At 42.4% G+C, this 72,089-nt stretch overlaps 1 long non-coding RNA gene across 1 annotated transcript; it reads left to right on the forward strand.

Moving 5' to 3' along the window:
- The first annotated feature begins 6,343 nt into the window (after positions 1 to 6,343).
- On the forward strand, positions 6,344 to 29,114 carry LOC125918476 (uncharacterized). The gene is made up of 3 exons (XR_007456452.1): positions 6,344 to 6,704; positions 6,971 to 7,042; positions 28,981 to 29,114. It is a non-coding gene; the product is annotated as an uncharacterized LOC125918476 (long non-coding RNA).
- Positions 29,115 to 72,089: the final 42,975 nt, after the last annotated feature.

Below are 72,089 nucleotides of genomic sequence, written 5' to 3' on the forward strand. Positions count from 1 at the left end.
AGTGCTATTGCTGGGTCATAGGATAGTTCTATTTGTAATGTTTTGAGGCACCTCCACACTGTTTTCCAGAGTGGGTGCACCAGTCTGTATTCCCATCAACAGTGCAAGAAGGTTCCGTTTCTACACATCCTTGCCAGCATCTATAGTTTCCTGATTTGTTCATTTTAACCACTCTGACTGGCGTGAGGGTGGTATCTCAGTGTGGTTTTTATTTGTATTTCCCTGATGAGGAGTGACGTTGAGCATCTTTTCATGTGCCCATTGGCCATTTGGCTGACTTCTTTCGAAAAGTGTCTATTCATGTCTCTGCCCGTTTCTTCACTGAATTATTTGTTTTTTGGGTGGAGAGTTTGGGGAGTTCTTCATAGATTTTGGATACTAGCCCTTTATCTGATATGTCCTTTGCAAATATCTTTTCCCATTCTGTCAGTTGCCTTTTAGTTTTGTTGATTGTTTCCTTTGCTGTGCAGAAGCTTTTTATCTTCATGAGGTCCCAATAGTTCATTTTTTGCTTTTAATTCCCTTGCCTTTGGAGATGGGTTGAGTAAGAAATTGCTGTGGCTGAGGTCAGAGAGGTTTTTTCCTGCTTTCTCCTCTAGGGTTTTGATGGTTTCCTGTCTCATATTCAGATCCTTCATCCATTGTGAGTTTATTTCTGTAAATGGTGTAAGAAAGTGATCTAGTTTCATTCTTCGTGTTGCTGTCCAGTTCTCCCAGCACCATTTGTTAGAGACTGTCTTTTTTCCATCGGATGCTCTTCCCTGCTTTGCCAAAGACTAGTTGGCCATACATTTGTGGGTCCACTTCTGGGGTCTCTATTCCATTGGTATATGTGTCTGTTTTTGTGCCAATGCCATACTATCTTGATTATAGCTTTGTAGTAGAGGCTACAGTATGGGATTGTGATGCCTCCTGCTTTGGTTTTCTTCTTCAGTATTACTTTGGCTATTCAGGGTCTTTTGTGGTTCCACTCAAATTTTAGGATTGTTCATTCTAGCTTTGAGAAGGAATGTTGTTGCAATTCTGGTTGGGATTGTGTTGAGTGTGTAGATTGCTCTGGGTAGTATTGACATCTTAATATTCCTCCAATCTATGAGCATGGAATGTTCTTCCATCTCTTTGTATCTTCAATTTCCTTTATAAGCTTTCTATAGTTTTCAGCATACAGATTTTATGTGTTTGGTTTTTATTCCTAGGTATTTTATGGTTCTTGGTACAATTGTGAATGGATCAATTTTTCTCTTCCTGTTGCTTCATTATTGGTGTATAAAAATGCAACCAACTTCTGTACATTAATTTTGTACCCTGCGACTTTCCTGAATCCATGTATATGTTCCAGCAGACTTTTGGTCGAATCTATCGGGTTTTCTATGTATAATGTCATGTCCTCCGCAAAAAAGTGAAAGCTTGACTTCATCTTTGCCGGTTTTTATGCCTTTGATTTCCTTTTGTTTGCTGATGCTAGAACTTCCAACAGTATGTTAAACAACAGCGGTGAGAGTGGGCATCCCTGTTGTGTTCTTGATCTCGGGGGAATGTTCTCAGTTCCCCTCCATTGAGGATATTAGCTGTGGGCTTTTCATAAATGGCTTTTATGATGTTTAAGTATGTTCCTTCTATCCTTTCTTGGGTGTTTTTATTAAAAAAGGATGCTGTATTTTGTCAAATGCTTTTTCTGCATCTATTAACAGGATCATATTGTTCTTTTCTTTTACTAATGTGATGTATCACATTGATTTGTGAATATTGAACCAGCCCTGCAGCCCAGGAATAAATCCCACTTGATCATGGTGAATAATTCTTTGATATGCTGAATTAGGTTTGCTAGTATCTTGAGAATTTTTGCATCCATATTTATCAGGGATATTGGCCTATAGTTTTGTTTTTGTTTTTTTTTTTTCCTGGGTCTCTGGGAATCAAAGTAATGCTGGCTTCATAGATGAGTCTGGAAGTTTTCCTTCCCTTTCTATTTTTTGGAACAGGTTGAGGAGGATAGGTATTATCTCTGCTTTAAATGTCTGGTAGAATTCCCCAGGGAAGCCATCTGGTCCAGGACTCTTATTTTGGGGGAGATTTTTGATAACTGATTCAATTTCTTCACTAGTTATGGGTCTGTTCAAATTTTCTATTTCTTTGCATTTGAGTTTTGGTAGCATGTGGGTGTTTAGGAATCTGTCCATTTCTTCCAGGTTGTCCAGTTTGTTGGCATATAATTTTTCATAGTATTCACTGATAATTGCTTGTATTTCTGAGGTATTGGTTGTAGTAATTCCATTTTCATTTGTGATTTTATCTCTTTGGGTCCTCTTGAGAAGCCTGGCTAGAGGTTTATCAATTTCGTATATTCAAAAAACCAACTCTTGGTTTCATTGATCTGTTGGTTTTGTTCCCCCCCCCCCCCCCCGATTCTATATTTCTGCTCTGATCTTATTTCTCTTCTGGGTTTTGCATGCCTTTGCTGTTCTGCTTCTATTTCCTTTAGGTGTGCTGTTAGGTTTTGTATTTGGGATTTTTCTTGTTTCTTCAGATAGGCCTGGATTGCAATGTATTTTCCTCTCAGGACTGCCTTTGCTGCATCCCAAAGCGCTTGAGTTGTTGTATTTTCATTTTCATTTGTTTCCATATTTTTTTTTTCCTTCTCTAATTGCCTGGTTGACCCATTCATTCTTGAGTAGAGTGTTCTTTAACCTCCATGCTTCTGGAAGTTTTCCAGACTTTTTCCCGTGGTTGATTTCAAGTTTCATAGCATTGTGGTCTGAAAATGTGCATGGTATGATCTCAATTCTTTCATACTTATGAAGGGCTGTTGTGTGACCCAGTATGTGATCTATCTTGGAGAATATTCCATGTGCACTTGAGGAGAAAGTATATTGTTGCTTTGGGATACAGAATTCTAAGTATATGTCAAGTCTATCTGCTCCAATATATCATTCAGGGCCCTTGTTTGAGTTTCTGTCTAGATGTTCTATCCATTGTTGTAAGTAGAGTATTAGTCACCTGTAATTATCACATTCTTATCAATAAGGTTGCTTATGTTTGTGATTGTTTTATATATTTGGATGTCTCCGAATTCAGTGCATAGACATTTATAATTGTCAGCTCTTCCTGATGGATTGACCCTTTAAATACTATATAATGCCCTTCATCTCTTGTTAAGGTTTTCAATTTAAAGTCTAATTTGTCTGATATAAGTATGGCTACTCCAGCTTTCTTTTGACTTCCAGTAGCATGATAGATTTCCATCCCCTCACTTTCAATCTGAAGCTGTCCTCAGGTCTAAAATGAGTCTCTTGTAGACAGCAAATAGTAGATGGGTCTTGTTTTTCTATCCATTCTGATACCCTGTGTCTTTTGGTTGGAGCATTTAGTCCATTTATATTCAGTGTTATTGAAAGATATGGGTTTAGAGTCATTGTGATATCTGTAGGTTTCATGCTTGTAGTGAGGTCTCTGGTACTTTGTGGTCCTTGCAACATTTCACTGAGTCCCCCTTAGGATCTCTTGTAGGGCTGGTTTAGTGGTGAATTCCTTCACTTTTTGTTTGGGAAGACCTTTATCTCTCCTATTCTGAATGACAGACCTGCTGGGTAAAGGATTGTCAGCTGCATATTTTTTGTTTATCACATTGAAGATTTCCTGCCATTCCTTTCTGGCCTGCCAAGTTTCAGTGCATAGGTCTGCTACTACCCTTATGCATCTGCCTTTGTATGTTAGGGCCCGTTTATCCCTAGCTGCTTTCAGGATTCTCTTTATCCTTATATTTTGCCAGTTTCACTATGATGTGTCCTGCAGAAAATCAATTCAAGTTATGTCTCTAGGGAGTTCTCTGTGCTTATTGGATTTCAATGTCTGTTTCCTTTCCCAGATCAGGGAAGTTCTCATCTATGATTTGTTCAAGTACACCTTCAGCCCCTTTCTTTCTCTTCTCCTGGAATTCCTATGATATGGATACTGTTCCATTTGAATCACTTAGTTCTCTACTTGTCTCTTAATCCTGGTTTCCTTTTTCTCTTTTTTCCATAATTTTATTTTCTAACTCACCTATTCTGTCCTCTGCCTCTTCAATCTGTGATGTGGCAGCTTCCATTTTGCACCTCATAGCATTTTTTAACTGAAAATCTAGTTTGCATAATAGAAGTATGGCTACCCCAGCTTGCTTTTGATGACCATTATGTGATGGTTCATCCTTACTTTCAATCTGCAGGTGTCTTTAGGTCTAAAATGAGTCTTCTGTAGGCAGGAAATAGATGTCTTGTTTTCTTATGCATTCTGATATCCTGTGTCCTTTGATTGGAACATTTAGTCCATTGACATTTAAAGTACTGAAAGAAGAATTTACTGCCATTCTGTTGCCTGGAAAGTTGGTGTTTCTGGTGAAGTTCTCTGGCCCTTTCTAGTCTTTCTTGCTTTTGGGCTTTTTGGAGAAAGGGCAAAACAAACAAGAGCCCCCCCCCCCCCCTCTTAATTTCTTCTAGGGCTGGTTTAGTGGTCACAAACTTCTAGTTTTTGTTTATCTGGAAACTCTTTCTCTCTCCTATTTTGAATGACAGCCTTGATGGATAAAGAATTCTTGGCTGCATGTTCTTCTGATTCAGCACATTGAATCTATCCTGCCACTCCTTCCTGGCCTGCCAAGTTTCTGTAGTCAGATCTGTGATCCTCATCTGTCTTCCCTTGTAAGTTAAGGACTTCTTTCCCTTGCTGCTTTCACAACTCTTGTCTCTTTTGTGAATTTTGACTATGATATGCCTTGGTGATCAGTTTTTGTTGAATCTAACGGAAGTTCTCTATGCTTCTTGGATTTTGATGTCTGTGTCCTTCCCCATATTAGGAAAGTTTTCTGCTGTAACTTGCCCAGATAAAGCTTCTTCCCCTTTTTCTCTCCATCTTTTGGGACTCCTAGGATTCAGATGTTCCTTTTTAATAACTGAGTAGTAACTACTTGAAGAGTAGATCCAAGTATTTGACTTAAAGCGTATCTACAATTGCAGAATATTGACCTCCACAAATCTCCACAAAAATGAGAACATTTTCAGAATCTGTCAGAAGAAACTTCTGTATAACTCTAGAAAATAACCAAAGACTTGCACAATCTTGAAACCTATGCAAAAAAAAAAAAAAAATCAATCTTGGAAGGGTGAACTTTGTGGTGTGTTAACTTGCTCTGTTCAGTAGCCTTCCAAGTTCCTTTTCAGTCTTAAGTGGTTGCAATCATGTGAAAACTAGTAGCCCAGCAGCCACCCAAAGGCTCATAATGGGTCTGGAGCTATTTTAAAATCCCATTCTTCGACTCCTCATCATTTGACCTGTCTTGGAGGTTACTTCAAAGTTCCAAGTTGTAGGTCTTCCCTTTCTTTGACCTGATTCAAATGTTGCCCAATGTAAAGAGCCTTTTCTTAGTTGATTACAAAACTGACACTTGCTGTTAAACATCATAGTTCTAAGTTTGAGAGAAAGACTTCAGAGAAAAATGGGTTAAAAACCCTAAAAGCAAAATCTGGGGAATGCAGTATTCATAGGGATCCTCTAAAAACTCCAGTGTAGTCTTTGGACCACAGAAGGTCTCGTGTATGCCTAGGCCATGTTGTGTGCTCAGGAAAGCTAGAAGAAAGATTGAGGCTTTCTGGTTTGGTGGTTGCACATAAGGATGAAATGAAGGCTAAACCAGAGTTTTCAGCTCCCTGAGTGTTAAAAGCATACCTCTGTACACATACAGATTCCACTAAGCCTGGGAGACTTCGTGATTCCAGGCATTTGTTATTAGATGACCAATGAGCTGAGCAGAAAGTTCAGTGGCCACAATGACATGAAATAGATTCAAGACACTTGATAAAAAACAAAATTTTTGAGATGGTAAATCTCTAGAGCTGCCATGTACTATTTGAAAGGATTTTTTCCCAAAAATTTAAAAAGGGAAATACTACCCAAAGGGGAAATCAATAAAACCATCATCCATGAAGCCCAAATGTTGAACTTAAGGACTTCAATTCACCTCTTGAGACATGTGTTCAATCTTCAGTGTTTATACAATGAAGTATATCACATGTACTGGGTCATAGCAAATGGATTGTTTCAGTCAGAATCCTATTGAAATGGTGGCCTGAAGTGTGGGGGTGGTATGGGAAATGATACTGGAGAGGTAAAGGCTTTCAGTTACAGAATTAATTCACAGGGATGAAAGGTACAGTATAGGGAATATAGTCAGAGTAGCCTTGAGTGGTGACAGATGGGAGCTACACTTGGGGTAAAAATTTTACGGAAAGGCTCACCAGCAGATTTGAGCAGTTAAAAAAATCAGTATTTTGAAACTTCTAAAAATGTTTACTCATTTTTTTAGAGACCGAGACCACCACATGAGTGGGGAAAGGCAGAGAGAGAGGGAGATACAGAATCGGAAGCAGGCTCCAGGCTCTGAGCTGTCGGCACAGAACCCAACACGGGGCTCAAACTCCGAGCTGAAATCGAATGCTTAACTGACTGAGCCACCCAGTGCCCTGAAGAATCAGTATTTTGAAGATACTTGACATTATTCATTCAAAAGAACATCAAGAATGAGGGAAAATGAAGATTTAGACCTATGAGATCTTATTCAACATAAACATGTGAATAATGCAGTATTAGAGGAGGGAAAAGGGAAAACAGGATGCTTGAAGGAAATGGCTGGAAACTTTAAAAATGTTAAACTCAAGTGAAATAAACCAAAAGTGAGTCACACCTGGACACATGCAGCATTTACTTGTCAAAAACCGAAGCAATTATTAGCCAGGAGGAAAGGACTCCTCGTCTCTAAGGGAGCCCCTACAAGCTGATACAGCCTATTTCCTAGCTCTCCTCAGTAACTCTGGAGGCTGGGAGTCCTTGCGATGCCATATTCAAAGATGGGGGGGGGGGCAAAAAATAAGGATCACAAGTAACTTTAAAAAATGGAGAAAATAGCCCAATGCTTAAGTTGCTAAATCTTTTCTTCCAGAACTAATGGAATCTTTGAGGCAGAAGTAAGACACTAGAGAGGAACTCGAATCTGCAAAGGACACTGGGAAAGGTAACCATACAGTTAATAAAGGGTTACATTTGCTATTTCTCCTATCTGACTTCAAGGACCAGGAGTTTTGGCAAAAAGTCTGCATTGAGGGTACATGACCTAAAAACACAGTACAACAAATCAGAAGGATAAGGCCTTTAAGCATTTTTACACATTTGGAAACAAAACATTGTCTAAAAATAGGACAAACGGGTGCCTGGGTGGCTCAGTTAACTTCCAACTTTGGCTCAGGTGAGGATCTCATGGTTCGTGGGTTTCGAGCCCTATGTCAGTCTCTGTGCTGACAGCTCAGATCCTGGAGCCTGCTTTCAGATTCGGTGTATCCCTCCCTCTCTCTGCTCCTCCCCTGCTGTAGTTGGAGAAGCAGGTAAATTGGAACAATGGATTGGAGAGGACTAAAAACTTTCCCAAGCTGATACTCTCAGGATTCAAAAAGTCCTAGGAGTCAAGTACAGAATAAATGCAAAGCATAGAGTTCGCCATAACTGGGAAATTTAAAATCTGAAGAAACTAGTTAAAATCTGAAAACCAGGGAAGAGAACCCAGCCAAGCATCACATTTACCAAGGACTTCTAGACCGACGTGGGGGGAGTCCGCTATTCACTAGGCCAGCTCTCTGTGCTTGTGTACTCAGCTCACCAATAACAGAGAGGGAGATCCTGGCAGTCAGAAGCGACAGGGTGTTAGAAGACTGTGCTCCCATCACCCCTGCAGCCCAAACCTGAGTTCTGGTTAAAGGTGAGGCAAATCTAAACGAGCTGGCAGGGGTGGGGGAAGGTAACTGGTAGCATTTACAACACAGCACCACCTACACTAAGGGGAACTAGCATCTGCTTTGCCGACTGTCTTCTGACTTCTGTAGGAGAATACAGCATGCCATCACTTGAGGCTTCGAATCCGTAGGTCTCTTGGGGGCGAGAATGGAGGGCATCCCCTTCAAGGCCCTGATAGAAGTGTGATATAGGGTCCAGCAGGTCTGAGGAAGAGTGTGAACAGTCCTGCACATAACCCTGCTCCTGGACCTTCACATATCTCCCCTTCTCCCTGAGACTTGGGTTTTGGCCAGACCACTGTAGTTGGTGTTCTGGATAAGTTGTCAGAGCAGGGTTGATGTTTGGGCCTCTCCTGCCGTGAATCTGGGCCACACGCAGCAGCAGATGGACAGAGTGAGACCCCTGCCCCTCTCTCCTGGCTGTCCTGCACTTAGTGGATTCCTGGGCTCTCCAGGGCCCTCCTGAAAGGGGCAAGGTGGTGTGATGGGAAATTGTAGAGCGGTGACCTTTGACCTATGGGAGGAGGGAGAATTAGGGCAGAGCTGGAGCTTGCCTTCTCTGTGGTTTCCCTAGATCGCCTGTTCTAAATCTCCTGTGTAAGGTCTTTGTGAAAATGTCTTGGAACACTGGGCAGTCAGCCATGCTTGTCCCTGATGCTGGGGTCTGCTCAGTACCTCCCTTCATCGGTTCTTCTCCACACTGCCTCCCCTGTACTCCTGCTTCCCTGGAAAAGAACTTTACAAGATGTTCATTCTTAAACGTCTGCCTCACATCTTTTATCTAAAAAGCTCAGGTAAACTTAAGAACTCTGATGCCTTCCTACTCTTGATCCCTCTGCAAATGGTTTTTCTATACTTTAAATGTTCCTGGATTTTCTAAGTGCATCCTCTGATGAATGGATCGTGGTTGGGCAAATATCTGGACAAGCCAGAAGTCCCATGGAATTTACAGCTCGATAAATGAAAGGTGGAAGTTGGTTGTGAGATAACCCAATCGTCTCCCTGCTCTCTTCAAACATTGTGTTTAATAGACTAGAAGGAAAATCCGAAAAGTTTTTAAAAGACTAAAACAGGGGACAAAGAACAAGTAATGCAAGTAGAATGAAAAAGATTTAAACACGTCAGTGGTGATGTTAAATACAAATGGACGTAGATAAAACTAAGATCTTGACTGACTTCTATATTTGATCTAAATTTAAGGTAATTAACTGGAAAAATGCAATCTAAACCAACTAAAACATTCTTTTTGAGCGTACGGTGGGGAGGGGCAGAGAATCCCAGGCAGGCTCTGCATGGTCAGCAAAGCTGGACTAGGGGCTCAAACCTGTGAACGGTGAATCATGTCTGAGCCAAAGTCAAGAGTTGGACGGACACTCAATCAGCTGAGCCACCACACACACCTGAAGTAATTTCTGAGGCCATATTTTAAGATACTCTACAAAATATAAAGACAAATTTGAAACTTTCAGATAATAAACCCCACCCATCTTTGAGGCCAGGATTGCCTTAATACGAAAACAAGACAAAGGGGATTATGAAAATGTTAATTATCCCTCCAAATATAGATTACTTGAATCTCTAATGAAAATAACAGATTATGAAGCTTGATAAGATGACTCTAAGACCTACATGGGGATAAAAAGTCAAGAATAGCCAAAAATTTAGGAGAAAATTGGTGGGAAAGCTTCCTCTACTGGATTACTGTAGCTTTTTTTTTTTTTTTAATATTTTTTGAGAGAACAAGCAGGGGAGGGGCAGAGAGAGAGGGAGATGCAGAATCCGAAGCAGGCTCCAGGGTCCCAGCTGTCAGCCCTAGAGCCCTACACAGGGCTTGAGCTCACAAACTGAGATCATGACCTGAGCCAAAGTCACTTAACCGACTGAGCCACCCAGGGCGCTCCTACTGTAGCTTTTTTTTTTTTTTAAGTTACTGTAATTAAGATAAATTACTCCAGGATGGAAAAATACAATGTAGTAGGGGGCCTGCAGAAACTGGTTACTTGTAGAACCATATTTTAAAAAGCTGCTTACTCTGTATCATTGCAAACATAAGCATTGTGGATACAAAATAGCAGCATAGCCTTCTCAATTCTAGAACGTTTTCATAAACCGTGGAGAAAAGTCTGGAGGAACCAGTAACTAATTGGACATTATAATTAAGAACTTGTGTTTATGGAAAGACTGGAATAAAGGGACATACCACAGGGGTAACACGTATTTGCAATATGTATATAGAACCAGCAGTGCTCTCATATGCAGAAAATAATGGAGTTTGAATCATTTTCAAGCACTTTTGAGAACAATTTAGCATAGGCCACTAGAGTTGCATAAATTAAGACTGACTTGGAAAGCCTTTCAAACATATTTCCCTACAGAACTATGTGCCCGTATACACGTTGGAGAGTAGGCGTTATTTACAAAAGCGACAGACTGGGGTAAAAATGCCTCAAAAGCATAATAGATACCTGTGTCGTAGGACACTCAGTGGAGTGTTAGCATTTGCAGTAAAACATTAGTTCATGGTACTAAATCCATGATTTGCACAACAGCAAACTAAGCTCAGAACTGCACTTTCACGAAAGTCAAAATTGAACTGGTGTTGAGCACCTGTGATGGGGTAAAACACGAAAAGTGATTTCTGTAAAAGTCAGGATGGGGTGGTGTGGAAGAATAGCTTCTGGGAAGCTGGCACTGGGGTTTGTTGACGTGTGGTCTATGTTGGTGATGGATGACGTTGGTGATGGTGCCGTGAGCCATATCCTGGTCTTGCCAGTTTCCAGAGAGTCATGAGGGTCAATCCTGAATTTAATAAACCATACAGCATAAAGGTTTGACAACGTGTATCGTGATTACCACAACGAGCTTAGCTAACATCCGTCATCTCCTATAGGTAAGATAAAACCAGAAGTTTTCTATTCTTTCCTTGGAATGAGAACTCTTAGGGTTTACTCCCAACAACTTGGGCATACATCATACAGCAGTGATACAGTTTTTACATTACATCGTGAACGCTTGCTTATCTTACAGTTCAAACCCTGTGCCTTTTTGCCACCTTCTCCATTCCCTGACATCTGGCCCGGGTCTCTGGTAACCACAAATCTGATGGGTTTGGCTTTTGTTTTTAGATGCAAACTGTGACATCAGGCAGTAGGTTTTCCTCTGGCTTATTTTGCTTGGTGGTAATGCCCTCAATGTCTGTCTGTGCTGTTGGAAATAGCCGTGTTTCCTCCTTTCTTAGGACTGAGCAATACTCTACAGGCAGGTGTGTGTATACCATATCAGTCAAGCGTCTGACTTTGGCTCTGGTCATGATCTCACGGTTTGTGACTTCTAGCCCCGCGTTGGGCTCTGCACTGACCGTGTGGAGCCTGCTTGGGATTTTGTCTCCCTCCCTTTACTGCTTCTCCCCCCCCCCCCCCCCCAAATAACCTTAAAAACAGACTTCCTGTTTCTCAACACCGGCATCTGTTACCCCTTTTATATAGCCTGTCTAACAGGTGTGAGGTGATGCTTCCTTGTGGTTCTGATGTGTTTTCTAATGGCTAATGGTTGAGCATTTTTCACGTACCTGTTGGCTATTAGTAGAGTGTCTTTATTGGATTATTTTTTTTCCCTGCTTTTGTGGGAGTTTTTTAATACATTTTGTAGATTAACTCCTTATCAGATATGGTCTGAAAATCTTTCGCCACTCTGTTGCCCTTTCACTTTGTTCTTTTACTGTGTAGGAGCTTTTTAGTTGTAGTTCTGCTCCTTGTTGCTTATGCTTTAGGTGTCAGACCTAAAGATTCATTACCAAGACCTATGGCACAGAGCCTGTTAAGTTTTTTTGAGAGCCAGGGAGGGGCAGAGAGAGCATCCCAAGCAGACTCCATGCTCAGTGTGGAGCCCAACATGGGGCTTGAGCTTGTGAATCGTGTGACATTTGTGACCTGAGCTGAAATCAAGGGTCAGACGCTTAACTGAGCCACCCAGGTACCCCACCAGTTCTTTTTTTTTTTTTTATTTTAACTTTTTTAAATTTACATCTGTATCAGTTAATATATAGTGCAACAATGATTTCAGGAGTAGATTCCTTAATGCCTCTTACCCTTTCAGCACATCCCCCCTCCCGCAACCCCTCCTGTAACCCTCGGTTCTCCATATTTGAGTCTCTTCTGTTTTGTCCCCCTCCCTGTTTTTATATTACTTTTATTTCCCTTCCCTTATGTTCATCTGTTTTGTCTCTTAAAGTCCTCATAGAAGTGAAATCATGATTGTCTTTCTCTAATTTCACTTAGCATAATACCCCCCCAGTTCCATCCATGTAATTGTAAATGGAAAGATTTCATTCTTTTTGATTGCCAAGTAATACTCCATTTTGTGTGTGTGTGTGTGTGTGTGTGTGTGTGTGTGTGTGTGTGTGTGTAATATCATCACATCTTCTTTATCCATTCATCTGTTGATGGACATTTGGGCTCTTTCCATACTTTGGCTATTGTCGATAGTGCTGCTATAAACGTGGGTGCATGTGTCCCTTTGAAACAGCACACTGCATCCTGTGGATAAATGCCTAGTAGTGCAATTACTGGGTCATAGAGTAGTTCTATTTTTAGTTTTTTGAGGAGCCTCCATACTGTTTTCCAGAGGGGCTGCACCAGCTTGCATTCCTGCCAACAGTGCAAAAGAGATCCTCTTTCCCCAAATCCTTGCCAACATCTGTTGTTGCCTGAGTTATTAATGTTAGCCATTCTGACAGGTGTGAGGTACTATCTCATTATGGTTTTGATTTGTATTTCCCTGATGAGTGATGTTGAGCATTTTTTCATGTGTTGGTTGGCCATCTGGATGTCTTCTTTGGAGAAGTGTCTATTCATGTCTTTTGCCCATTTCTTCACTGGATTGTTTTTTGGGTGTTGAGTTTGATAAGTTCTTTATAGATTTTGGGTATTAACCCTTTATCTGATATGTCACTTGCAAATATCTTCTCCCATTCTGTTAGTTGACTTTTAATTTTGCTGATTGTTTCCTTTGCTGTGCAGAAGCTTTTTATTTTGATGAGGTCCCAGTAGTTCATTTTTGCTTTTGTTGCCCTTGCCTCTGGAGATGTGTTGAGTAAGAAGTTGCTGCGGCCGAGGTTGAAGAGGTTTTTGCCTGCTTTCTCCTCGAGGATTTTCATGGCTTTCTGTCTTACATTTAGGTCTTTCATCCATTTTGAACTTATTTTTGCATATGGTGTAAGAAAGTGGTCCAGGTTCATTCTTCATGTCGCTGTCCAGTTTTCCCAGCACCACTTGCTGAAGAGACTGTCATTATTCCATTGGATATTCTTTCCTGCTTTGTCAAAGATGAGTTGGCCATATGTTTGTGGGTCCATTTCTGGGTTGTCTGTTTTATTGATCTGTGTGTTCTTGTGCCAGTACCATACTGTCTTGATGATCACAGCTTTGTAGTATAGCTTGAAGTCTGGGATTGTGATGCCACCTCCTTTGGTTTTCTTTTTCAAGATTGCTTTGGCTATTTGGGGTCTTTTCTGGTTCCATACAAATCTTAGGATTATTTGTTCTAGCTCTGTGAAGAATGCTGGTGTTACTTTGATAGGGATTGCATTGACTATGTAGATTGCTTTGGGTAGTACCAACATTTTAACAATATTTGTTCTTCCTGTCCAGGAGCGTGGAATCTTTTTCCATTTCTTTTTTGTGTCTTCAATTTCTTTCATAAGCTTTCTATAGTTCTCAGTGTATAGAATTTTCACCTCTTTGGTTAGATTTATTCCTAGGTATTTTATGATTTTTGGTGCAACTGTAAATGGGATAGATTCCTGGATTTCTGTCATTTCATTGTTGGTGTATAGGAATGCAACTGATTTCTGTGCATTGATTTTTATATCCTGCAACTTTGCTGAATTCGTGAATCAATTCTAGCAGTTTTTTGGTGGAATCTTCTGGGTTTTCTATATAAAGTATCCTGTCAACTGTGAAGAGTGAACATTTGACCTCCTCCTGGCTGATTTGGATGCCTTTTATTTCTTTGTGTTGTATGATTGCAGAGGCTAAGACTTCCAATACTATGTTGAATAACAGTGGTAAGACTGGACATCCCTGTCTTGTTCCTGACTTTAGGGGGAAAGCTGTCAGTTTTTTCCCATTGAGGATGATATTAGCACTAGGTCTTTTATATATGGCTTTTATGATCTCGAGGTATGCTCCTTTTATCCCTACTTTCTTGAGGGTTTTTATCAAGAAAGGATGGTATATTTTGTCAAATGCTTTCTCTGCATCTGTTGAGAGGATCTTCTGGTTCTTGTCCTTTTTATTGATGTGATGAATCATGTGAAGTGTTTTGCGGATATTGAACCAGCCCTGCATCCCAGGTATAAATCCTGCTTGGTCGTGGTGAGTAATTTTTTTTAATGTATTGTTGGAGCCGGTTGGCTAATACCTTGTTGAGGATTTTTGCATCCATGTTCATCAGGGAAATTGGTCTATAGTTCTCCTTTTTAGTGGGGTCTCTGTCTGGTTTTGGAATCAAGGTAATCCTGGCTTCATTGAGTTTGGAAGTTTTCCTTCCATTTCTGTTTTTTGGAATAGCTTCAAGAGAATAGGTGTTAACTCTTCCTTAAATGTTTGGTAGAATTATCCTGGAAAGCCATCTGGCCCTGGACTCTTGTTTTTGGCAGATTTTTGATTACTAATTCAATTTCCTTACTGGTTATGGGTCTGTTCAAATTTGTTTCTTCCTGGTTCAATTTTGGTAGTGCATATGTGTGTAGGAATTTGTTTCTTCCAGATTGCCCATAATATTCTGTTTTTATTTCTGTTGTGTTGTGATCTCTCCTTTTTCATTCTTGATTTTATTTAGGTCTTTTTTCTTTTTGATAAAACTGGCTAGTGGTTTATCAATTTTAATTCTTTCAAAGAACCAGCTTTTGGTTTCCTTAATCTGTTAGGTTTTTTTTTTTGGTTTCTATAGCATTAATTTCTGCTTTAATCTTTATTGATAATTTCCTGTCTTCTGCTGGTTTTGGGTTTTATTTGCTATTTTTCCAGCTCCTTAAGGCATAAGGTTAGGTTGTGTATCTGAGATCTTTCTTTAGGAAAGCCTGGATTGCTATATACTTATGACTGCCTCCCAGAGGTTTTGGGTTATTTTCATTGCCTTCTGTATACTTTTTAACTTCATTAACTTCTTGGTTAGCCCATTCATTCTTTAGTAGGATTTTAAGTCTCCAAGTATTTGTTACCTTTCCAAACTTTTTCTTGTGGTTGATTTTGAGTTTCGTAGTGTTGTAGTCTGAAAATATGCACAGTATGATCTTGATCTTTTTGTGCTTAGGGCTGATTTGTGTCCCAGTATAGTCTATTCTGGAGAACATTCCATGTGCACTGGAGAAGAATGTATATTCTGCTTTAGGATGAAATGTGAATATCTGTTCAGTCCATCTGATCCAGTGTGTCATTCAAAGCCATTGTTTCCTTGTTGATTTTTTGATTACATAATGTGTCCATTGCTGTGAGTGGGGTGCTGAAGTCTCCTATTATGGTAGTACTATCGATGAGTTTCTTTATGTTTGTGATTAATAGATTTATATATTTGGGTGCTACACATTTGGTGCATAAATGTTTACAATTGTTAGGTCTTCTTGGTGGATAGACCCCTTGATTAGGATATAATGTCCTTCTGCATCTCTTGATACAGTCTTTATTTTAAGGTCTAGATTGTCTGATAGAAGTATGGCTACTCTACGTAGCAATCTCTTACTCAACACATCCCCAAAGGCAAGGGAATTAAAAGCAAAAATGAACTACTGGGACCTTATGAAGATAAAAAGCTTCTGCACAGCAAAGGAAACAACCAACAAAACTAAAAGGCAACCAACGGAATGGGAAAAGATATTTGCAAATGACATATTGGACAAAGGGCTAGTATCCAAAATCTATAAAGAGCTCACCAAACTCCACACCCGAAAAACAACCCAGTGAAGAAATGGGCAGAAAACATGAACAGACCCTTCTCTAAAGACCTCCAGATGGCCAACAGGCACATGAAAAGATGCTCAATGTCGCTCCTTATCAGGGAAATACAAATCAAAACCACACCCAGATATCACCTCATGCCAGAGTGGCCAAAATGAACAAATCAGGAGACTATAGATGCTGGAGAGGATGTGGAGAAACGGGAACCCTCTCGCACTGTTGGTGGGAATGCAAATTGGTGCAGCCACTCTGGAAAACAGTGTGGAGGTTCCTCAGAAAATTAAAAATAGACCTACCCTATGACCCAGCAATAGCACTGCTAGGAATTTACCCAAGGGATACAGGAGTACTGATGCATAGGGGCACTTGTCCCCCAATGTTTATCAATGGAGTACTATGTGGCAATAAGAATGAAATATGGCCCTTTGCAGCAACGTGGATGGAACTGGAGAGTGTTATGCTAAGTGAAATAAGCCATACAGAGAAAGACAGATACCCTATGTTTTCACTCTTCTGTGGATCCTGAGAAACTTAAACCCATGGGGGAGGGGAAGAAAAAAAAGGTTAGAGTGGGAGAGAGCCAAAGCATAAGACTCTCAAAAACTGAGAACAAGCTGAGGATTGATGGGGGGTGGGAGGGAGGGAAGGGTGGGTGATGGGTATTGAGGGCACCTTTTGGGATGAGCACTGGGTGTTGCATGGAAACCATTTTGACAACAAATTTCATATGTTGAAAAAATTAAAAAAAAAAAAAAGTATGGCTACTCTGGGTTTCTTTTGTTGACCATTAGCATGATAGATGGTTCTCCATCCCCTTATTTTCAATCTGAAGGTATCTGTAGGTCTAAAGTGGGTCTCCTGTAAACAGCATATAGATGGAGCTTGTTTTCTCATCCATCCTGTTACCCTATGTCTTTTGATTGGAGCATTGAGTCCATTGACGTTTAGAGTGAGTACTGTAAGATAGGAATCTATTGCTATTATGTTCTTACAGAGTTGGAGTTTCTGGTGGTGTTCTAATCTTTGCTGCTTTTGGTGTATGTGTGTGTATTGGTATACACACACCCATGAATACATATATATTTTTTCCATCTTTCTCCCCTCAGAGTCCCCCTTAAAATTTCTTGCAGGGCTGGTTTAGTGGTCACAAACTCCTTTAACTTTTGTTTGGGACACTTTCTCCAATTTTGAATGACAGCCTTGCTGGATAAAGAATTCTTGGTTGCATATTTTTCTGATTCAGCACATTGAATGTATCCTGCCACTCCTTTCTGGCCTGCCAAGTTTCTGTCAGTAGGTCTGCTGCAAATGTGATCTGTCTTCCCTTGTAGGTTAGGGACTTTTTTTTTTTTCTTTCCCTTGCTGCTTTTGTGATTCTCTCCTTGCCTGAGTATTTTTTGAATTTGACTATGATATGCCTTGTTGATAGTTGGTTTTTGTTTAATGGGGGTCCTCTGTGCTTCCTGGATTTTGATGTCTGTGTCTTTCCCCAGGTTAGGAAAGTATTCTGCTATGATCTGCTCACAATAACCCTTCTACCCCCATTTCTCTCTTCCTCTTCTGAGATGCCTATGATTCTGACGTTGTTCCTTTTTAATGAGTCACTGATTTCTCTAATTCTTATATACTGCTCTTTGGACTTAATCTCCCTCTTGTTTTCTGCTTCCTTATTCTCTATAAGTTTGTCCTCTGTAACACTGGTTCTCTGTTCTGCCTCATCCATCCTTGCTGCCGCTGCATCCATCTGTGATTGCAGCTCAGTTATAACATTTTTAATTTTGTTCTGGCTATTTTTTTTTTTTTTTACCTTTATCTCTGCAGAAAGGGAGTCTAATCTATTTTCGACTACCAACTAGTAGTATTGGGATTCTAAATTCTGGTTCAGACATCTTCTATCTGTTTTGGTTAAATCCCTGGCTGTCGTTTCTTCGTGTTCTTTCTTTTGGGGTGAATTGCTTTGTTTTGTCATTTTGAAGGGAGAAAAGGAATTGAGGTAGAAAAAGTAAAATTAAAAAAAATTAAAAAAAATATTAAAATTAAAAATACACAAAATCGAATAAGTGATGCTAGATCCTGGGTGTGTTTTGGTCTGGGTGTTGAAAGTGGTTTGAAAGATTGCAGGAAAAGGGGAAGAAATCATTTGAGAATTTGAAAAAAATGAATACACTGAAGAGACTAAAATGTGATGATGGGAGTAAAATAGAATTTGAAAAAACTTACACAAAAGTAAAGAATATAGTGGAAAAAATTAAAGAACAATATTTTAATAAAATTAAAAATAAAAATGAATTTTTCTGTATTCAAGAAAAATGAAAAAAAATCACTTTAAAATTTGAAAAAGTGAATACACTGTAGTAGACTAAAATAAAATGGATGTAAAATAGAATTTGAAAAAATTACATAAAAGCAAAAAATGTAAAAACTAAAGGAAAAATATTTTTAATAGAAATTGAAAAAAAAATTTTTCTCTTAGTTCTGTGGTTCAGGTTGTGCAGATTGTTGTGTTAATCCTCAAATCAGTTTTCTAGGTGTGCAAGATGGTTTAGTGTTGGTCTGGCTGTATTTCATGGATGTGAGACACACAAAAAAAATTTCCATGCTGTTCTGCCATCTTCACCCTCACCAATTCTTTATCTCAGGATTACTTCTATTCAGGATCTATGATTATGTATGAATTCTAGAATTTTCTGTGAAAAATTTCTTTGAAATTTGGATAATTAAATTGAATTTGTAGAATGCTTTGCATAGGAAGGACTTTTTTAATAATGTTCTTCCAATCCATGAAATAGGGAGATCTTTCATTTGTGTCTTCAGTGTCTTTAATCAGTGTTCTTTATAATTTTCAGTGTATGGATCTTCCTTGGATAAATGGACTCCTAAATGTCCATTTTATACAAGTTGTTATGCTAATGGACTTTTTTAGTATAGTTCATATAGTTATTTCTCGGTGTACAACTTTGTGATGAGACAAGTTTATACCATATACTGTGTTCATGAGTAGAACTATCACTTGCCCTACTACATTGCTATTACAATATTATTGACTGTATTCCTTATGCTTTGCTTCTCATTTCTGGAACTTAATCCACAAGGAGGCCTGTATCTCCCTCTACACATTTTGATCATCCCCTCCCCCTCCACTCTCTACTCTGGCAACCATCAATTCTCTATAGTTCTCATTCTTTTTCCGTTATTTTTTAGATTGCATTTATGAGTAGAATCATATGGTATTTGTCTTAGTATGATTTGACTAAGAATAGTAACCTCAAGGTCCATCCATGTTGTTGGAAATGCCACGATTTCCTCCTTTTTAAAGGCTGTGTGATGTTCCATTGTATATACACGCATCATCATTATCCATTCATCTGATGGACCCTTAAGTTGCTTCTAGGTCTTGGCTGTTGCAAATAATGCTGCAATAAACGTAGAGGCACATATCTTTTCAAGTTAATGGCTTTGTTTTTCCTGGGTAAATACCCAATACTGTGAGTATTGAACCATTCTTGGAATCCAGGAATAAATCCCACCTGATTGTGGTGAATGATCTTTTTGATGTATCGTTTTAGGTGTTTTGCCATTATTTTGCTCAGGATTTTTCTATATTTCAGGGAAATTGGCCTATAGTTTCCTTTTTGTGTGGGGTCTTCATCTAGTTTTGGTATCAGGGTAATATTTTCCTTTTCTATTTTTTTCAGAATAGTTTGAGGAGAATAAGTGTGAACTCATATTTAAATGGTAGAATTCACTTGTGAACCCATCTTGTCCTGAACTTTTGTTTTTTGGTAGTCTTTTGATTACCAGTTCAATTTTGTTACTTGTAATCCATCTGTCCAGATGATCTATTTCCTCCTGGTTCATTTTTGGAAGATTGTTTCTCAGAATTTATCCATCTCTTCTAGGTTGCCAAGTTTGTTAGCATATGGTTTTTCATAGTATTGTTATAATCCTTTGTATTTGTATGATATTATGATTTGAGTCCTTTTTTTTTTTTTTTTTTGAGTCTGACTAATGGTTTGTCAACCTTGTCAAAGGATTAGCTCTTGATTTCACTAATTTTCTGTAGTTTAGTCTGTTATTTCCTATAGGTGTAAAGTTAGATTGTTTGAACTTGTTTCTTGAGGTAGGCCTGTAATGCTCTAGAATTCCCTCTTGAAACTATTCCTGCTGTGTCCCAGAGATTTTTCAGACTGTTTTCATTTGTATCTATATATTTTTTAAATTCTTCTTTGATTGCTTAATTGACCCATTGGTTGCCTCCATGTATCCATGTGTTTGGTTTTTGTCCTGTTATTTTTTTAAGCTTCTAGTTTTATACTGTTGTGACCAGAAAAAAGCATAGTATGATTTCAAACTTAAATCTATTGAGGTTTGTTTTACAGCTGAATACATTATTCTGGAAAATGTTCCATCTGTGCTTGAATATGTATTCCATTTTTCAACAGAATGTTCTGGATATGTTAGGTCCATCTGATCCAATGTGTCAAAGACCTTGTTGCCTCATTGATTTCCTCTCTGGATTATCGATCCATTGATGTAAATGCAGTTTTAGTCCCAAACTATTGCATTGCTATTAGTTTTTTGTCAATGTTTGCTTTATGTATTTAGATGCTTCAGGGTTGGGTACATAGGCATTTACATCTTTTTTTTTTTTTTTGTATCAAGTTTTTAAATTCTAGCTAACATAGTGTAATATTGATGTCAGTAGAATTTAGTGATTCATCTCTTACCTAAAAGACCCAGTGCTCCTCAGGGGATGGGCTAAATGGATGATGGGTATTAAGGAGAGCACTTGTGATATTTACAATGTTATGTCATCTTGTTGATTAGGTCCCTTTATCAATGTGTAATGGTTGTCTTAGTCTCTTGTTATGGTCTTTGTTTTAGAGTATATTTTGTCTGCTATAAGTATTGCTACTCTTGCTTTCCTTTTGTACTTCAGTTTGCATGGTGAATGTTCCTCTGTTCCTTCACTTTGTTTATATAGATCTTTAGGTCTGATGTGAGCCTTTTATAGGCAGCATACAGATCCCTTTTTCTCCATTCTGCCACTCTGTCTTTAGATTTGAGAATTTAGATAATCTAAAGTATTTTTTTGATATGTACTTAATTACCATTTAAAAATGTTTTCTTGTTTTGTACAAAGTTTCATCTTGTTCTTTCCAATCAATGAGTATAATGTTTAGACTTGTTTTTTTTAGGGGGATATCCTAGGTTTTGGGTCTGTGGAGACCATGAGGTTCATACATAACCTAAGTAAATAGGGGTCCATATTTGGTGACTTAAGTTCAGTCCTATTCTTAAAAAAAAATTTCCCTTTTTTACTTCTCCACATCTTACATATACATTGTCATAATTTACACCTTTTTATTCATATTTTCCTTATATCCACTTACGGCCATTTCCTTTCAATTTAATTTTCTCTTGCTGCACAACTACTTTGGTTATCTGAAGAGGCTGTATTAAGTACTTCAGTCTCAAAATTTTAATTCTAGTATAATTAACATACAGTGTTACATGAGTCTCAGGTGTGCAATCTGGGGATTGAATGATTCTGTATATTACTGGGTGATCTTCATGAAAAGTACTCTTTAAAACCCTCCACATACTTCATATTCCCACCCACTTCCCTTCTGATAACCATCGGTTCTCTATAGTTAAGAGTCTCGGGGTATTTTGAGGTGGGGGGTTCTTTTTTCTTGAATTGCATAGGAGTGAAATCATGCTATTCCTGACTTCTTTTATTTCACTCAGCCATAAGAATGAAATCTTGCTATTTGCAACAACATGGATGGATCAGTTGGTTGTTTTTGACTGTAGCCATTCTAACAGCTGTGAGGTAATGTAGTATTGTGGTTTTGTTATACATATCCCTGATGAGAAGTTGCTCGATATTGCTCATTACATGTCTGTAGGCCATCTCTATGTTGTCTTTGTCAAAGACAAATTGACCATATAATTGTAGGTTTATTCCTTGGCTCTCCATTCTGTTCTATTGATCTGTGTGTCTATTTTTGTGCTAACACCATACTGTTCTGATTATTATGGCTTTGTGTAACATATTAAATCTAGAATTGTTACCTCCAGCTTTATTCTTAGGATTGCTCTGGTTATTTGGGGTATTCTGTGGTTCCATACAAGTTTTAAGATTAATCTGTTCTAGTTTTATGAAAAATGCCATTGGAATTTTGATAGCAATTGCATTGAATCTGTAGATTGGGCAATATGGACATTTTGACATCATGACTTCTGATTCATGCAGATGGAATATCTTTCCATTTGTGTCAATTTCTCTCACTGGTGTTTATTTTGTTTTTAGTTTTTGGGGTTACAGGTCTTTTACCTCTTTGGGTTAAGTTTATTCCTAGGTAATTATTTTTGGTGTAATTGTAAATGGGATTGTCTCTGTATTTTCTGCAACCTTGTTAAGGGATAGAAATGTTACCAATGTCTGGGCATTAAATTTGTATCCTGCCACTTGCCTGATTTTGTTACTTCCAGTAGTTTTCTTTGATAGTATCTTCAGGATTTTCTATGTGTACTATTCAGTCATCTGAAAATAGTGATAGTGTTTCTTTATCAAAATCCCTCTTTGTTTGGCTGGATGTGGCCAGTACTTCCAGTATTATGTTTAGAAAAATTGGTGAATGTGATCCTTGTCTTCCTGATCTTGAGGGGAAAAGCTGTTTTTCACCACAGAGGAGGATGATAGTCATGAGTTTTTCATAGATGGTCCTCACCATGTTATGTTCCCTCTAAACCTATTTTGTTGAGGGTTTTTTTTTTTTTATCATGAATTGATATACTTTGTCAAATGTTTTTCTGTATCTATTAAAATGTTGCTAATACCAAGGATTTTTGCATCTATGTTCATCAGAAATAGTGACCTGCTGTAGTATTTTTTTTTTCCAGTGTCTTTATCTACTTTTAGTATCAGGGTAAAGCTGGCTTCCCAAAGTGAATTTGGAAGCTCTCCTTTCTGTTGTATTTTTTTTTGGAATAGTTTGAGAAGAACAGGGTATAGATTTTTCTTGAAATATTTAAAAAGAATTTTTTAAAGTTTATTTTGAGGGAGGACAAGGGGGGAGGAGGAGAGAGAATCCCAAGCAGGCTCTGCACCATCAGCATGGAGCCCAAAATGGGGCTCAAACTCATGAACCATGAGATCATTAACTGAGCCAAAACTAAGAGTGGGTCACTTCACTGACTGAGCCACCCAGGTGCTTCAGTATGGATTCTTTTTTAAATGTTTGGTATAATTGAAGTGGTCTATAAGTGAAGTGGTCTGGTCCTGGAGAGGTGGTGGTGATGTTGGGAATTGATTACTGATTCAGTTTCATTGCTGGCAATTGGACTGTTAAAATTTTTTCTATTTCTTAGTAATTCAGTTTGGGGACCTTATATTTTTCTAGGAAACTATCCATTTCTCTGGATTGGCATATAATTTTTCATAATAATCCTTTGTAAGCTTTTGTAGTTTTGTGGTGGTCTAGTCTGATTTTGAGTTTTGTGGAATTTTTTGTGTGTGGTTCCCCCCAGCCCAGGATTTTGGCTAAAGATTTATCAATTCTGTTGATCTTCTCAAAGAACCAGGTTCTGGTTTCATAGGTCCATTTTTGTTTCTATTTTTGCTTATTTCTGCTCAAATCTGTATTTCCTTTTACTGTTTTTGGTTTTGTTTTTCTAGCTGCTTCAGGTAAGTTTACCTTGAGAGCTTTCTTGCTTGTTGAGGTAGGCCTGAATTGCTATAAACTTCCTCTTAGAATAGCTTTTGCTGTATCCCAAAGATTTTGGACCATTGTGTGTTCATTTTGTCTTCATGTGTTTTGTTATTTCCTCTTTGGTTTCCTGGCTGACATTCATTGTTAAACTGTTATTTAACCTCCATGTGTTTGTGTTCTTTCCAGACTTTTTTTCTTGTGATAATTTCATAGCCTTGTCAGAAAAGATGCATGGTATGACTTCAATCTTGATGAACTGGTTGAGACTTGTTTTGTGGCCTAGTTAGGTGATCTATTCTAGAGAATGTTGGAGAGTGTTCTATGTGCACTCAGAAAGAATGTATATTCTATTTCAGGATGGATGGTTCTGAAGGTATCTGTTAGATCTATATGGTGGAATGTGTCCTTCAAAGCCGCCATTTCCTTGTTTTCTGTTTGAGCTATCCAGTGATGTATGTGGGGGGTGTTAAAGTCTCTTATTACTATATTGCTATTTCTTAGTTTTATATATTGGTGCATAAATACTTAAAATTGTTGTATCTCTTTGTTGGATTATTCCCTTCAGGATTATATATTATCCTCCTTTGTCTCCTGAGCCTTTTTTAAAAAGTATTTTGTCAAATACACGTATTGCAACCCAGCTTCCTTTTCACGTCTCTTTGTATGACCAATGCTTTTCCATCATAAACCATGTAGTTCTCTAGTCCCTCTGACCTGCAGAACTTTCCTGCAACTTCTCCACTGCTTCCCAGAGTTCCTAGTGTTGTCTCTTTTGCATGCTACTTTCTCTTGAATACTGCAGCTTTTTTTTCTCTTGCCCAAGCACGGAGGGATCTGTTCTTGGTCCCTACGTACTGTCCATCCCCAGTGGCAGTGTTGGGGGTTCCTCTTGTTACCATGTCCACATCTCTTGCAGTTCTCTCTTCAGTTGGGAAGCTTTTTGTCTTGCCCTCGGTTTTTCTTCGGAGGAATGGTCTGTTTAGTAGGTGGAATTTGGTTCTGTGGAGATGAGTTCTCTCTTCCTATATTGCCATCTTAAGCCAGAACTCCTCTTGATAGGACTTTATTTTTTTTTTTATTTTTTATTTTTTTTTATTTTTGGGACAGAGAGAGACAGAGCATGAACGGGGGAGGGTCAGAGAGAGAGGGAGACACAGAATCGGAAACAGGCTCCAGGCTCTGAGCCATCAGCCCAGAGCCTGACGCGGGGCTCGAACTCACGGACCGCGAGATCGTGACCTGGCTGAAGTCGGACGCTTAACCGACTGCGCCACCCAGGCGCCCCTTGATAGGACTTTAAATGGGATTGTTTTCTGGTTTCCTTTTAATGGAAATTTATGTAAAGAAATACAACTATTTTTGTATGTTTTCTGTTCTTCCACTTCATAGAATTTTGGTTTTAGTGGTTGTGTGGAGTCCTCAAGGTTTTCTGCCTATGAGATCGTGTCTTCTGCAAGCATAGTTTTACTCCTCTTCTGAGTTGAATACCTTCTCTTTTTTGGCCTGCTAGCCCTTGCTCTTAAATACAGTATTGTGTTGAATACAAGTGCTGTGAGTATCCTTGCCTTGGGCTGAGTGTTAGAGGAAGAGCTTTTTACCTTTCCCCATTGTTGATCGTTAGCTGTGGGCTTTTTGTAAGTGAACATTAATCATAACGGTAGGACGCTGGCATGAGAACTAGCATAGACTTTGGGAATAGAGAGCCTGGAGATCCAAGTAAATATGGTGAACCAGCTTCTGACAAGGGCACCAAAAATACACAATATATTCTCCTCAGTGGTACTGGGAAAATGGAGTATCCACATGCAAAAGAATGAAATTGGACCCTTAAACCATGCAGAAGAACTAAAACAGAATACTTTAAATAGTAACCCGTCAAAACTCCTGAGAGAACATGAAATAGCTCCTTGACATTGGCGTTGGCAGTAACTTCTTGGGATGTGACTGAGACACGGGCAACAAAAGCAAAAGTGAATGAGCACAACTACGTCAAACTTATCAACTTTGACATACCAAGAGGAGCCGTCAATAAAATGAAGTCACCCTGCAAGATGGGAGAAAATACTTGCAAGCCCTGTAACCGATTAGGGGTTAATATTCAAAATGTCTAACGAACTCCTATGGATCAATAGCTGTAAAGAGGGAAAAAACTTATTTTGAGAAATGTCTCCCCATTTTTAATTATGTATAAATGTCCTACAAGGATATGAAAAGGGGCTTATCTCCACTGATCAAGGGAAGTGTCCGTCCAAACTACAGTGAGCTCCATCACCTCATGCTGTTAAGAAAATACAAGATCACAAATGTTGGTGAGGAGATAGAGAAAAGGGACACTCACGCACTGTTGGGGGGGGGGGGGGCGTGTAAATTGGTGCAGCCACTGTGAAGAACAGTATAGAGGTTCCTCAAAAAGTTAGAACTACCAGGTGATCTAGCCCACCACTTCTGGGTATTTACTCAGGCGAAATGAAATCGGGATTTTGGAATTCACCCTCAAGTTCAAATGAACTATTCCTAATAGCTTAAATGAGGAAACCACTTAAGTGCCTGTTGACAGACGGATACAGAAATTGTGGTATAGTGAAAAGCTCAGCTGTGAAAAGGGAGACCCTGTCACTTGCAGCACCATGGATGAATGTGGAGGACATGCTAAGTGGAATAAGCCGGACCCAGAAGAAAAACCTCTCCCCTGAAATCTAAAAAGTTGAACGTGTAGAAGCCGACAGTAGGTGGTGGGGAAATGGGCGCAAAGTGGCAGCTCTGTGGAATGACCGAGTCCTGGGATCTCCTAAACCGCACGAGGATGGCAGTTGGCAATTCTGTATCGAACACTGGATGTGCTAAGAGTAGGTTTTAGGTGCGCCTGTCACAGTGGTAACTATGTGAGGAGAGGAGGTGTTTATCAGCTTGACAGTCGTGATCATGTCAACCTACATATCGGGTCACCACACCGTACGCCTTAAATATATTTGTACTAAAATAAGCAGTTGACCTACCCCTTCAACGAAAACTCCAGAAGGGCATGAGTCATGAACTTCATCTTCCCTCATTGATATAAGTGAATCCTGAAGCCCTGGGGGAGGGGAAAAAAAAAAGCTGTAGAAAATTTCATGCAGTGTATACTTACAGAAAAGTACATACATGTGTGTGTGTATATATAAGCACATATGCATGAACTCTTGTGTGTATATGAATGTCAGGCATAAATGTATGTAAATATACAGAAAACTTAAAACTGTAACCTATTAATAGAATGCATACATAGGTAGTAAAACTCTAAGGGAAAACACAGGAATCATTTGACCCAAAATTCATAATGGTGCACCTTGACTCTGAGGAAGGTCATGATAGAAATGAGTTAACAAGGAGTTTCAGAGGTGTGCTTTTAAAAATTTTTTAAATGTTTATTTTTGGGAGACAGTGTGAGTGGGGCAGGGGCAGAGAGAGAGAGAGAGAGAGAGACAGAATCTGAAGAGGCTCTGGGGTCTGAGCTGCCAGCACAGAGTCCGACACAGGGCTTAAACTCTCAAACTGTGGGATCATGACCTGAGCCAAAGTCAGACACTTAACCAACTGAGCCACCCAGGTGCCCCTCAGAGGTGTACTTCTAATTCTATTCCTTAAACAGCATGGTGGGGGGAAAAGGTGTTTGCTGTACCTTCTACGTATGAAATCAAGAATCAATGTGATGTGTATCCAGTGATGCTGTTTAATCAAGACCAACTTTTTTTCCTGTGTCCTACACGCTTGCCAAGAATAATTCTAACGTAAAGGGTAAAGTAGCCCACATCCAGGTGCTCAAAATCCAAGGGGTACTGATCATTGACATTTGGGCTGTAGTTGAGTTCTTGATGAATGGCTGTATAGTTGGATGCTAGAATTCATTCATTTTGTACATTAAAATTTGGGTGTGTTTTAAAATTTTCATGTTTATTTTTGAGAGAGAGTGGAGGAGGAGCAGAGAGAGCGGGAGACCCAGAATCCGAAGCAGGCTCCGAGTGGTCAGCACAGAGCCCTTTGTGGGACTTGAACTCGTGAACTGCGAGATCATGACCGAATCTGGAGTTGGACTCTTAACTGACTGAGCCACCCCGGTGCCTGTAAAACTTTGGTGTGTTTTAAATTGATTTTGGGGTTTAATTATCACTGTTGTCTTAACTTCCTGCTAACTTAAAGCCTTTTGCTTTTTAAACCCTAAGGACCTAGGCATGTCAAATTTTTTTTAAATGGCTAAAAAAAAAACAAAAAAAAAAACCCTAAAGACATATATGACCTAAATTACAGTGGTTTATGGAATATCAAAAACCTTCTGTGTTTCAAAACAGAGAATTCTATCTTAAAAGATACGGTGAGTCTAATAAAAATCAAGAAACAGATTGAATGGTCATGAACAAGCCTTTGGGGGGGTTTTCCATGACAAGTATTGCCCAACATTTAAGTGTCATCAAAGGTGAGTACATTTACGTTAAGGATTAAAATTTGAAGGCACACATTTGAAACTGAACGAAAGGAGAATCAGGGCAAACGTGTCACTATGGGTCTCTGACTTTCGGGATGTCCTGTTTCTCTAGCCTGGGGAGATTTTGTAAACCCTCGGCACGTTTTCAAAATGCTTTTGGATTCTCTTTACTTCACCAAGCATTCTTCCCTACATAGTTTTTTTTCCTGGCAAAAATTCAGTGAAACCAATCCGATTTCCCCCCAGAACCAGAAAGTGTTAAAGTTCCCAATTCTTACACTAGAATTTTCACCATTTGAGTTGATATTGAACACATTCGTGTAGTAAGTTTGCTTTCAGGTATTTCTTATAAATATGATTTTGTGTACTGTCATATCTTATGATTCACACCTATGTTATAAGTAGGACTATCTCCTATATACTTTCTAGCATGTTTCAGCTTTTAAAGAAGTTTAGAAGTTTACTCTCACTGAGGCATATTGAATTACTGTATGAATTTCTCTAGTTGTGAGGGTACAGTTTATGAGAATTGATCTTGCCCTTTTGCTGCACATTCAGACCTCTTCTAGCATTTGCTGATACACATGCATAGGTATATATGTATGTTGATATAGTCCTGTGTGTGTATATATATGTATCTTATATGGTGTATCTACTTTGCATACTTGCTGGTATTCTATAAGTAGAAGATCCTCTGGACCTTCCTTCAAGATGGATTCCTGTGAACAACCATGTAGTTAGCATTTATATACTGGATAGCACCTGCCAGACCTTGTTCTCAGAGCTCAGATATTAACACAATTCTTACAATGGTACTATGATGTAGGCTTCATTATCACCACATGTGTAGTGAAGGGCAGGCCCTGCGTATGGAGCTGTGTCTGGCTCAGGGTCTCAATCCTAAACCACTAGGCTACCTCTTCTAATAGCTAAAATAGATCGTTTTTGCAACAGACCTTGTACAAGGATTTTTTCCTACTTATTTTAACTAGGAGTTAAGATACTGTTGTTGTAACCTGTCCTTAAACTTGTAGATGACAAAAGTAAGACCTAGAGAAGCCTCTAAAACAAGCCAGGAACAGTGGAGCCCGGAGCTGAAGCTGGTCTCATTCCACAAGATGCCTGCTGAGTGACCCTTTCCTGACGATAATCAGAGGCTGCTTGCAGCTCCAAGGTAGCCACTGGCAAGCTGGTTTTTTAAGCTGGGAAGTTTGACCTTACAGAAAATACATGCATCACATTTTTTTTTTCTTTAGCGTCTTCTCAAATAACCACGATGCTTGTATCTTATTTGGGAGATTCTTTCAGATGAAGGAAGGACCTGTAGTAATCCAAAATAGAGATCATCTTGTACTCTTCACACATTTCCAATGACTAATTCTCATTGGACCAGTGACCAATTCTGACAACAGCACCTTGGGATACGGGTAAGGTAAATGTTTTGCCCTTGACGGTATTGTTAATGTTTAGTGCTGGGCTGAAACAGGAACTAGATTTGGATGGAAAGTACCCCTAAGTTTGTGTGCTCAAACCTGAAGGGCGTGTGGGAGGGGTACCATTGCTGCTTGTATTCTGTGCATGCAACACTAGGGACTGAGCGTGGTGTCCCCTGAGAAGAGAGTACGACCTACTGTCCAAGATGTGTCACTTCAGATCTCAAAGAACATGGATTCTTTGAGGCGAAAGCAATTAAGACTCCGGAAACTCAGGAAGAGCTTGTTAACTCCCCTTCTCTGCACCCCCCCCCCCCAAAAACCTAAAAGCTTAGATGAGGGGCCAGTATGAGGAAGAGGGTCTTCCCAAAGCTTAACGTCTTATGTTAGACTTTGTGGCTGGGCCAACATCAGCCTGGCCACCTAGGAGTCTGTTTTGTCGTCTGTTAATGACCACTAATAATCAGCCCAAAGGAGCTAGTGGGGAACAATTGGTCCCTGCTCCAGGGCTGTTACAGCTTTAGTGTCAATGTATTTTATAAACTAAAACTCTGTCCTTTCAGGGATGAAAGATGAACTTCTTGGACTATTGGCCTGCTGTTAAGATTGTGAACGTTTCCTCGTTAAAAACAAGATGGAAGACCCAAAGTGAAGTACCTTATGCTGAACTCCATGTCACCAAATCAAGACTAAAGTTGTACCTTTTCCAGAAATGGAATCTTAAACCTCTCAACCAGGTATTGCTGATCTGCATGACTTAGGTCATCTGCCTGACAGACTCCTATCCCCAAGGAAAGTGACCTTGCACTCACCAACCTGTTTTTCTGCCTTCCTTATGCCTATAAAAGTCTTTCATTTTATGTAACAAGTTGAACTCCTATTTGCTAGATGGAATGTTGACTGCTTTGAAGGGTGTTTTGAGCAAAAATGGATTTAATTTTAAGATGCTTCATTTTAAAGCCATCCTGGTGTCAGAAGAGGACACCAAAGGAGTCTCCCCATGGCCCCTAGGAGTGGCCAGCAGCCAGGCAAAGGTAGGTACCCATTGAGCCCCTTGAGCTAAGTGCTTTCTCACCACCTCTGGAGGTCACGGTAAGTCTGGCAAATCCTGGATCCTAGCTCCACAGCTGAGACTGGGTCCTACTTAAAAACAAAGACCATATCCTACACAGGGTGGATCCACTGTGAAGCCTGAAGTGAATGAAATTTTACTTTAAGGTGAACAAGCAGGTCAACGTTATGAAAGATCTTGAATTAGAGTGGCCACAGTGGAGAATGTTCAGCCTGGATAAGCTTACTCCCTATTTGAGGTATCCTAGGGGTAAAGGGGTCTTAGCAAAACACTCACCATAATGAAAAGAGGGAAAATTATTTTTCCTTCTCCACATATTTTGGTTGACCAGGATGAGACCCACTTGTACATACCACTCACTCCTGATGGCATTGTGGGGAAAAATGGCAGAAGCCAGCAAAAAGTGACCATTGTAACTCAAGCCAGCTCTCCTGGATCTCTGCGGTGGTGCCTGGCCACCAGAGGAAGGTAAGATTCCTGTTGTCCCTCCTTTCCAAATTCACATGGGTTCGGTGGGGGAACTTGCAAGAATTAGATCTTTGAATTATGACTCCTGAACTTGCCTTCAGGTAGCCACTGGTCGTTTTGCACCCCACTCCCAGATACAGTTACTGCCACCTTGTTTGACTTGCTTTGTGTACTGAGAACTTGGCTTGTGATAACCATTAGGTTGGGGGAAGCCCCCCAAATCTGGCTGAACAGGGAGGTCAGTTGTATTACATCTGTGCTGGGGCCCTACCGAATTGTGCTGCCCCCCACCCCCACCAGGGGAATTATCCGAATCGTTCTGGGTAACATTGGGAGTCGCTCTGGTCTGAGGAAGGTAGTATGTTTGCATCCTCTTTAGGGATTCCTCTTGCATCCAAGGAGTTGTTGAATATCGCCAGGAATTTGTACTATTTTGAAAGGTGTTCGTTTTGTTGGTAAGTGGCTCTAAGGTCAGAAGTGGGCCAGACTGGAAGCTTACATGCACAGCCTGATAAGAACTTTATTTTCTGTCTTGTCCTCTAAGCTAAAATAAAACTCTGTACAACCAAGAAGGAAGGAAAAACATTCTAAGATTTACAAAGAAACCCAGCTCTACATCTAGAATGTAGGAATCCTCTGACTTCCCTCTGAGGTCCTCTCCCTGATATAAGGAAGCCAACTGAAGAATCGCGTAATTGGCTCGGTGGGCGTTCTTGCCAAAACCTCCCTTACTCCTATCAAAAGGCTTTCGGGTATTATAAAAGATCTGAATTTGGGGAACAAAAGTCCTTCTTGATGGAACTTGGCATTCTTTCTCTGTGCCTTTTTTTTTTTTTCTAGAAACAAGGTTATTCTTTCCAGAAGCTTAAAAAATGAAAAGGATGCTTGAAAAATGAGGCCTTATGAAATGTCTTAAGTCTCTTCCACCAATACTAGCCAAAAAGCATTAGCTGTCTATGCGGGTAAACTTATTCTATCTGCCAGAAGCTGCAGTGTGAAGCCATCTGTTTCTTATAAATTAGTGAGTTGTACATTATTGTAAATGTCTCATGGCTAAAATTTTAAAATGAAAGGAAATCGGATTCCATTTATATAATTTTATATGGCTATGTGGATAATACATGTGATTTCCACCTCTGGATGGGTTCACCAAAACTTGTGAGGAGTTCCATTTAATTTGCATAAGGACAAGTGTTTTTATAAACCAACTGTACTGTCAAATAGGGAAACACAAATATTTTTCAGGATCTTGTGATCTAGAATATAATCTTTGGTAAATAAAAGCTAGTTTAAGTTGGTTTAATTAAAAATGGGTGTGTCTTCAGGATTACCAGCATCAAACTGAATTTTATTCTGTTTTTCAGGAGGAAAGATAAGACAGCTGGCTGTTTAATGTGACCCTTTCATGACCAATCTAAACCTAATTGTGAACGAGTAAATTACATAGCTGAAAGGTGGAAATTCACAAGCAAACTTTTCAACAGTTAAACTTTGTGGTAGGTCGCCTCGAAAGAGTTTCAGAATTCTTTCTGGTGACTCAGCCTTAGAGTTCTAGTCGCTGACTATGTCGATTATTTCTGAATGCAATGAGCTACTGAAACGTTAATAGGCATATCCACTCTTGGCTTCCTTTTACAGAGGAGCAAAGTCTATCCGGGTGTGTAAGCCCTGAGAGTTGTGCACACTCCGTTCTTATAACGTGAGTGCCTGCCTTCAGACACGGAAATGCTGGTGCTCTCCACTCACCACACTGCGGCCACGTGACTCGATGAGCCAGGCTCCCTGCCACAGTGAGGCTCCTCTATTTGGAGATCTTGGTTGATGTTGATAACTGACCCTTTGGGCCACTTGGGCTTTTTTTTTTTTTTCTTCCCATGCTTTAAATTACTGCTCTTAGGTTTTAAATTTACCATTAAACCATGTGCCTGGGAAGCCCTAGGTCCCCACCCTTGCCCTCAAAAGAGGCAGAGCTGCAGGCCCATGGGTGTGCTGTCCCTCAGCTTGTGGCCTCTTTGCGGGGCCCCAAGTGTGTTCTGTCATTTCCAGATCTTGTAAGGAATAAACCTGGATTTTTTTTTTTCAAGGTTTCCTGATGGTTATTGCTGAAGGGGGTCTTGCAGTCATAGAACCACAAGGGCTGGTCCAGCCACGACATTATTTACTGAAAGGCTAAAATCACAAAATAGGGCCACACTGGACAATGTACTGTGAGGAATTACGTGCTTTTGTGCAACTCCAGAAATGTATTTATAAGTTTGCCAGTCCACAGAACACAGCGTGATGTCCAGAGTTGCTTTCTTCCACTAGGAATTAAGGATTTTAAGAGTTAAAAACTGTAGTCCATATAGGTACTTAAAACCACCTTGAAATCCTAGAGAAAGGAAACCTGTATATGAAAAGGGTACAGGAAGACAATGATGGAATGATGGCTTGTTCCAGAATGAGAAAGGGGAAAAGAAACACACACACACCCCTGAACATCTATAAAAATGCTGTAGGGGTGCCTGGATGGCTCAGTTGGTTGACTGTCCCAACTTTGGCTCAGGTGTAGCGATCTCCCAGTTTGTGGGTTCGAGCTCCACGTCAGGCTCTGTGCTGACAGCTCAGAGCCTGGAGCCTGCTTCGGATACTCTTGTTCTCCTTCTGTCTCTGTCCCAACCCCCCTGCCCCAATCACTTGTGTTCTCTCTCTCAAAAATGAACATTAAAAAAAACTCTAGAAGGTTTGTGGGAAAGGAATTTTATGTGTAGTTGAGTGAAGATTGGATTGGATTTTAAGTTTTCAAGAAGAGTTTTGATATCCATATGCTAGTGCAAAATTAGGATTTGGGTTTTTCTAATTAAAAGTTTTCTTAGATTATTGATATTCCCTTAATAGGAGCCCTTTTTTTTCCTTTTAAGCAATCTGGACAGCAAAAAATTTGTGTCTTATCTAATAATTTAGCTTCATGTCTTTTATCCTCTGATTTCTTAAGGAAAATGCAGTCTCTGCGATTAAGGGTGCTAAGTAGTTTCACACCTACTTAGTTCAGTATTTGCCTTTACAATCTCCTATGTTGCCACTTCAGCCAAATAGATTATTGTCATCTGTGATGCTATTTAATCAAGCGTTCACTTTTTCCTAAGTCAAATTCTAAATAGTTGTTTTGAGCTCAAATTAACTTTTGGGATTTTCCAGGGACCCACTGGATAATCTCAAAGATTTGTCTTTCACGTGTCAAAGAGAGATGTTAGATTAACTAGATTTATTTGGTATGCTAAATTATGTAGGAAGCATTGTCAAGTAATGATAAACCTGTGGTTCTATATGTGGATATATTACTAATACAGGTATTCTAGAAATTGTAGTTCATACAAACTTGATGTTGTCCAACTAGTGCCTTAAATTGCTGCTTAATTGTTGCCTCAGAAATAACTCCTTTATCTTGTGAACTCTGACCAATACTTTAGCCATGGCCATTCTAAAGTCTTTGTCATTTATAGTGACTTTTACTCCAATACTGTTGGGAAAGTGTGTATGTAAACTATTCTGTCTTCAGGGAGACTCCTGGAAAGGACCCTGACAAGGACAGGTTTCTGAAAACTCTCAGATCATACCACTGAGTGGATAAGGGATTGCAGAACCCCAGTGGAGAAACTGAGGGCTTTGTACAATTGCCAACAAAAGGTGAAGATCAACAAGAATTAATTACATGAGCCTGAATGAACTGATAAAGATTAAAATACGTAGGACTTTTTTTTTTTTAAAGCATTGTTGGTTCTTTTGTTTTTCCAGACTATAGAAACCATTTTTCTCTCAAGCTGTCAACAGTTGGGTGAAGTCTACCTATGTGAACAAAGACAGAACATTTATCTTTCTTTCTTTCCTGATCTCTCCAGAATGCAGAAGCTTAGTATTTTCACGATGATACAGCTATTTGCAAAAGTACAACAAGAATATGTCCTCTAACAGGACACAAATGGAAACATCGGTTATGTTGGCAAGACTTTGACCAGGATGTCCGGTTTGAGAAAGGATCCATACTCCAGTGACCTGACAGTTTTAAGGAACTAAGTTGAGTTTTGGAGCCAATAATACCCCTTGGAAAAATCAGCCTGGTACATTGCTTACAGGGTTCCCAGCAGCATGACAAAGTAAATAAGGAATGTCATGTCCAGGCAGGCTCAGGAAACTCTGGATATTTAGGGGTACTTTGAAGAAAACCCAAGTCTATAGCTGTTGCAGGCAAAGTCTGACGGTGAGTCTCCTTGGATCGGCTCCCTCCCCTTGAGACTTAAAAATTCCAATCTGACATTCCTTAAAAATCCAGCAAAGCAGATTTAAGAGCAGCTATATGGTCAACCACTCTCTTTGCTGCATTTATACACATGATTAGGCCATGTTTGGCTGTTCAGCAATCCTGTTAATTTGATGATCTTTGAATAGCATAAGTGTAATTGTAGAAAAAATATTTAATGACCTTAAGGCTTTAATAGTCTCTCGGGGGTACCATTTTCTTCCTATACAAGTTTCTCTAATAATTTGTATCTAACTCTCCCCAGACTTCTAATTTTCTCCTATGTCTTAAAGTTGCTGAGAATAAAGAATGCCTTTTTTTCTGAAGGGGAAGACTTGATATGAACTTCAAAACCACGTGAGTTAACAACTCTTGTATAGACCGTTTGCATGCCTGTTCTGTGTACTCCCAGAGATCACCAGAGCAGTCCAAACTCAGAACCAGCAAAATCTGTCAGATGGCCACTGCCTGCCCTAATTCCACATGCAGATGCTTCTGGCCTGACGTCTGGGGTGCTTCATGACTGGCTGCACTCAGGACTCAGAACCTGGGTTATGGGCTGTTTCAATCATTAGTGTTTTTTTTGTTTCCATAGAATGTGGTTTATTAGACACTGGATTGCTTGCATAGTATAGACCGAACCTGGGAGCCCACCTGCCCCTCCTGAAGTGACTTTTTATTAGCACTGTGGGGTTGAGTCAACAAAATGGAGCCATCTGCATTCTGGGCTTCTGGAGAAGTTTCTACCTGGAGAAGTTTCAAAGGTGGGACTTGGGGGGGGAAGCACAACACATCACCCCAAGGGTTTCCATGCTGGCATGTAGATTGCTGGGGAGCTGAAGGCATCGAAGACCCAGCACACTCAGGAAAAGGTGCTTACCTGGCTCTTGATGGCCTGAAGGAATTTACAGCTCACTCCCTGCCAGGAGGAGCTGTTATCAGAAGTTTTTGTGATCCCAGTTCTGGGAGGTGGGGTTGGGTGGCAGATGTCTGATTTCCAAACATCGGCTTTTCTCCTTTTCCTGAGGATTCTTCCCCCACCACATACCCCCTGGACCCCTACCCCTTCTTACCTAAGGATGGTATATGGGGCTCAGTTGCCTGAGTGCTTGTGAGTCTATCTGTAGGGGTCTCCCATACATGCAGAATTCATCTCCTGTCAGTTGGTCTTCCTGATTAGACCAAAGAGCCTAGTGGAAAAGGGAAAAATTCCCCACCCCTACAGATGGGCAGCTTCTCTCTCTCCACCAGGGACCCCTCTTTCTGGGGGTGCTGTAGGCGGAGGCATCCTGGGACTGCTGGCAGACAGCAAGAACTCTTGCCATGTGGGTCTCCTGGATCTCTGCCTGCAGGGTCTGGTGGCAGTGGGGGTGCTGAGAGTCCCTTTTCCTTCTCTCCAAACCAGGATTAGCTGGAGGGAATACTTGGGGAAACCAGCGTGTTGGGTAGGCAGACTCCAGTAAAGTCAGAGTACAGTGAGTTACTATGGTTTCCTCCCAGAGCTGGCCACCCTGTTCCTTGGTCTGTGTCTTGTGTCCTTGGTCACGAGGGAGGGACACCATGGGGCAGAAGGCAGGCACACCCCCATTAGCCTGTTGTTGGAGCTGGGCCCCATACTGGTGAGTTCACAGTTCTCACCAGACAGGTGTCTGTTTAGACCAACTTTGCTGTGGGTCCCCTCTGTCAAAACCAGATGAAGTTTTCCATGTGCTTTGTGTCTGAGCTGGGCTCCGTGATCAGGGAGCATATGCCCTCTGACCCCTGTCATCTGGAAGGTGTGCTTACTGGGGTGACTCTGGTGGCCAGTTGAGTAGATTGAGATCCCAGACAGGAAGTCACCAGTAGCACTCTGTCTGGCCAAGCTGATACTCGGGGGTTTGTCCTAAGGGTCCCAGTCTGCAAGGGCCTTTGTCGTCTTGCTGGGAAGGTTCTATCCCGGTACCACCTTCCCAGGGTCCCAGGTTCCCAGGTTGGCGAGTCTGTGACTGGAGGGGTGTCTCACCCTCTGGGGGACGGGGGGCACCATTTATAGGATGTCATTCTTACTACCTATGCCACGTGAGCTTTTACATCTTCTGAGGCTACAGGTTCCGCACCCTTCTGGGATGCCCTTTGTGTCAATTGTTATCCTACTGGTTGGAGTTGCATTGAGGTTAAGAAAATATCCTACTTTCGGGGTGCCTGGCTGACTCGGTTAAGTGTCCAACTTCAGCTCAGGTCATGATCTCACGGTTTGTGAGTTTGAGACGCATGTCAGGCTCTGTGCTGACAGCTCGGAGCCTGGAGCCTGCTTCGGATTCTGTCTCTCTCTGCTCAAATTCTCAGTAAGAACTGTTTAAAAAAAAAAAAAAAAAAAACTGCTTAAAAGAAAATATCCTACTTTCTAATGGCCAGATGGTGGAATCCCTGAATTGGAAAAACCTGTTTGAGAACCATTTTGTGAGCACTTGTCTCCTAAACTAGTGTCTTATTGGTTCCAGTGGAAAGACCAAAATAACAATGGGCATGAACATTTAATCACTAGCCTAGGGAGACTCCATAAGACCAAAGGACAGACACTATAGAGTAACAGTTAAAGTCTACATCCAATGTCCATTCCCTCCTCCAGATCCTTCTCATGTCCAAGCAAATTCCTGTAGCCCCCGAAGTCCTCCACCCTCCCCGGATGGTCCCTTACAAGCTGCCTGTTTTCCCCTTTCCCTGTAGGCCTTTTAGAGAGCTCCTGCTGATCTCCACGCCTGGGGAAGCAGGTGTTTGTGTCAGTGCTAAAAGCTCGGGTGCGCTGAGCAGAAGCTCTAGGACAGGAGTAACCCAGGACTTCCCAGGTGGTGGTCATGGGCATTTCCTGGACCTCCCTCCCCCCCAACCCCGGTTTTAAGAATTTGTGACCTGTGGCCAGCAGCAGATCTTTGAAATTACACGTTTCTCAGAAGATCCTCCTCTATCCAGAGAAGAATTAAAATGACAGGGTCTCATTACTGTATCCAGGGAACTTGACTAGCTGCTTAAAGAATGGTCTCTACAATCACGATTATACTGAAGTTGAGACCAGCCAGGTGGCCCCCACCTCATGGAGGAAGCATATGACCCAGGACCAGAATCTCCCAGGCCCTCCTCCAAATGTCAGGAAATGCATCATTTTGGAGGCCAGTGTTCAGGGCTGATAGAAGCAGTAGCTGAGGCTTTTGCTCCTGAGGGGAGTTGTTCCAAGGTTGAGGTAAACACTCGGAAAAGGGAAAATGAGAGGCTCTGGCCTCGTAAAGGTGGACTGCCTCAAACCCTGAAGCTCCAAGACCCAGAAATCCTTTCACTTCTGTCAGGTTTGGGGATCTACTCCCTGATCTAAAGAAGCAAATGGAAGGTAATGTAGTTGGAGATCTAGCCCTTGGTATCATTCAGGCTGCAGCCCAGTGCTTTCAGGAATCCAAAGTAACTGTCCTTCTCAAAATTGCTACAAAACCAGAAATCCAGCTCTAGAAACGATTCAGAGCGGTTGCTGCCATCCTTAAAACCACCCCTCTGCACTCCATGCTTGTAGACCTTGTAAAAGGGAGGACTTTGGGGACAGAGCTACACTGCTCTTAAGAAATCGAGCCTTGGGGCGCCTGGGTGGCGCAGTCGGTTAAGCGTCCGACTTCAGCCAGGTCACGATCTCGCGGTCCGTGAGTTCGAGCCTCGCGTCAGGCTCTGGGCTGATGGCTCGGAGCCTGGAGCCTGTTTCCGATTCTGTGTCTCCCTCTCTCTCTGCCCCTCCCCCGTTCATGCTCTGTCTCTCTCTGTCCCCCAAAAAAAAAAAAAAAAAAAAATGTTAAAAAAAAAAAAAAAAAAGAAATCGAGCCTTAAAGACCAATCCCCCTAGATTTCCCATAATAGAGAACTACACCTCAAAACTCCTAGGGGTACACTTACACTCTTTCTCTGTTCCTTGAAGATCTAAATCTCCCCAGGTCTTTGAAATCTAAATACCCCAGGAGGTAACTAAAGCCCTGAGAACATCACCTATAAGTGAATAAAAAAGGAAAAAGGCTTTTTAAAAATAAAAACTACCAAAATCATAAGCCAGTCTCCATAAGATTAGTGGCAGGAGGCAAATACCTACCTGAAAAGTCAGCTCTGTAAGTGCTAGTAAAAACTGAAACATTAGCTGTGTGAACGTATGGTCATGTCTGCCAGTGACCAAGGTGGATTCAGTTCGTGATTGTAAACCGTGTGCTTTGCGTGTTGTACCTGCTCTGTGGTGAGAGTTTGCCACGGGAGCTGTGGGGTCTCTGCATTTTCAGCTTTGTGTGTCCTGCATAGAAGGGCATACTCCTGTGCCGGGTCCTGCTTTATTGTGGTTTACAGATTGAGCCTTTCTTTAAAAAGTGAAGACTTAAGGCAAACCAGCTTGAGTCAGTTTGTCGGCACCATTGTTCTACTAGCATTGGGCTCTGTTGTGTTTTGGGGGATCGTCCTGTATTTCAGACTTCCTCGTACTCCTTACAGTCGCCTGCGATCTGTGCTATTGGACGTTACTATACTTGGGGGAGACGTTTCTGACTGCTCTGCCCACTGGCTGTTCCCCATCTCTGCCTGTCTCCTCAGGTTCCCTATTCCCTGAGCTACAGTAATGATGAACTTGGGCCAGTTCGTGACCCTGCGACGGCCTCTGGGTCTGCACATAAAAGTGGGGTCACTTGTCTTTAAATCAAAAGCTAGAAACGATTAAGCTCCGCAAAGGCGTGTCAAACCCGACGTAAGCCAAGAGTTAGGGATCTTGCACAAACAGCCCAGTTGTGAATGCAAAGGAAAAGCGCTTGAAGAAAATGAAAAGTCCTGGAGTGAACGCACAAATAAGGAGAAAGCAAAACAGCCTTCCTGTTGATAGAGAAAGCTTGATCTGGATAGAAGATCAAACCAGCCACAACATTCCCTTAAACCAGAACCTCATCCAGAGCAAGACCTGACCTCTTTTCAACTCCATGAAGGCTGAGAGGTGGGGAAGCTTCAGAAGAAATGCTTGAAGCTGGCAGAAATTGGCTCCTAAACTTTAAGGAAAGAAGCTTCCTCCACAAGAGAAAAGTGAGAGGTGAAGCGGCAAGTTCCCCAGATGATCAACGTAGATGAAACAGCCGGAGGGTGGAGGCGGACGTGGTGCGGAGGAGGATCCCAGCCGGAGGGTGGAGGCTGTCATCGTGCAGAGGAGGATCCCAGCCGGAGGGTGGAGGTGGACAGTGGTACAGGAGGATCCCAACCAGGCAGGCAAGGCCGATGCCTGGCTTTAAAGTCTCAGTGGACAGCCCCACTCACCTTAGGGACTAATGGAGCTGGTGACTTTAAGTTGAAGCCTATGCTCCTCATCCTTTCTGAAAATCCCAGCACCCTTCAAAATTCTGCCAAATCCGCTCTGCCTGTGTTCTGTAAATGGAACAAGGCCTGGATGACAGCACAGCTGTTTACAACATGGTTTATTTTGAGCCCACTGTTGAGACCTGCTCGGAAAAAGATTCAAAATAGGACTCCTTGTTGACAGTGCCCCCAAGAGCTCGGATGGAAATGGACGAGATTGATGTAGTTTTCATGTCTGCTAACCTCATTCTGCAGCCCGTGGATCAAGGAGTCACTTCAACTTTCAAGTCGTGAGAAATACGTTCTATGAGGCTATAGCTGTCCTAGATAGTGATTCCTCTGATGGATCTGGGCAGTGTGAACTGAAACCTTCTGGAAAGCGTTCTCCATTCCAGATGCCAGTAAGAACACTCATGATTCACAGGAAGAGGTATAAATATCAACATTCACAGGAGTTGGGAAGAAGTTGGTTCCAGGTCTCAAGGATGACAGTGAGTGGCTCACGACCTCAGGGGAGGGAGTCACTGCAGAGGAGGTGGAAACAGTGAGAGGACCAGAATCAGAAGTGGGGTCTGAAGGTGGGACTGGATGGCTGCAATCTCAGGATGGAACTTGAACACGTGAGGAGTTGTTTCTCATGGAGGAGCAAAGGAAGTGGTTTTTTGAGATGGAATCTACTGGCTAAGATGTTGAGAGGATCATTGAAAGGTCAACAAAGGATTTGGAATATTCCAAAACTCGGTTAAGACAGCAGAAGAGTTTGAAAAGACTGACTCCAATTTTGAAATTCTGTGGATACCTTCAGCAACTGTACCCTCAGTTGTGGTCAGTCTGCAGCCATCAACGTGCAAGGAGGACCCCTCTGCCAGTGAAAATGACCATTTATTGAACTATCAGATCATGATTAGCTTTTTTGAGTAATTAAGGTATTTAAGATCTGTTATAGTACATCATGGACTACAGAATTGTTACAGTATAACATAAACATTTATATGTACCAGGAAACCCCCCATCCCCCCAAAATTCTTTGGATTCACTTTATTGCATTTGCTTTGTGTTCTGGAACCGAACCCACAGTATCTCCAAGGTATGCCTGTGCTAGTGTTTTCTACCTTTGGACAGTAACACCAAAATTAATTTGCCTTTAGGTAGCTTAAAGAAGCATACATGCTCACCAACTTATTTTTAGGTGCTCAGAAATACAATAGGAACTAACCCAATTGCTTTTTTTAAGAACATTATTTGGGAAAATCCTCAGTAAATCTAGTTCATTGGTTGGCTTAATTAAAACAGACATGTCTTCAGAGTTCTCGAGAGGAAATACAATGCAGGCCTACAACTCCCATTCCACATGCATTTATTCATCAAATAAGCTTGTCACCTCTGCTGCAAAATGTGTCCACAAGAAAGGTAACATGATAGTTCACATTTGAAAGTCTCGTGAACTTTTCATGAGTAATCGAAGTAGAACAAGTTAATTACGTAGATGTAAGTGGAATAAATAGAACAAGTTAATTATGTAGATGTAAGTGGAATAAAAGTTTATAAATGAACTTTTTAACACTTAGTGTGTTTTATGGCCTATCTTAGTTTCCCCATTTTTTTGTTGTAAATTTTGCCCTTAGAAGACTGCAAATTTATTTACTTTAACGTTTGAGAGTGTGTGTGTGGAGGAAAGACGGAGGGAGGATCCCAAGTAGGCTTTTCGCTGTGAGGAACCCAGTGCCCAGCCAAAATCGAGTTGGATGCTCAATCAACTGAACCACCCAGGTGCCCCGAGGGCTGCTAATTTAAATGATGGAAATTCGTGGAACATCTACAGGATATCTAAACATACTGATGTATTAGTACTGAGCATAGTCTTATCCACTTTGGGGTACTTTAAGTAAACAGGTCTTGTGCCATATTTCAAAAAAATGTACTGAGAGGACATGCTTCCAGAAATTGCAAAATATATTTGGTGATTTCAAGAATGTTGAATTGTACAGTTCAAAATTGCTGACTTCTCACTAGTGATAAAGAACTCTGAAGAGCTAATTATTGTAATAAAGTAATTAAGATTACTAAAAAGGGAAAATTTTTGTGAGGAAAGTGGGATGTGTTTTAGAGAAGAAACATTGAGTTAGGAAGATGTTTTGTTAAAGGAAAGAGTAGTACACGGACTATTTCAGATGAGGAAGGAAAACAATCAATTAAATATAGATGGCCAGGGGAGAAAGAATTTTTCTTGTGTGGTCAAGCTAACTGAAATTCATGTTTTGTTTTTTTTTTTTTTCTTAAAGCCTTAACATTAACCGTGTTCTTGCATAAATAAAAAGGAAACCAAGGAATTGTGGGGAAAGGAATGTTATGTGTGGCCAAACTAAGATTGGAATGGATTTCAGTTTGCAAAGCATGAGTTTTAATTTCAAAAGAACACTGGTGCAAAATTAGAAGATTCTTTTGAAAGGACAAGGTTTTTAGGTTATTGATCTGTTCTTAAACTATAGCTGAAGTTTTTTCTTAAGACAAAATCTTTGCTGTCTTGGGAGATTACTTATTAAAATAAGGTGCTGTGCTTTGCATAGTCTTTCTCAGGCCTTTGATTTCCTAAGAAAACCCAATCTTCTGAATGTGGGGGCGGCTGAGTAGTTCCACATCTGTATAGCCTTCTGTATTTGCCTTACCACCTTCTTCTCACTCTGGTTAAATAACTAAATGTTATTTCCTAATGAACTGTGATCCTACTTAATTACATGTTCAGAGAGTTTGACATTTTCCCAAAACCTAATTCTAAGTGGAGTTTCTGACCTCAAACTAACATTGAGATTTTACATAACTTGGGTTTATTGGGTATGTTATATTAGGTGGGAAGTATCGTTAGGGTTATATGTGTGGATATGCCACTAAGACAGTCTGGAAATTGTTGGGAGTTTATAGAAGCTTGTCAATACTAGTTAGTTCCTTAGATGGTTGTATGCCACAGAAATCCGTACGTTTTCTTGCAAAATGAATGCTCATCAGAACTTTAACCATGAACATTTTAAAGTGTTATCATTTACAGTTTTACTTAGATGCTTTGGCAAAAGTGAGAATTATGGAAAAGACCCCGCCGAGAAGAACTCTTGACCACTGACATTGCTGCCAAAATACAAAATATCAAGCCTTGGATGCATATTTCACAACTGGTGAAGTCTCCATTTGACAGACGCTGGGACTTCAGGATGTTGGGGGGACCTTGAGAAGACAGGAATTCACCTAAATCTGTATATATCATAGGTGAAATCTGATGGTAAGTCCTTGGATTTTTAAAAGGCTCTCAAGGCTGGGAAGCCAAGCCAATCTGACCTCTCTTAAGTTCCAGCAAAGGGGCGCCTGGGTGGCTCGGTCGGTTGAGCGTCCGACTTTGGCTCAGGTCATGATCTCACAGTTTGTGGGTTCGAACCCTGCGTTGGGCTCTGTGCTGACAGCTCGGGGTCTGGAGCCTGCTTCCGATTCTGTGTCTCCCTCTCCCTCTGCCCCTCCCCGACTTGTGCTCTGTCTCTCAAAAATAAATGTAAAAAAAATCTCGAGCAAAGCAGAGCTAGAAAAGCCTGTTTGGACATTCAGTATTCATGCTGCACTTTGAGGCCAAATTTACTGAGACTGGACTGACTTAGTAAAGAAATTCAGTCTGGGTAACTGGAGGGAGATAGCGTTTCCATAATACTGTCTGGATATCAGATTCTAGTACTATTGTGAGGTTTTGTTTTCTGACCATAAAGTAACTGGATCCTGAATATTCCCCTAGTTTCTTCAATATTTGGCTCTACTTCCCCTCAAACTACCACTTCTGTCTCCCCCAACCTTCCTCACTTGGAATCACAAAATACAACTGCCCTTTACCTGAAGCCCAGCAAGTCTATTAGACAACTTGATACAAACTTGGGAGAACCCATCCAAACTGCTCCCGTACAGATGATTTTTGTGGCTGCTCTGGTCGTCGGAGGCCTTCAAACTACAAAGAAAGAACATTGTCCTTGCCATACCTGCCCCCACTCCACCTGAAGATGGTTCAAGCCTGACCTCTAAAATGGATTTTGACTGCCTTAAATGGGATGCTGGTCTGGTATCGGATGTATGGTTTTGAGCACGAATCATCATTTTGTTTTGCTTGTGTGATACAGGCCTACTTTGGGGAGCCTGCCTAAATCACCACCTCTTGAGAGGAGTTGAACTGACCTCTTGTCAGGACTAATTCAGTGAGATGAAGCAGTCTGCCACCTCAGCTTCTGGACTAGGACTCTTCTTGGAGAAGTTTCAACGGTGGGGCTAGGGGGGAACTGACCATGCCACCCCAAGTGGTTCCACGTTGGCGTGTGGATGGTTTTGAGCTGAAGGCAAGTAACACCCAGTAGACTCGGGAAAAGCTACTTACCTCTCCAGTAATTGCCTAAAAGAATTCAGTTTAGGGGACCTTGTTCCCGGAAATGGCTTATGTCAGGAAGACCTGTGTGTATGACTGGACACGTAGGATTCGCAGATCTGTTTCTTTCCTTGAGCATGGGTTTCCTCCTGTTGGAAGCCTCGGAACTCTTCCCCTTGGGATAGCACATAAGCCTCAGTTTCCTGGATGCTTGAGAGCCTGTTTTTGAGGTTCCCGTATGTATGAAATTTGTTTTTGTTATTTGGTCTCATGCCAATTTAATTAGACTGGCAAAAGAAGCTGGGGGAGGGGAGAAGGGAAAACTTTCAGGCTCCTATATCTCCCCAAATCTACATGTTGAAATCCTTCCCCCCACCCTCCAGTAATGGTATAGGAGGGAGGGGCTTTGGGTAAGTGATTCTATCAGGAAGCTGGGCCCCCATACTGGGATTAGATATGAGAGAGCCCAGAGCGTCCCCTTGCCACATATGAGGACACCATGAGGAGTCCACCTATGAACCAGGAAGGGGGCTCTCAGACACCATATTGGTGCCTGATCTTGGACTTCCAGCCTCAGAACGGAGAAATTTCTATCCATAAGCCTGTGGTATTTTGTTATAGCAACCAGAAGGGAATAAGACAGTAAGAAACTGAAAGTTGATGGAAACAAAGTTGTCATGATATAACTGACCTTAACTGGAGAGGTTCATGTTACATATTTTTTAGTCTAGATGGTGTTGGTTGAAATAATAGTACTTACAAAAGTGAGATTTTGTAAAATCCTTCACATTATTTCAACTATTTCAGCTCCTTTACCCAGAATCCTATTTGTTCTTGATCAAAAAGGATCTTAGAGGCTTATCAAAATTCTGTTTATGTTGAATAAATATTACACAGACTTGCTTTTTACTCTCATGTCCTTGATTTTTCAAAAACAAAAAACAAAAACAAAAAACTGAGACCAGGAAACAGGTGGTGCTCCTGTTCATGGCTTAAAGAAATAGTCTGGAAAGGTTAAGTGAGGTGTTCATCTGCTAATTACATAAAAGTAAAATTTGTCATAACTTTATAAAGGTAAATTTCTAAACAGTCATTGAGATAAAAATCCTACTTTCAGCCATAGGCTGTTTCCACTGGAGCAAGAAATAATCTGGCTACAAGCAGGAGGTGAACATAAATCACTAAATTGCAGATAATTCATGTCCAAAGAAAAAATTACAGAAAGAGCTTCAACTAACACAACTTCTTACAGAAAGTGTTGGAAGGTACAACCATCTTAGATGACAGGAAGGAGAAACCAGGGCAGTGAAGACTGCTTAAAAGCCTATATGGATGATTGGGGAGACACACACACACCCCCCACAATGGAATATTATGCAAATATTAAGAGGAGAGCCTGCCACTTGGAACGACATGGATGGACCTAAACGGTATTATGGTAAGTGAAAAAAGACCTACCGTGTGATTTCCCTTATGTGCGGGGTCTAAACAAAACCATGAACAAAAAGCATGAATTGGACTATAGAGGATAATCGGGTTGCTGGAGTGAAGGGGGGTTGGGCAAAATGGGTAAAGGTGCGTGGGAGGTACAGGCTTCTAGTTAGGGAGTGAATAATTCACGAAATACAAGGGGTGGGTAGAGTCGGGGATTGTAGAGGTGTTCTGTGGGGATGGATGGTTCCTACCCTTGGGAGCATAACACCTAGACTTGTTGGATCACTAGTTGGTAGATCTGAAACTAATATGTCAACTGAAATAAAAAGCTATGGGATAAGGATATAAGGAGTCCCACCAAAAGAGGCTTATTAGGACCCAACATCCCCCCCTCAAGTGGTAGGGGCTGCCTGCTGGAATCTGTAAAAGTATAGATGAAGCAGGGCATCAGAAAACCTGCCCCAGGAATCAGTCTTTTCCTCCAGGGAGCTCGTCATAATCCTCCTACAGCAATGGTGTAATTCCTGGGAATATGGCAAGGACAGGGTGGAGCAAAGTGAAAGAAAAAACCAAGAAATCCATTAAATAGCACATCTTCCCTAGTCTGCGAGACCCTTAAGGGACATCTGTATCAAAGTCACTCTGGATGACCTCACTGGTTTTCCAGCACTTGCCGTTTTTCCAAGGGATAACAGGGGGCTTGCTCAGTCCAAAACACTAACCTATTCATCAGACCAAAAAAAAAAAAAAAAAAAAAAAAATCTAACTTCTCAGGAGGTTTGGAATCTGGGACCCAAAATGCGACACTTTGGGGATTAGAATTGGAGGCCCTTTCTGGAAACCTATTTAATTCTAGCATGGAACTTTGGTAAGTACTGAATGAGTGAGTTGGAGGGGAAAATAATTCAATCAAAAGTGGTCAAGTTGGAATTGAAACACGAGTTTGAACACGTGGTCAGACCTTCCCCCATAAAGCTTGGGCATGAGATTTTGTTTTGAGGATTAAAATTTAAATAGTAACTAAACCTCTAAAGGGTATCGGATGTTTCCTACTCCAATTTAGACATGTGACTTTGCAAGTCCCTCCCTGCTTCTCTTTATGAATTGGGACAAATACCTTCACACGGTTTGTTGTTTAAATGGGCTGCTGTAAGAAAAACACAGTTGCTCTGGACACCCAGCAAGCGCTCGGTAACTGTTATCTCATTGCTGCCACAGGCCCAGTTCCAGTGTCCTCCCTGGTACATATGGATCCACACGTCCCTTTGAGCACATGTGAAAGCAGGCAGACACTTTAGCATTAATGATGGGTGAAGTGATTGATAACAGCCCAGTTGAAGACAGAAGGAGCATGAGGTTTTGTTTCCAGCCAACCTTTCATCTTTTTTGCCAAAGCAAATGTTCTGTGGATCCTGTCCAACGACATAAAATACAGTGCTCGTGGGAGTACGCGGAGGCTTTATGAGGAAATACAATTAAGTTACGTCCAAGAGCCCAGCAGCCCAAGATGGCTCGAAGGCCGTGGCCAACTATCTGCACAAACCTGAACCCCAGCCCTGTGATCCCTCAAGGTAACTGGACGGAGACCCCGAAGGACAAACAATCACAGTGGACTAGGCTTCCAGCTGTAGTCAGTCAATAATCCCCTTTGCTTTTGCCTTTTCTCTACAGAAGTCTTCTGTTGGTGGGGGGCTCCTACCCACTCACAGCTCTGTGCTGCCCTATTTCAATCGATTTCTGCTCAAATAAACTCTTAAAATTTTTAACATGCCTCCATTTTTAACAGTAATGCTAAAACTTAGGCAATGGCTAATCAATATTTTAATTGCCTCAGGGTCCCAAGCTGCTCTTGGAGATAAGAAAAGATGAGCATTTCAGGTCAGTCAGAAGTAAAGAAAACTACAAAATTTGCAGAAATGAAAAGACATGGAAAACTTTTCAAACGCTATTAATGTGCTGGTTGGATTCTCTTCAATTTCTTTGGCTTTTCCGACTTATAACTACACACCACCATGTCTGAAGGTAAGTCTCTCCATGTCTCTCATCTATATGATCCCTGCCAAACACCATATGCCATTTATAAAAAAAAAAAAAAAAAAAAAAATCACTCCATTGATCTCCCAGTGTAAAGTTTTAAAACTTTTGATCCTTATAATTGCCGTATTAATGCACTTACATTGTTTTCTTTATCTTTACCTAATACCAGTGTTTTCAGGAGATAAATCAGGCCCTTGTTTGGATCTTGTAGGGACATTTACTTTTATACTGTCCATTACAGCAAAGAAGTTGGGAGGATGATGGGGGTATCCCACGGGAATGCCTCTGGGGACGTGAACCCGGGGTGAAGGCAGTGTCTAAGAAAACAGCTGAACGTCGGGTTTTGTGGGAGGTGGTGGTGGTGACCAGAGAGCTGGCTGTAAGCCAGGGGCCCTCGGGACCAAGCTTAGGACTGTGTGGACACACTCGGTCCTCTTGAAGGTCTGATAGAACAGTAAGTCCATAGCTTATGTTCTGGTCTGTTGAGGGTCACGGAGAGGACGTGACCACCCTTCCCCACAAGCTGGTCCTAGGCAGGTGGAGGCCCCTCGCCTTCTCCATCCTTGGAACATAGCTCTGCCCACCGTTCCCAGAGCAGGAGCCATTTTCACTGATGCACCTCGTGAGAGCAAGGTGCCAGGACCACCTGTACGGTTTGTGGGACTGAACCCAGGGGAAGGGGTCCCTAAGCTTCAGGTTCTGGTTGGTAAGGGTGGATCAACACTCCTCTCGTGGCCACCCAAGACTACCTTGTATGTGAGTGTCCTTGCCCACTAAACCTGCCACCTACCAGCCTGGAGTGACCCCCTCTCTGGTGCCTCCCTGACTTCTGCGCATAGGGGCCAGCGTGAGCCAGGCTGGAGACCGAAGACACGGTTCGGGGAAGAGGCGGCTGTGGGGAACATCCTGAGGTGGCTGTCCAGCCCTGGCGGCTTCTGTGTTGGATGCTTGTGGATCACCCTGAGAGCACGGGGGCCCCTCTGGTGCCAGCCGGTGGAACGTGCTTGAGAAGTGGCACAGCGGGCAGGCCCTGGGTGGGTGTCGGCCCGGCTGCCGATGCCCAACTGGACACCAAGGCTCAGAGTAGAAGGTCGGGAGAAGAGCTGAGGTCCATAGGCCTCGTGGGCGTCTGCTAGTCTGGCCTGAGGGGGGCAGGGCAGTGAGCTGGGGGCCCGGTGTGCGGGGCTGGCACGAGCAAGCTGCCCCGGGCGAAGGGAGTATGTGTGTGGGACACGTCCTGGCCGGGGACCCTGGGAGGGTACGAGTGGGGGGCAGTCTTTGCGCGGGTGGAGGAGGAAGTGAAAACGGTGCTCCGTGCTGCCCCACCCCAACGGAAGGGGACGCTTCTAACGTAAAGACCCTGGACCTCTGATGGTAGAGCGACAGCCCCAAACCGCTGCGAGGGAACTTGGCGGTCTGGAAGTTGTGCTTCTCGCGTTTGAAGTATAAGCAGCCAGGAGCAAATTAAAGCGTCACCCAGGGTGGCCCGAGGCCTGAAGGGCAGAGAGGCTTCGGAGAACACAGACGGCGGCCGCAGCTCACCCGCCTGAAACCGTCTGCGGCCTCCCGATGCTTGGGGAGGCCGAGCAAGAACCCGAGGCGCCCTCCGCAGATGACCGCAAACGCTCCTGTCCACCAGGCGCGCCGTTTGGATCCGACTGTCCTAAAGGGATGAGTCGCTTGTGTCGTCGCAGCTGATTCGTGGCTGAAAGTTTGCAACAAAAGCTCTGAGGTCCGTGTGCTCGTGAACACCTGCGGAGACGCCACACATCCGATCTTCTGCCTCCGGGTGCCAAAACCAGGTTTTGTTTGTTCAACTTTTGTTTTTAAAGGTGATTTTGAGAAAAAGCGAAACTATGAGTAGGGAGTGAAGAGAAAGGAGGGAGACAGAATCCCAAGCAGGCTCTGCACTGGCAGGGCGACACCCAACGTGGGGCCCGAACCCATGAACCGTGAGATCGTGACCTGAGCCGAAATCCAGGGTCGGTCGCTTAACCGACTGAGCCACCCAGGCGCCCCCAAAATCTGTTTTTAAAGGTGCTCTGCTGACTTGACTTACAGAAAAATAAGCTTTAATACCAATACTGTACATATTTACAGCTGAGTCTTTTTACCTGCTGGAAGGATGAAGCTTTCTTGGACTATGGATGTGTTTCGGACTATGTGTATGGAACGTGAATGCTTTTTCGTTAACATACCTGGGAAACAGATCACATGTCTTGTGTGCTTTTCCTGTGCTTTGTGTTTTCTTGACTTGAGAGCCTGATGACTCTGCAAAACAGCCTTTATTGAAAGAGTTAATTTTCTTTTCACACGAGGTAACTTTCCGTATTTGCCTGCCAAGTCTGTCGTTTGGGTTAAGTGGATAAACAACAGTGCCTTGTGATCCTACTTAATCAAGTTTTTAAAGTCTCTTGATGTTTTTTGAACATTTTTAAAAGTCAAACCCTACATAGGGGGTGCCTGGGTGGTGCAGTCAGTTAGGTGTCTGACTTTTGATGTCGGCTGTGTCATCTCCCAGTAATGAGTTCGAGCCCCGTGTTGGGCTCTGTGCTGATGGTGCAGTGCTTGGGATTCTGTCTCCTTTCTGCCTCTCCCCTGGTTGTTCTTGCTTTCAAAATAAATAACTTTAAAAAAAGATTTTAAATAGTCTTGTTGACCTTGGACTAACTTTGGGGTTTTTCCACCAGGTCCCTGGAATATCTCAAAATCTGTATTGTGTCAATATAGAAGAGAGCTAATTAGGTTTCTTTCTGTTAGATTACACGAGAAGCATTGTCAAATAAGAAATGCTAAGCTTTCTTTAGGTTATATTTATGCAAAATTCTTGAAAATCTAGTATGGTCCTGGTATGTTACCAGTTATAATTTCCGTGATCTCAGTGTTTTGTAGCGCAGAGATCAAATTCCGGTTTCCATGGCATTACGGTGAACTTATCAGATCTTTAATTATGGCCATTTTTAAGATTTGTCACTTGCAGTTACCGTTGTACTCGGATGCTTTTGCAAAAGTCTGCCTGCAAAGTAGCTTCATCTTCAGGGAGATGCCTGGTGCCTTGATGTGGGAGGGGTGGCGATGTACTTCCCATTGCTCCCCCAGGACCACCTGCAAGTCCCCCCCACCCCCATGTGTCACGGGATGGTGGCCCCAGACCTGTTCTCTGCCCCATGTAGTGAAATGGGCCCATTACACCGATGATCTAACAACGTTAACATGAGAAGATCTGTGTCTGCTGTGGGACACCCTCCAGGCTTTGCTGGAACTTCTGTGAGAGAGAGGATAGGTGGTGAATGTGGAAAATCAAAGGTATGTGCGCTGCTGTATGATTTGGGGTGTCATCCGGTCGGGTAAGACCCCTATTGGCCCAAAAGCTGGGATTAAGGTGCAAGCTGTCCTAGGGATTTGAGGGGGTTAGTGGACTTTGCTTCCCCACATGACAGTGTTCCTGTCCCTTACGCTGCCTGGCAAAGAGAGGGCACATGTGGGACATGGGATCAGAGTAGCAAGCCACCTTGAGAGGGCACAACTAGTAAAACAGATTAAAGCTGTGGGCAGCTCCTGAGCAGGGCTGCTGTGAGTTAGATGCGTCTGTGACTCTGGAAGGATATGGTCAGGCGCTGTGGCAGAGACAGGAGGGCATGCCCCTGGGACTTGAGTCCCAGCTCTGGAAGGGGACAGAAACCTGAGCTGCCCCCAAAGAACAGGAGCTCCCCTCTCACACGGCAGCCAGTGCAGCAACCAGGGAGCTGAGCTCAGAGCGGTCTGGCTGGTGGTCACCAATGAACCCTGGCCATTGGCCTGTTGCATTGACAGCTCTAAAGGGACTGACCCTATGGCGTGGATAATGGAAAATGGAGGGGTAGATGATCCTGAAAAAGCCCTCGTGGGTCCAGGATGTATGTGGAAAGACATTTGTGTTCCTCTGCAAGAGCCTTAGGCATCCTCCCTGCCTTAGGGCTCATAAGTCGCTGACCCCGCCTTGCGGTCAGGAAGCTAAAGCCGTACATTGGGTAGGAGTCCTGGCTACTGACCCTTTGGTAGATTCAGCCGATCAGGTACATAGAAGGAGCGGCCACTGTAACACCCAGGTGGGATTGCCTATTGCCAAGGATGCCAGATTGCCCTTGAAGCAGAGACTTGGTTAATGCAGGAACAGCATGTTTGTCACCGGTGCTCAAGGTGTGTGGGACCATCCCCTGGAGTTCCGAGCCAGCGAGGGATTGACAGCTTGGTTCTGCTTCCCCTTCCCCCCCCCAAGTGAGGGTTCTAAATAGGTCTTGGTTTGTGTGGATGCTACATGGGCACCAACCCAAGCTTTCCTCACTATACAAACTAGGAGATGAGAAAAGCAGAGTGCCATATATGGGTGCCTTCAATGAATTGGGGGCTTCACATTTCAAAGATCATCATGTACAAGGGTGGGCAAAAACCTGGACATTTGAAGGGAAGTACTGTCTCCCCTACAACCTGCAAGCAGGATTAATGGAGAGGAGGAAAAATGGAACACTACAGATTGAATTACCAATACACAAAACCACTTTTACTGAGTGGATTACCAAAGCATGTCAGGCTTCAGTGCATTTGCACAACCAGCATCAGGGCTGTTGCCCCACAGGCCAGACTGGGACCCCTTCTGGGCATCCGATACCATAAACTTCGGGAAGTCCCAAGAAACCATGGCTTGATGTGCTATGCTGCTGGGAGCGATGAGCCTCCTCACACCTGGGAAAGATCTCATCTACTGGAATTTGTACTGGGAAGTCCTCCTGGGAGGGGTGAGTTACTCGGTACCCGTCCGTGAGTCTCCACTGGGCTCCCGCTGTCCCATTGCAGGCTGGTCCTATGGAAACGTACTAGATGTGCAATGGAATGGGCACCATCAAAAGAAGGGAGAAGGAGGGGGTCCTGGTCTTGCACGTCCTGTCCCCAGTCCCCTCACACCTGGCATGCAGCCCGCCCCCCTGCACCAGCAGGTATGGTGTGAGCAACCTGGTCAGATTCCTAACGCTGCTGACCTTTTTCCCCACAAGGCTGGGTGGGGATGTTTTGCTGGTTCACTCGTAGGATCGTTTGGCCACCATATTCCCCTGCTGGCCTGGAGGACATTAGAGCACTCATGGATGCCTTTACGAAATCCACCAGCAAACCCGGAATGAGAGTCTACAAAGCCTGTCATTTCCGAGCACTGAAATGTCTATGAGAGAAGAGCTGTCCTCCAAAATAGGTCGGGTTTGGACGTTATCACTGCCTCCCCAAGAGGCACCTGTGCTATTCAAATAGGATGTGGTGTGTGCGTACCTGATGGGTGTAATGTATCTTCCTTCCTTCCTTCCTCACCTGAGGACACAGAAGAATCCCGAGTCATCTGATCCCCAGCTCAAGGGACTTAATAAACCTGTGATTTGGGTCATGGGGACTCTTCGTGGGAAGGGAAGTATTTGGGGAATCACGATCTTGATCTGTATTTTCTCTCGCACATTGTGTTGTTGCTGTGCCTCTGCTGCGGCCACAGAGCCACCAGATGAGCATCTCCTAGCTAGTAAGAGCTGCTGACAGCTCAGGGCCATCCTTGTAGATGAGGAGGGGCGGGCATCTGAGATTGCAGGAGCTGGTCACGAGGGGTGGACTGCTGGAGGTCATCGTTGACAGGACACGACTGCCCACTATTCCCATGGCTGGTGCTGTTCCAAGGATGCGACTTTGAGAGAGCAACGTGCTGTTGAGGCCACGCAGTTGGTATAGGGGACCAGACCCCATCAAGGCCTCTGTAATTGTCTGTTATGTGGAGACAGTGATGTCTCCCTCTTGCTGCCCAGGACACCGTTGTATGCAAGTTCCCTGGCTTACTAAACCTGCCACCTACCCTCTGGGTGGGCCTGCCTCTTACATCTCTCCCAGCCTCCTCCTGTGGGGCCCAGTTTGCAAACCAGCATCAGACCTTGTGCTTCAGCCCAGGGCCCATCTGTGTGTCTAGTACAGCGGCTCAGGGTCCACACCCATAATGGAGGAAGCTTTAAAATTTTTTTTAAAGTTTATTTTTGAGACAGAGGGAGCATGAGGAGGGGAGGGGCAGAGAGAGAGAGGGAGACACAGAATCTGAAGCAGGCTCCAGGCTCTGAGCTGTCAGCACAGAGCCTGACGCGGGGCTTGAACTCGTCAACTGCGAGATCATGACCCGAGCCGAAGTCGGATGCTCAACCAACTGAGCCACCTAGGTACCCCTAAAATTTTTAAAATATTTTTGGGAGAGCGCAGGACTGAGGATCCAGATTAACTGACTGAACCACCCAGGTGCCCCGAAGACCTTTTCTTGCCATTTCAATCACTTGGAGAGAAATGTGTGAAGACGGAAAGCTTCTGCAATACTTTTCTTGAGCCAGGGTTACTTAGCTCCGTCACGTTGCAAGGCTGATGCCTGCTTATCAGAGAAAACTCAGCAAAAGCGAGTGAAACCTTGTGAAAACAGGCCAGCTGAAGTTTCATTGTTAATGGAGAACCTACAGTGACCTCTTAAATTTTAGAAAGACGAAGTGTGTAATGGCTTTCCACATGTGCTGTTCTACACAATCACTTTGGTAAACACTTCAGAACCAGCCGATGTAATTGGAGAGTCGTTCATTTGATCAACAAACACTAACTGGAAACTTTTCTGTCCCTGTGTTGGAGGGGACCATGAAGCTCTTGCTTAGGGACTGTGTATTGAAATTAATGTAAACAATTAAAATTAGATACTGTTACCGGATATTTTACAAATGTCTGTTGGAATCTTCAGTAAAACACTAAATTCGTGCCATGATCCTGACACTCTGAGAGACTTGGCCCATTTTAAGATTATGTTCTGTGTATTTAGTCTGAATTCATCCTTACTAAAAAATTTTTCTCCACAAAGTGAGTAAAGTGTTACTAAGGACTTAGAAATAGCTGAGTAAAAGACTTTCAAGTTAGACTGCATGTTAACAGCATAAACTAATATTTATTCGGTATTACCAAGCAGAAACATAGTTAAATTTAATAGTGCTCACAAGGGGCACTTGGGTGGCTCAGCTGGTTGAGTGTTTGACTTTGGCTCAGGTCATGATCTCACAGCTCGTGAGTTCGAGCCCCACGTCGGGCTCTGTGCTGACAGCTCGGAGCCTGGAGCCTGCTTTGGATTCTTTGTCTCCCTCTCTCTCTGCCCCTCCCCTGCTCATGCTTTCTGTGTCTGTCTCTCTCAAAAATATTCAAAAATTTTTTTAAATTGCTCACAAAATCTGAATTTGCTATCCAGAATCAGAAATATTTCTATTTAAGATGATAGCTGCATGGTATATTTTATATTACCATTGGAATATTTGAGAGAGCCTTCTTCAGTGGACTCCTGGTTCTTAGTCACAAAAAGGACTGTTACCTAACTTGCATTAAATGTGAATGTTGCTTCAAAATATTTTCATTTGTCATTCCAGTGTAGTTAACCTACCGTGTTCTATTTCACGTGTACGACACAGTGATCTAACAATGCTGTACATTTCTCTGTGCTCATCAAGGTAAGTGCCCTCCTTCATCCCCGTCACTTACTGCCCCCATCCCCCACTTGCCTCCCCTCTGGCGACCATCAGTGTGTTCTCTAGAGTTGAATCTGTTTCTTGGTTTGTCTTTTTCATTTAATTCCACATAAGTGAAATGATATAGTATTTGTCTTTCTCTGACTTATTTCACTTCCTGTTATACCCTCTAGATCCATCCATGTCATTACAAATGGAAATATTTCATTCTTTGTAATGGGCGAATAATCCATTATGTGTGTGTATATATCTCCTGTATCTGTTCATCTATTGACGGATACTTAGACTGTTTCCATGACTTGGTTCATTGCAAATAATGCAATGAACATAGGGGCACATGTATCCCTTTGAATTAGTGTTTTTGTATTTTTAAAAATTTTTTTAATGTTATTTTTGAGAGAGAGAGACAGATCATGAACAGGGGAAGGGCAGAGGGAGGGGGAGACACAGAATCCAAAGCAGGCTCCAGGCTCTGAGCTGTTAACACAGAGCCTGACACAGGGCTTGAACTTGCAGACTGTGAGATCATGACCTGAGCTGAAGTTGAACGCTTAACTGACTGAGCCACCCAGGTGCCCCAATGTTTGTGTTTTGAGGATAAATATGCAGCACAATTACTGGGTCCATTGGTATTTCTATTCTTTTTGCGGAGCCTCCATATAGGCTGCCTCAGTCTCCATTGCCACCTGCAGTGCAAGAGGGTTCCCTCTCTGTCCTCACCAACACTTACTGTTTTGTATTTTAACCATTCGAACAGGTGTGAGGTGAGACCTCATTGTGGTTTTGATTTTCATTTCCCTGGTGAGTGATGTGGAGTATCTTTTCACGTGTCTGTTGCCCATCTGAACGTTGTCTTTGGAGAAATGTCTATTCAGGTCCTCTGCGTGTAAGTTCTTTATCACTCTTGGATGCTAACCCTTTAGTGGTTATGTTGTTTACAAATACCTTCTTCCATTCTGTGGGTTGTCTTCTAATTTTGTTGATGGTTTCCTTTGCTGTGCAGAATGCTTTTGTTTTGGTGTGCTCCCAATAGTTTTTGCTTTTGTTTCCTTTGCCTCAGGAGGCCTCTAGAAAGATGCATCAGAGAAATTACTGCCTATAGTGCTCTCTTCCAGGATTTTTATTATCTCAGGTCTTACATTTAGGTTCCAAATCCATTTTGAGTCTGGGCATGGTGTAAGAAAGTGGTTCAGTTTCATTCTGCATGTGGTTGTTCAGTGTTCCCAGCATGGACGTCTTCGTCTTGTTCCTGATCTTAGGGGAAGAACGAATTTTTTTCATCAATGAATATCTATGTTCACTGTGGATTTCTCCTAGATCTCCTTTACTATGTTGAGGTATTTGTCCCCTAAATCTACTTTGTTGAGGGTTTTTATCACAAACAGATGTGTCTTGTCAAATGCCTTTTCTCCGTTGAGATGATAGTATGACTTTTGTCCTTCATTTTCTTGATTTGGCGTGTGACATTGATTTGTGAACCATCCTTGCATCCTGGGAATAAAGCCCATATGATTGTGTTGGATAATTTTGTTAATGTACTGTTGTAGGTGTTTTGCTAATTTTTCTTTTTAAGGATTTTTGCTAATCTAAGGATCTTTGCTCATCAGGGATATTGGCATGTAGTTTTCTTGTGTGGTGTCTGGTTTTGGTATTGGGGTGATGCTGGCCTCATAGAATGTACTTGGAAGCTTGCTTTCCTCTTTTGGACTAGTTTGAGGAGGATGGGTATGGACTATTCTTTCAATGTCTGGTAGTTTTTTTGTTTTCTGATTCAACTTTGTTTATAATCGGTCTATTCAGATTTTCTATTAACTCCTGGTCTAGTATTGGAAGATTGCATGTTTCTAGTAGCTTGCGTGTTTCTTCTAGATTGCCGAGTTTGTTAGCATATTATTTTTCATATTCTCTTATGATCCTTTGTATTTCTGTGGTGTCAGTGGTTACTTCTCATTTCTGATTTTATTTGGGTCCTTTCTCTTTTTGGCTGAGTCTGGCTAAGAGTTTGTCAATCTTATCTTTTCAAAGGATCAATTCTTGGTTTCATCAACTTATTTTCTATTTTTTCAGTCACTACATCATTTATTTCTGCCCTTTATTTCCTTCTTCTCACGTTGGGCTTTGTTCTTTTTTCTAGCTCCTTTTTAGGCATAAAGTTAGTTTTTTCTGGTTTCTTGATGTCGGACTATATTGCTATATCCTTTCCTCTTAGAAATGCTTTCACTGTGTCCCGAAGATTTTGGACCTCTGTGTTTTCATTTGTCTCCATGTACTTTTTATTTTAATTTTTTCATGTTTATTTTTCACAGAAAGAGCGTGCACACATGTGAGCAGGGAAGGGCAGAGAGAGGGAGGGAGACACAAAATCTGAAGCAAGTTCCAGGCTCTGAGCTGTCGGCACAGAGCCCAGTGCAGGGCTAGAGCTCATGAAGTGTGAGATCGTGACCTGAGCCGAAGTCGGACACTTTTCTTTGATTGCTTAATTTGACCTATTGGCTATTTAGTATCCTAAGGTTTAATCTCCATGTGGTGTGTATTCTAGTTTTTTTTATCTTTTGATTTCTAGTTTCATACAATTGTAGTTGGAGAAGATGCATAGTACGATTTTGATTTTTCTTAAATTTGAGACTTGTTTTATGGCCTGATAGATGCTCTAGTCAGGAGAATGTTCCATGTGCAATTGAAAAGAATGTGTATGCTGGTTTTTGATGGAACGTATATATGTGCTGTCCATTTGGCCCAATGTGTCATTCAAAGTCGTTACCTTATCGATTTCTTGTTTGGATGAAGTCCCCTATTGTATTACTATTGATTACTTTCTTATTAGCTGCTTTATGTATTCAGGTGCTACCATGCTAGGTGCATAAATATTTAACATTGTTCTCTCTTCTTGTTGGATTGTTCCCTTTATATGGTGTCCTTCCTCCTTTCTTGTTACTGTCTTTGTTTTAAAGTATACTTTGTCTGCCAGGAGTCTCTGGTAGGCAGCATATAGGTGGTTTTATTTAATCCATTCAGTTACACTGTGTCTTTTGATTGAAGCTTTTGGTTCATTTCGGTTACATTCAACTTAATTGATAGGAGTGTACTTACTATCGTGTGACTTCTTGTTTTGTGATTGTTTTTGTGGTTCCTCTCTGTGCCTTCCATTCCTGCCCTTATTCGGTTTGCTGGCTTGTTTAACTGATGTAGGAGGATTCCTTACTGTTTTTTTGTTTTGTTTGTTTTTTATCAGTGGTTTTTGGTTTGTGGGTATCCCTGAGTTTGTATATTCTATATACATATAGTTGTCTATATGAAGTTGATGGTTACTTCAGTTTGAACCTATTTTGGCCCCACCATGTTTTAGGTAGATGGTGTCCTATTCATCATCATTTTATTTTGTGAATCCCTTGACTGATGTTTGTAGATAAACTTTAATGCTTTTGTGCTTCATACTTAATCTGGTTATTGCCTCTCTCTTTCCACTCAGCATCCTTTTAACATTTCCTATAGGGCTGGTTTAGTCCTGGTGAATTTCTTGTTAGAGTGTTCTTGATTGCAGGGTTTTGTTTTGCTTGAGAACTTTGAGTATGTCATGGCCCTCCCTTCTAGCCTGCAGTTTCTGCTGAAAAAACAACTGATAGCCTTATGGGGTTTCTCTTGTATGTAACAGTTTTTCTTTGCTTAAAAATGACCACTGTTTTGCCAATTTAATTATGTGTCTTTGTGTGGACCTCATTGGGTTGATTTTTATTGGGGGAGCTCTGTACCTCCTAGATCTAGATTTGTTTCCTTCACCCAGATTCAGTAAATTTTCAACTATTTTTTGCTTGATGGAGTCATTGGGTTCTCTAAATCTGTTTCCATTTTTTTTTTTTCCTCTCCTGTTCAGCTTAATTGCCTTCCATTACTCTGTCCTCCAGGTTGCTGATCCCTTTTTCTGTTTCTTGTCTATTTATTGCCTCTAGTGGATTTTTACTTTCATTTATTGAGTTCTTGGTCTCTAGTTCTTTTGTTTTCTTTCTCTTTGAGGGTCCCACTGATGTCCTCCAGTCTTAAGTCCAGGAAGTGTCTTTGACCATTACTTTAAGTTCTCTATCACTCATATTACTTTACCTCTATTTTGTGTTGCTATTTCTTTGATCTTTGTCCTTTTCTTTCACTTGGGACATATTCCTGTGTGTCTTCATTTTGTCTGTCTGTTTCTGTGTGTTAGGTAAGTCAGTTCTGGCCCCTGTTCTTGAAAGTAGCATCATTCTGAAGATGAGGTCCTGTCCTGCCCTGGAGTGTAGTCTCCCCTGTTCACCAGAACCTGGCTTTTCAGGAGTGTCTTGTGTGTGTGTCCTACTCTTTTAGCTGAGCTTTGGCTGAGTGGACTTTCCCTGGAGTCTGGTCCTCTACAAGGGCTCCCTTTGCCTGTTATGGGGAGGGTTTGGTCCTTGTGTGCAGGGGCCAGCCTGGGGATGCATTGGGCTTGAGCGGAGTCTGATCAGATGTCTGCCAGAGCTGCAGCGTGCTTTCCTTGTTCTCCAGAGAAGCTTTTGTCGGTGGGTGCAGCCTGCTGTCACACCAGATGTCTGCCCCCAGCCCCCTGGTGGGGCTGCAGTTGGACTGGTGTGTGTGGTTCTCTTCCCCTCTCCCCAAGGCCTGGGTCCCTGTGGTGTTGGCCCCTGTTGGGGCTGCCTGCACACTGCCATGCTTGTGGCACGACTTTGGATGGTCTCCTGCCAAGGTCACCTTGGAGGGGGCGGGTCCACAGGACATCACAAGGGCAGAGCGCATGGTGTTGGCAAGATTTGTGCAGGTCTGTTGGGGGTGGAGGGGTGTGCTGGAGCTGCTTGAGGAAGCTCTGCAGTGCTCGGGGGAGTGTGTCCATGGTGCGGAGGATAGAGGCAGACCGTCTTCAGGGTCTGTGAAGTGTCTATTGCCAGAGGGGACTGAGGCAGGCTGCTTTGGGAAAGGGGGTGGGTCCACAGAAGAGAACAAGGTCTGGGTGGGCAGTGTTAGCAAGGTTTCACATTGTGCTGGTTCCTGCAGGTGTGGGTGTATCTAGGCTGGGAGTGGGGGTGGGGAATGGTGCCAGCCAGCCCTTTTCTTCTTGGAAGAGTCTCCCAAAGATTCCTGCCCCTCCAGCACACGATCTGAGATTAGTAAACCGATATCCCTCCTGTAGACCCCAGGCACTTTTTTCAAACTGCTGCTTCTATGCTGTGTCTCAGTAGGGCTGTTTGTTCTGTCTTTTTAAGGGTGCGGACTCCGTTTCCTCTCACTACCTGGCTCTGCCTGAGCTGAGCCTGCTGACTTTTAAAATTCTGATGGTGTTAATTCCACTGATGGTGAGAACCCCTGAAGTTAAGCCCCCTCTTCTTTTCAAAGCCTAATGTTATGGGGATTCCTCTTCCCCGTGCAGATCCTGGTGCCTGGGGTGGGGTCTGGTCCTCTCCCATCACCCCTCCCTGTGCCTGCACAGCCCCTCCCACACACTGTCCCGTAGTTCTATGGAGCTGCCTACTGTGTCTCTGCCCTTCCTGCCCTCTTCTCCACATGTAGCTGTGGGCAGTTCTCCCATCTTCAGTCATTTCCTGGGTTATTTACACTGATGTGAGTGTTCTCTAGGTATAGCCATGGGACAGGCAAGCTTAGGGTCCTACTCTGCCTTTTTTCCCCCAGAAGCCCAAAATATTTTTCAGAAATCCCGAAATCCCTTGTTTCTTAAATTCTTTTCTAGCTGTTCACTTGGGATTGAATACAATCCTATATAATCTTGTATACTGACCCACTGTTGATCAGGACTGTGTCAAGTCTCCAGAAATACTTTCAGTGCAGAAAGGGCACATCCTTGATTCTGAGTTTCCATACTCTTGTGCTGTGCAACCCAATCTGGACTCCTTCCCAGAGAAAGGAGAGGGTTTTGTTGTGGGATATTGAGACCAGCTGCCGTGTGGGAGCATGAATTACCTGTGAAGAGCTTCCAGAAGGACTCTGACTGTGGGTCTGAACAAGAGATTCCTCCCAGTGGATTTGTAAAAGCTTTTAATGGCTTTCCTAAAGTCAGACTGTTTCTTGAGGCTGTGCTATCCTTCAGCAAATGCCCGGGATGGGTGAGATGTCACATAAAAGGATTCACGTTTACACTGAGAGGATTGTGATCAGACCTTCAGAAAACCACCTGTGTTCCTGGGACGGCAAACCGAATGGTACCTGTGGGCAAAAGTGTCCTCTGTCCTGTGACCAGTTGAGACTGGCTCTGGGAAGAATACTGTTTTTCATCTCACCAAACCTCAAGGTGATAAAAAATGTGTTTTCTCCTATATTCTGCTTTACTCTTCATGGCTGGGCTATTTTTCCATTTTAATTATGGCTTCAGTATCAAGTGCGGGAGATGTCTTTGTCGGAAAGCAGCGACCCTTTATTAACATCACATTGAGAATGCAGAGAAAGCCAAGGCCTATACTAACTAGGGACACACTCTGAAGGTATCTTTCTTCTCTATTTTCAGGAGCAATAAAGAACGATTTCAGGACCACATGTGTGGGAGTGTGTGGATGCTGGGCCATGTTTGTCACATGTTTGTGTTTTCTCTCTACTGAAAATTCTAATTTCCTCCTGAATAAACCATTAAGGAGACTTGGTTGGGGATTTTGAGAGTTATAAACACTTAACTAAGATTAAAAATGTATTTTCTTAGTATTATACAAATATCCATCTTTGACTTCGTGCTGGATTTAAAAAAAATACGAAGTGGGGCACCTGAGTGGCCCAGTTGGTTAAGCATCTGACTTTGGTTTCGGCTCAGGTCCTGATCTCACGCATCACGAGTTTGAGCCCCGCATTGGTGTCTGTGCTGACAGCTCGGAGCCTGCTTAGGATTCTCTTTCCCTCTGCCCCTCCCCCTCTTTGTCTCTCAAGAAAAAGAAAAATGCAAAGTTGAGTTTTAATCCATAAAAATATTGGATGAAAAAAACTTTCGGATTGGAAATCACAAGACCTTTAATTAAAAGGCAACATGGAATTAATTGGTCTAAAGCTGGCAGGAATCTAAGGACCTTAAGGTATCTTGAGGGAAAAACTTTTTTTTTTTTTTTTTTTGCTATGAAAATCGTGTTTTTCTCTTTATTCTTTTTTTCATTTCAGAGTGAGTTCAGGGCACAGGAGGAGAGAGAATCCCAGCAGGCTCTGTGCTTAGTGCAGAGACTGACACGGGGCTCGATTCACGACCCTGGGATCATGACTGATATCAAGAGTCGGAGGTTCAGCCAGCTGAGCCACCCAAGCATCCCTGGCTTTTCTGCTTAAATAAATGTAAGGTATAATGGGGCATGGTTATTTAACATACGGTGTTTATTTTACACATTTTATTTAAACGTTATTTTTAAACTTGAGCAGACTCTCAATGGTCCTTCCCAGGAGTGAGAGCCTGTACATAGACGTTGATCACGTCACATGCTATCAGAGATGAGCAAACTTTTTCAGAAAACGGGCCGCATGGGAAATGGTCTGGGCTTTGCAGGCCTGGGGTGGATCTCTGCTCCAATGGTTCAGCTCTGTCCTCGTGGGGAGGAAGCAGCCATAGGCACAGCTGTATTCCAATAAAACTATTTACTGGTGCAGGCGGGAGGCCTATTTTTTAGGCTGTGGTTTGCCAACCCTTGTTCTGTAGCCTTGGTTTTCAGATAACTGTCTTCTGTTTTAAAACCTTCCAGGTTTTCTTAAAGGGTGGGTCTCATTCTTAGCATTATAACTGGAAGGGGGTTCCTTTAAGAAAAATCATACTGTGAAATTATTTAGGAAGGGCAGTACATTTGGGATCCAGAATGTGAGGTCACACTGAACGCCAAACAACATGAAGTGACGAAGTCCTTGTGTTCACAGACCTCTTGAGCCCACTTCCCCTGTGTGTGCTGCCGTCTGGACTAGCTTCTCCATTCACGGGATTTTCTACACAGGGAGTTAGAAGCTTGGTCTTAAAACCATTGATAGAAGTTTTTTGAAATGTGTCAGATCATTTAAATGTTGGTATTGTCCAGGAGGCATCTGGGTGGCTCAGTCAGTTGAGCGTCTGACTTCGGCTCAGGTCATGATCTCACAGTTCAGTGGTTCAAGCTGCACATTGGGCTCTGTGCTGACAGCTCAGAGCCTGGAGCCTGCTTCGGATTCTGTCTCTCTCCCCCAGAAATGAGCATTACAAAACTTTAACAATGTTGGTAATGTCCTACAAGTATTTCTGGACTGTTAGTTCTGTGAGCTGGCTTCTGCCTCTCTGCGTTGCAAACCCTGTTTCTCTGTGTGTGTGCTCGCTCACTCAGGTCTGGGCCGCAGGATCACCACCTTTTGCTGACTGCACTCCCTGCCCCCCCGCCCGGCCCTACACACACACTCCAGGTCTGGCCCTGTAGAACCACGGGGAAAAATGGGGCAGTAAGCGATCTAGAAGCTGTCCCTAGCTTCTAACTGGATTGCAGATGTGAGGACTTCTCACAGAGCCACATCCCCCTGAACCTGAGGTTCCCCAAAGCCCCCACTTGGGGGAAATGTGGCACAGGAGAGGCTTTGCTCAGACCGGCGGCCAGCCCTCTGACAGAGCAGGGGGCACTGGCAGGAGGAGAGAGAATATTTTGCCTTAGCAAACCTCACAAAGTACCTGGTCAAGTATGTCCTTTGACGGGGCCTCTGCCAAGGCCTTGCAAGTGGCGGGTGTTCTAGAAAATTCCCCGTGGTTTAAACTTTGTGACCTTGATGGTATAGTCCCCCTCAGACTTCCTTGAGAACGGAGACCTGTGCTCCAGCCCAGACCTCCTAAACGCGGGTTTGTGGGCAGCAGTTACAGGCCCTGTGCTGGGCCCCTAAAATGGCCTGGAGATGCCGTGTAGCTGTCAGAACAGAGTTCTCCTGGCAGTCCCTCTCAGATTCCTGGCCTCTGCTTTCTATTACCAGGATCGAAGTATTCTCAACATCGGAGAGGTCTCTAATTCTAGGTGATTATTCAACAAGGATAATTAGAATTTACCCCCCCCCCCCTTGAATCAAAATGAAGTATCATGTGTGGATGGGGAGGGCATGTGCTGGTATTTCAGTGGGCTTACTAATGTGCTGGGTTATTTATAATGCCTATATGTTTATGCTGGCATTTTAGTAATTTCAGATCATGGTTTGGAGGCTCAAAATCTCTGCAGTAACTATGACCACCCCTGTTCGTGAGTGGATGAGGCTCAAATGAAAGACAAGTTGCTAATTTTGATGCAAAAAATCGCCAGATTTGAACTGGTCCCCACCCCCCTCCTCAACCATCTTGTTTCAGAGAGGAGCGCAAGTTAAACGTTTCCTCCTGGTGCTGCATCGTTTCTTGAGGTCCTGGAACCAGTGTTGATGCGGCTGATTTTACTTGGCCGTCAAGGACGGCCTTGTCACCTTCGCGGAGCATGAGTGGTCTCCCAAATGCCCCACAGGCGCTAACTTCTCGTTGCAGTGCAGCAAGAGAGCCGTAATCATCCTCTGGCTTACAGATGAGGACACTGAGGTACAGCATAGTTAAATACTTCACAAGGCCATCCGGCTAGACTACGGGGATGCTCACACTTCCATCCAGGTGAGTTTGATGTCCCCGTGTATCCTGTCTGTCAAATGCCCGTGCACACGGACGCAAACAGGAGGGAGCTCCATATCCCGCAGTTACATAAGACCATCTTTGACCCTTGGTTGCTCAAACCATCTGTAACCATAGTATCCGGAAATCTGAGCTGTCAAGGCCTCGGCATTTTCCTACCCGTTCAGCTTTTTTCCATGTGGCAGCAGCTTGTGCTTTAAAAACCCATCTTGGCTATTAACTACGTCCGTGGGGAAATTTCCTCTGGCTGAACATCCATTAACTTCATTGCTAACGCATGTGGGTGAGAGACTCTAATTCATAAGCCGGTAGGGAGACTTACATTAATGTATAGATGTTCCTGAACAGGGACCTGTCTGGTGGCCAGGCCAGTATTTGGTGGCTTTTCTTAGTATTCATCTGGTGCATTCCCTTCAATTATCCCAGAGTTAAGTTTGTGATTCTCAAGTTGTCACGGGGTGATTTCCAAATGCCCTGTCACTTTCAGATGGCTTCCCAGTCACTTGTGAGTAGCACTTTAACTTTTAATCTCTCTCGACGCTTTTTGACCCGGACTGTGTGTGTTTTCTCACCATAAATCATCTCCATCTCTAAGGGAAGCCTCTCCTCAGTCAAGGTCTCATTGCATTTTTGCTTCCCCAAGGCTCCTCCAGTTGCCTGGGATTAGAGTGAGAATCGCCTGAGACCATGCAGATAGTTCAATAAACTGCTTAAAAACAAACAAACAAACAAACAAAAAACCTGCTTGCCCAGTCTGCTCCCCAGCCTTCATCTCTGCACTTGATGCCCGGATCAATATGGGCATCGTGGTAATTAAAGGCTCGCAGGTCTGAAGTTCTGGCCTTCTGGCAGGCTCCCCTTATCTGCAGAAACACTGCCTTGCACATCTCCCACTGTCCTTGACTTCCTCAGCCACAATCAACGATCCCGTTGCTGGTTTTTATTCCAGATCGACTATGTCAGGTGTACTATTGGAATGCTCTTTGCTCCTACGATCATTACCACGGCCCACCCTAGTAATACTGGACGGCACCGGCTGCTTTGTGTTCTTATCCTAGTACTAAACCGAATTCCCTTCGACTCCTCGTAAATCTCTTCTGGAGGAATAAATGCATTCCTGTTGAATTATGTTTACCTATCTGTTAGCTTTCTGACAGAGTGACTCTGGAAAATCCCCTTAAGTTTCAGAAGCTTCTGCTTTGGCTCTACCTTTGTGATGATCAATATCTCTACTAAAAATGAAAAATTCAGCCAAGCATAGGCACGACTGCAAATATATGAATATGTGATATTACACATATCCCAAAGCATTATAAAAATTGCCTTACTTTACATCTGGTGGCGAAAGCCAACTCTGTAGTTATATTTAGGTATTGAGGAGATCTTTGATTTGTGAGGCCCCGTGAGAAGCTGAAAAATACTTCAGACATATTTCCTCTGACATCTCCACTCACGGTGGCTGGAAGGTTTGCTATAAATTATGCAGGATGTCAGTAAGATCTGACTTAATCTTCTAAAAGCCCAGATTGTTTCTACATCACTACGAGTCCACAGGCAGGATCAATGGGGGAGAGGAAATTAAGGAGAAAATGGAGAGAGGAGCAATGAAAAGGAAACGTGGTTTTAGTCAAGACTATCACGTGACTTGACAAAAGTAACAACATGGCCAACGATTGCCCCATCACTGACTGCCACCACCCACGCACCACTAGCGTCCGAACGGGTCTCTGCCAATGAGCACCATCACAACCAGCCTCTCCCACCACCCTCCCTGCCACCAACCACCCTCCATGTAGGAGTTAATGGAAAATGGTGCTGGTCAGGAGGGAGTCCTGGGTGGTAGGAATTCAGACAGGTGGTTGAGGGAAGGTCCCGATGCCGATAAAGAGAATAAAAACCGAATTTGGATGTTCATGCAAGGGGCTCAGGGGAGATCTGAAGGTTATGTATCTCAAAACCAAAATATTAGAAGCAAGCAGCATGATGGAAAATTTATAACCATGGTTGAAAACACCTGAGAAATAGAAGTCACCTGTTTGTTAGGACGCAGCCCCAAACTAGAATCCTGGTGTATCTGTAAAGGTACCGTGGCGAACTGGTGACATTTGACCTTCATCCCTGTGGAGATTCAGAAGGCCCCGTGACAAAATCAAAAGTCTTTTCATCACACAGGTGGCCATGGCTTAGTCCCTGCCCCCACCCAATAGAAATTTCCTGTACTCAACCATGAGTTAAAACCTGCTCCGGGTGACTCTAAATTTTCCACTTCTATCTTCAACTTCTCAGGTAATTGTACGTAATAGTGAGGGGGGGGAGGAGAGAAGAAAAAAATCAATAGGAGATTATATAATTGTATTTCTTATCTTCCAGTGCTGAAGCTATCCATAGAAAATCTAGTTGTCAGAAGACCTCCAACCTTGACAAGGTTAGTCTGGGTTTACAGTCGAGTAGTTTGTGATTTTTAAAGTATTATGATGATGATGGTGATCATTATGGAGCTGTAGCATGTACCTTCTAATTTGGTTGTCAGGGGAGACAGGGAGTGGTAATTAAGGCTAAAAGACGGAGAATGAGAGCCTTATTAAAGGGTATATGGAAGATGGGAATTTGATCTGAGAATTAGGCAGTGATGAGCCCGCGGCTGCAGCTGTGGTGGTCTTGAGTGACAGAGGGATGGAGCAGGCAATTAGAACGACAGGCGTCTGCCTAATCTGTACAATCCCGAACTCCATCACATCCATTTAAATTAATTTTTATGAAGTCTGCACGTTTATAGCCTCACCAAATTGGAAATTTGTTTGTTTATTGTCCACAGGAAGTAATTTTAGGGGAGCAAACAGCACTGAAAGCAATCCTGTCTTGTCTTTTTAACTTGTAAAATTAATAATAGGAAATGAATCCGGAGGCTGCCGCCTTTATGAAGGGCTGATTGATCCTTGGCAGCCGGGCACCATCATGATCATGGGAAGGTCAAAGGGAGGCATGTAAAAGTCACTGCTGATTGAGTCCCTGCGTGGAGTGAAGGATTTGGGGGGGGGGGGGGGGGGGCTCGTGTTGTTGGGTGCTATAACTGAGAAATCCGTCTTCCCTGCGTTGCTGAAACTGAAATTTTCAGGAACGGATTTTAAACAACTTTGGACATAGTTATTTCAAGATGTCTGTTCAGCCGAGATAGCAATAGTTCATTACCATGCACGCTGAAAACCTATTTTAAGAAGTACTTTGCCACACAAAGATTAATTTACCACATCGCATTTTTTTCTCCCAGTAATGCTGATATAAATAATTGTTGTACCTTAAATTGGCATTATATTTCGATAGCCTAGTTTTTAACATACAAAGAATTGAGCAGAAGCATTGAGAAACAGGGAAATGGACAGAAAACAGGAATATTTGGGAGCAGAGCTCTCCATTTAAATCCCATTTATTGTTCTGATGGAGTGTGGTAGCTGAGGGTGCCTGCTTCACAATTAAGTTTCAAAAATCATCAAATTTTTGACTCAGGACAGAATCTGAAAACTCACCCTAATTAAAAGTGTTCTTATTTACCAACGGCTATTTTCTTGTCGGGTTATCTAGTGGGCCTCTATGTGTAGAAAATGTGATCCTATCACATCACATAGATAGGTGATAGGTATACAGTTTTCATGAGCCCTCCTAGTGAAGGGGGGGTATTGATGTCACCATCCTACAAAATAGTCAATAGATAATACCTATAAATAATGAAACAAATAAAATTTAGGATTAATATAAAAAGTTGAAAATACCGGAAAGTAACATACCTCTAATTTAGGGAGGAATCCACAGAAAGGAAAAGTTGATTGAATCCTGAAAACGTAGGGATGCTGTTTACAGTGTTTGATGTTAAACAACATAAAACTTGTATTTAGGGACATGATTTAAAGCCAGAAATAATGGATTTGAGTATTTATCACTGGGAATACAAAAGAGGAAATAAGGATCCTTCGGAGAGATGGTTTTCATTTTTTATAGGTATTTTTATTTTATGTATACAGATCATGTGTTTATAAGCTTCTAATCACTGTCAATTGACTCCAGATGAGCTATCTGCCCCCCCCCCCCAAGAAAAAAATTCACTATGGTGTCTTTTACTCTTCATCATTTTTAGTGTGATGATGAATAGCTCAATGGTCCATTTCACTTCCCTCCTCTGTACAAAACTCAGGTGGCCATAGCTAATGTGTCAGTATGTTAGGTTTTGTGCATGTTACGGGGTGAACACGCATGTCATTCTCAGTGCCTTGCTGTGGTTCAGTCCTCCATGCAGTGTTGGAGGAAGGCACCATCATTTCCTGTTGCATTACCACTCAGGGCATGCAGTCATGGGCCACCCGTGTGCCACCACCATTGACTGGGTGCTGTGTACCTTAACGCCCAGGATGCAGGACTGCTCAGAGGTGCATCTGACAGAACTCCCTCCCCCTCCAGGGCCACCAGACTTTCAAGGGTTTTCTGTAGGCCTCCTAGGTGTTCTGTATCTGTTCAGAACAAATACTGCATGCTTGTTGTGCTAAGGCTTAATTGCGGGCTGCTTACCAACCATTGGTGGGGCAGTTGGTCAAATCAATTGAAGGAGGCCTGTCAATGTGATGGGGAAAATTTGGTGTTGGAAAGGTCGTTTGTGGTGTCTTGTTTTTGAGTATCTTGTTCACAAGCTACGACTCAATGTGCCTTTAACAGGGGAAGGGAGCACAGACCTGTAAGACTGAATGTAGTCTAAACTCTGATATTTAGGGGGCACGTGGTGGGGCTCAGTCAGTTAAGTATCTGATTCATCATTTAAGCTCAGGGCATGATCTGGTTCATGGGTTCAAGCCCCATGTCTGGCTCTGTACTGATGGTGTGGAGCCTGCTTTGGGTTCTATCTCCCTCTCTGCCCTCCCCCAGCTTGCTTGCTCTCTCAAAAAAAAAAAAAAAATTTTTAAGTATAAAAAAAAAAATAAACTATGCTAATTTTCTAACCTGCAACGAGTAATAGTCCATTGTATATATAAACCACATCTTCTTTATCCCCTCATATGTTGATGGACATTTGGGCTCTTTCCATAATTTGGCTGTTGATGGTGCTGCTATAACCATTGGGTACATGTTTCCCTTTGAATCAACATTTCTGTATCCCTTGGATAAATGCCTAGTAGTGCAATTGCTGGGTCGTAGGGTAGTTCTATTTTTAATTTTTTCAGGAACCTGCACACTGTTTTCCAGAGCGGCTGCACCAGTTCGCATTCCCAGCAACAGTGAAGAGGGGTCTCTTTTCTGTGTGTCCTCACTAACACCTGTTGTTGCCTGAGTTGTTTAGACCTGATGGGTGTGAGGTGGTATCTGATGGTGGTTTTGATTTGTATTTCCTTGATGATGAGTGATGTTGAGCATCTTTTCATGTCTATTAGCCATCTGGAAGAAGTGTCTGTTCATGTCTTCTGCCCATTTCTTCACTGGATTATTTGGGTTTTTTTGGGTGTTGGGTTTGGTAAGTTCTTTATAGATTTTGGATACTAACCCTTTATATATGACATTTGCAAATATCTTCTCCCATTCCATCAGTTGTCTTTTAGTTTTGTTGATTATTTCCTTTGAAGAAGAATGAAATCTTACCTTTGCAGCAGTGTGGATGGAACTAGGTGTATTATACTAAGCAAAATAAGTCCGAGAAAGACGTATCCTATGATTTCACTTATATGTGGAATTTGAGGAACACAACAGATGAACATAGGGGAAGGGAAGGAAAAACCAGATGAAAACGGGGGGGGGGGGGGGGGCAAACCATAAGCAACTCTTACAGAGAACAAATTGAGGGTTGATGGGATGGGGGATGGGGAGGATGGGTTAAATGAGTGACGGGCACTAAGGAGGGGCACTTGCTGGGATGAGCACTGGGTGTCGTATGTAAGTGATGAATCACTAGATTCTACTTCCTGAAGCGAAGATGACACTGTATGGTAACTAACTTAAAAATAAAAAAGCTCTGCTATTTACAAGACAGCGTATTGTTTGAAGTCTGCCAGGCTCCAGTCTGCGACCCTGGCAAAGCCTTAGCCGGTGTGTTCGCTTGTCTGTTATGTGAGCTGTCACCTGCCCTCCATCACACCACCTTCTGCTCATTCAACATGTAGGTATTAACACCCATTCTGTGCTTAGGAAACAAGGAAACCATGGCCGGCAAGGTGAGGTGTTGCTCATGGCTTCGTGGAACTTAAAATCTGGGGGGGGGGGGGAGAAAGACCAAATGAGACCTCCATTTCCTAGAGCGTAGAAGAAACGTCATGACTATGTAGGCAATAAGTGTGTGCACCTGGGAGAGGTTTACATAGGACACTTGCACATGTGAATGTACAGCTTCCTATTGGTGGTAGACAATAACCGGTAACTCAGATTTGAAGATGACTTACAGACCCCTTCCTATTAACATGGATGTAAAATTCTTAATTCAGTGGTTACAAATTTGGTCTTGTAGCACATTTTAAGATGATATCTAGGAGAGAGAAGGATGGGATCATGCCTTAATACTAAAATCTTACAAATAAGTTAAATAGAAAAACACCACCTGAATCCATTTATAAAACACC

This window comes from Panthera uncia, chromosome B4 (assembly GCF_023721935.1).
Source record: "Panthera uncia isolate 11264 chromosome B4, Puncia_PCG_1.0, whole genome shotgun sequence".
Classification (NCBI taxonomy): domain Eukaryota; kingdom Metazoa; phylum Chordata; class Mammalia; order Carnivora; family Felidae; genus Panthera; species Panthera uncia.